The sequence below is a fragment of the Staurois parvus genome, unplaced genomic scaffold (genome assembly GCF_062004578.1).
Source record: "Staurois parvus isolate SC_StPar_1 unplaced genomic scaffold, SC_StPar_1.0 ptg000294l, whole genome shotgun sequence".
NCBI classification, from domain to species: Eukaryota; Metazoa; Chordata; class Amphibia; order Anura; family Ranidae; genus Staurois; species Staurois parvus.
The window spans coordinates 1967735-2039823 of record NW_028318090.1 but is presented as its reverse complement, the minus strand read 5'-3'; the positions used below and the strand labels follow the sequence as shown (position 1 = coordinate 2039823).

The 72089-nt window shown below is 39.9% G+C and overlaps 1 long non-coding RNA gene across 1 annotated transcript; it reads right to left on the bottom strand.

The window, feature by feature from the left end:
- Positions 1 to 40844: 40844 nt before the first annotated feature.
- LOC149458101 (uncharacterized) lies at positions 40845 to 71801 on the bottom strand. The gene is made up of 3 exons (XR_016313513.1): positions 71578 to 71801; positions 53734 to 53808; positions 40845 to 40990 (listed from the first exon to the last, which is right to left on the bottom strand). It is a non-coding gene; the product is annotated as an uncharacterized LOC149458101 (long non-coding RNA).
- Between the last annotated feature and the right edge of the window lie 288 nt (positions 71802 to 72089).

The window sequence follows — 72089 nt, the reverse complement described above, 5'->3', positions numbered from 1 at the left end:
TGGAGCGGTGGCACAATACTTTTGGCAATATAGTGTATATAAACACACACACTAAAGAAAGTAAGAATAGATTGCTGTATAGAAGAAATGACAATGTAAATTTTTCTGGACTCCGTACAAAAAAAATATGTTGGGAATAAAGCCCTGTACACATGATGAGAATATCAGATACCATATTTTTGCATGGTAGTCTCATATTGAAAATGAAGAGTAGAGATGAGCGAATTGAACCTGGCGAAGTGGAATTCGTTTCGAATATCAGGAAAAATTAGATTCGCATCGAATCCGAATTTTAGCAAACTTCGGGTGCACGAATCGAATTTTTCCCGATCAGCCGGCAAAAGTGTCACTGCAGAGAGCTCCGCTATTTCTGACAGTTCTGACAGTTCATTTACAGCGGTTGAAACATTGTATCTATTTGTTTCCATTTAGGATACAGATGTTTTTATTCGGAAATAAATAGATACAATGTTTCAACCGCTGTAAATGTGAAGGAACTGTCAGAGAACTGTCAGAAATAGTGGAGCTCTCTGCAGATACACTTTTTGCTGTACTTTAATTCTTCTTTTCATTCTTCTTCTTCTTTTCATTCTTCTTCTTCTTCTTCTTTTCATTCTTCCTTTCATTCTTCTTCTTTTCATTCTTCTTCTTCTTCTTTTCATTCTTCTTTTCATTCTTCTTCTTCTTCTTCTTTTCATTCTTCTTCTTCTTCTTTTCATTCTTCTTTTCATTCTTCTTCTTCTTCTTTTCATTCTTCTTCTTCTTTTCATTCTTCTTCTTCTTTTCATTCTTCTTCTTCTTCTTTTCATTCTTCTTTTCATTCTTCTTCTTTTCTTTTCATTCTTCTTCTTCTTTTCATTCTTCTTCTTCTTCTTTTCATTCTTCTTATTCTTCTTTTCATTCTTCTTTTCATTCTTCTTCTTCTTCTTCTTTTCATTCTTCTTCTTCTTCTCTTCATTCTTCTTTTCATTCTTCTTCTTCTTCTTTTCATTCTTCTTCTTCTTTTCATTCTTCTTCTTCTTTTCATTCTTCTTTTAATTCTTCTTCTTCTTCTTTTCATTCTTCTTCTTCTTCTTTTCATTCTTCTTATCATTCTTCTTCTCATTCTTCTTTTCATTCTTCTTCTTTTCATTCTTCTTTTCATTCTTCTCATTCTTCTTTTCATTCTTCTTTTCATTCTTCTTTTCATTCTTCTTTTCATTCTTCTTCTTCTTCTTTTCATTCTTCTTCTTCTTCTTCTTTTCATTCTTCTTTTCATTCTTCTTCTTCTTTTCATTCTTCATCTTCTTCTTTTCATTCTTCTTCTTCTTCTTTTCATTCTTCTTTTCATTCTTCCTATTCTTCTTTTCATTCTTCTTCTTCTTCTTTTCATTCTTCTTCTTCTCATTCTTCTTTTCATTCTTCTCCTTCTTCTTTTCATTCTTCTTCTTCTTCTTTTCATTCTTCTTTTCATTCTTCTTCTTCTTCTTTTCATTCTTCTTCTTCTTCTTTTCATTCTTCTTTTCATTCTTCTTCTTCTTTTCATTCTTCTTTTCATTCTTCTCATTCTTATTTTCATTCTTCTTTTCATTCTTCTTCTCATTCTTCTTTTCATTCTTCTTCTTCTTTTCATTCTTCTTTTCATTCTTCTGATTCTTCTTTTCATTCTTCTTTTCATTCTTCTTCTCATTCTTCTTTTCATTCTTCTTCTTCTTCTTTTCATTCTTCTTCTTCTTCTTTTCATTCTTCTTTTCATTCTTCTTCTTCTTTTCATTCTTCTTCTTCTTCTTTTCATTCTTCTTTTCATTCTTCTTCTTCTTCTTCTTCTTCGTCGTGCCCCGTGACTGCCCAAATGAGTGAAGTGTGCGGTGATTCTAAGATCGACGGCACTCATCTGCATGTCATACTGACTGACAGTATTATTTCTCTTCCCCAGCAGACTCCAAGGGCATTTAAATTAAAGGTACAGTGTTCTGCACTAATATAAAGGCTCTTTGAAGCCTAGAAACCCTTTAAATAAGTTAAATTCGTGGCGAATAAATTCGCATCGAATCGAATTTCTCCCGCAAATTCGGCGAATCAGCCGAATCGAATTTTTGAATAATTCGCTCATCTCTAATGAAGAGGTTACTAGAGTTACAAAAATTCTCGTATGACAGAATACAACTTCGGAAGTAATGTAATGTATTGTATTGTATTGTAATGTATTCTTTAGTTTCTGAGCATGTGTGGTCTTGGTCTTCTGACAACTGTACTGATTAAAAGAAAATCATTGGTTCTGGTATCGTATGAGAAAATTTTTCATGTTTGTCCCTTCAGATATTGTCACATGAACTTTTGTGAACGGCTCTTGAAAGCTGTGTACCAACGATCAGATTATTGGACAAAAATTTTCATACAATATTCTTATGGTGTGTACAGGCCTTTAGGATGTAACTCATACAGAGCAGCCCATGTAGTTGTTATTAGGCCTGGAGGTAGGGGCTCCCTGTTGGAGTCTGCAAAGGGTTTGTAAAAAAAAAAACCCTTTCCAGAACCCAACAGAGCCTCACTTTGCAGGCCCATAGCAGTACTTTCAACAAAGGGTTTATAAAGAAAAACCTCAACCATTGCTCTTTTCATTGCCCCCATCACCCTGTACAACAAAATCAAAGCTAATTTCAGAAAGGACTTCTTTCACTGATCTGCTCACCCAGGCTGGTTTGGTTAGAGACAGGAGCTGTTGAGAGGAACATGTGTGTACAACAAAGGTAGCAAGGGGAGCTGTGCCAAGTAGTAAATGGTCCAATGTTTCCATATAGCAATACAATTTACATATTTTCTAAACTATGAATGGGCTATTTTTTAATGATTTGATGGTTCATATGTTGTGCTCAGTAAACAGGACTTTCATTATTCTGCTGTGGTGACAGTAGTTATCTAATCAGGAAAAGAAGTTCCAATGTCTTCCCAATCTATCAATATTTAAAAAAATATATATTTTAGTAGGGGTGCTACTTTATGAGCATACCAGCTATAAATAAACATTTTTTAAAGGCTTTAACCAAAAATTAGCAAGCTTGAACAAGTCACTTTTTAGGGCTTGATGGCTGTTTTGTTGTCCTCATGTCACAGGACTTGTTTTTATTATGCTACAGAAATAAATATTTTTTTTGTTTGTCCTAGTAAACAGAGGTTAATGTTGTTCATGCTGGGAGCTGTAATCATTAACAGCTATCCATGTGTACTTTATACACACCAAGCCTAGGTCAAATGACAGCTATAATTTGTTGTTATATCTGAAAAAAAGTCGACTCTTAAAACATCCCTGTAAAAGTCTTGACGGAGGCGAGGAAAAATATTTTACAACACTGTGAAGGCCAAGATTAGGTCATGATAACAAGTCAATTAGATGGTCAATGGGTTAAAGGTAAAATTTGAATTAGTGGGTGTTAATTTTAGTCAGCTAGCTAGACGGTTGGAATAAAGAGGTGCTAATAGTCTGCAGCTGTTCACGGATCTGCAAAAACTGAGAAAGGAAAACTACCCTGGAAGAAGAAAAAGAAAATGATATAAAGTAGTTGTCTGTTTAATCCCTTTGAGTGTTGGAAACACAGAGCAGATGGTTGCTTTCAGATACTGATCCGTGGTAGGTGTTCTGATGCTTGCAACATAACCCAAGTGATGATAACAGACCCATCTACTTAAAGCAAAGCTTGTTAACTTGGAACCTCAGGGAAATATGGAAAAAAAAACACCAGTTCATTTACGCATTAAAAAATATATAATACGAATTGTTTATATTAGGGTTTGCATTCCAGAAATTAGGCACGGAGTAAGAGTGCCAACATTGTGAGACAGACTGTTATCCTAACAGAGTTTTCATTTCACCAATTTTTCGGCAAAGATTAATCATTTCAATGGGGTCAATGGTTCGGCATTGGCAAACGTGGAATAAAAACCATATATACTGCATATATATATATATATACACAGTATATATGCACACAGAGGCGTGAGTTTTGAGCTTGAAGCAAAGCTTGCATATTGAGATTTGCACACAGTGCATTGCATGGCCTTTGAACTATGGCAAGCTTAGAAGGGCCAATAAGAAGGCTTTGGATTGGTCATTATTATTATTATTATACAGTATTTATAAAGCGCCGATAGTTTACTTAGCGCTGTACATTACAAAGGGGGACAGAACATGTGACAGAACAATACCAATACAATGCAAAACATGAGGGGTTCGAGGGCCCTGCTCTTTCGAGCTTACAATCTAGGATGGAGGGGATGGTGGCACAGAAGGAGATAGCTGTGGGGGATGGAGTGGTAGGAAGAGTGGAGGAGGTCGGTCAAGTTAGCAGGGGGTGGGGGTAGGCTTCCCTGAAGAGATGGGTTTTCAGGGTGCACCTAAAGGAGAGGAGAGTAGGTGATAATCTGATGGGTTGGGGCAGGGAGTTCCAGAGGATGGGTGACACCCTGGAGAAGTCCTGGAGGCTGGCATGGGAGGAGGAGACCAGGGAACTAGAGAGAAGGAGGTCTTGTGAGGAGCGGAGTGTGCGTGCTGGGCGGTACTTGGATATTAGGTCAGTGATGTAGTTTGGGGCAGTATGGTGGACAGCTTTGTACGTCAGTGTTAGGATTTTAAATTTGATCCGTTGCGCAATCGGAAGCCAGTGGAGGGATTGGCAGAGGGGGGTGGAGGAAACGGAGCGGTTGGAAAGGTGAATGAGTCTGGCAGCCGTATTCAGGATCGACTGAAGCAGGGATAGCCAGCGGCAAGGCAGGCCAGTGAGGAGGGAGTTGCAGTAGTCGAGTCGTGATATGATGAGGGAGTGGATGAGCTGTTTAGTGGTTTCTGGGGTTAGGACCGTGCGTATTTTGGCCATGTTGCGGAGTGGTCATTTCAATCACTATAAAAGAAAGGGGGCAAAACACGGCTATAATTTCAGAGAAGCTGTTGTAGGGAAAGCTGCAAACTGCTTAAGCCCTGGTTCACACTTCTGCAACTTCAGGTGCGAATTGTGATTTGCAAATCGCACCTGAAGTCGCATCTAGTATATTTCTATGGCACTGGCTTAATAGATGCAAATTCAAGTAGCGTGAGTTGAAGAATAGTCCCTGCATTACTTTTTTACCACTTTGGTGTGATTTAACTCTTATAGATTATAAAATAAATGGCACTGAAATTGCATCTGTGTCTATATCAGTTCTACTTTGAAGTTGTGCTTTAAATGGGAACAAATTGCATCACTTTGAAATCGCATTTGGTGTGAACCAGGGCTTAGGGTTAGTCAATAAACATTACATTCAGTCTGATTGCTAGCTCCTTGGCCAATCAAACTCTTTGTTACCTTTATTCTGACTATTGGAGCTTGTTTGGATTTCATTTTATTTTGTGGTTGATTTAAGGTCAACAGTCACTATAGCTGCTGTTTTTTCTATAGCAAACTTTTTTTCTGCAAGGCTTCTATATGAAAAAAGAGGGTTTTTTTCAACTGATGGTATTTTAGGGTTTTAATTTATTTTGACGGTATATTTTTATTATATATTGATAGGGTTCTTTAGCATAGGTGAAATTGAAGTTTGGGGGTGCTTAACCCTTTGAGGACCAAAGGTGAACATTTCACTTTAAACACAGATGAGTAATATCAGTCTGTATATGCAGTAAAGCATGCTTGTTATACTCACTGTGGAACCTAAGGGTCAATCCTCAGCATTGTGTAAATAGGTTGTTTAATTCTGTCTTCTCCGATCCTCTCCTTTACTATCCCCAGTCCATCTGCTGATAGAACAGAGCTCTAGTAGTCACTCTGTACATGCTCAGTTTAGTGTGTATTGCTAGAGAGTTTTTTTCTTTTTGTTTGGGAGGGTGCATGTGATCAGCACAGGGGTTATGCAGCCTGATAGACTGGTAAGAGCAGAATGAAAACACCTCCTGCAAGCTTTAACCAGTGCTCAGCTGGACACTGACAGAAGTCACCAGACTGCTATATACTGTTAATGAGAAAAATTATTTAGCAGTTTATATTTACTAAAATGATTGCATTTCCATGTTCTGTGTACTGTGGGAATCTAGATAAAGTGAATGCAGGGTCCTGGGTTTAGCAACAATGTAAACTGTTTCTTGTCCACAGCAAGCTGCTGTATCTAGAACTGTGTGCACCTAAACCATTTTATATAATAAGATTCACATTCACAGATTCCATAGATAATGGAGCATGGTGGTATACACCGGTAAGGTTTATTATCCCTGAATAAAAATGTCCTGCTGCTGACCAATTTTATACTGTTGCATGCTCAGCAGTATCTTGATTCTTGTAGTAAAACTCCAGCAGCGCTCTTTATCTCTATCCAAAATGGCGGCATGCGCACTTCCAGTTTGCGGCCTGACGTCATTTTGGAAAATGGATTTCTGCACACTTCTTACAGCAAACACTGTATAGTGAGTTTTAAACCCTGTAGTGTCCCAGGAGGATACGTTTTAATGTGAGTTGAACTATATTATTTTAATAAAGGCTGTTTTTAGTGGCAATACTTCACTATATTGATCATTCTTTTCACATGGATGTGGAGCGATCTGGAGATGTGTAAAAGAGCTGGCTAAGGGTGGTGAACATCTGTGTACCATTATACCCTCCCGGGTTAAAGGGAGAAGCGCAGTTTGACCTGTGATCATGGGTTAAACTTGGAGGTGAGCGCAATAGAGTGTTGGAGGTGGATAAGCACTAAGGGGTGACACAGGAGCACCGTACACGTTTCCACAGTAATGTGTTACACTGATCTACTTGAAGTACAGTGGATTTAAAGCAGGGGTCCTCAAACTACAGCCCGTGGGCCACATGCGGCCCGCCGAGGCCATTTATCCAGCCTGCCAGCAGGGGCGTATTTTCTGCGAGGAAGGGACACTAAGTACAGGGGTGGGCAGGGGGCTGCTATACCTTACCTGGCTCCGGTCCCAGTCCCACGACGATCCAGTCCAGGAAGCACTGCTCCTTCATTCACTCCGGCCACTTCCTCACTCCTGCCGCTCGGCTCCGCCTCCTCAGCGGTGATTGGGTGCCAGAACTGTAGCTCAGGAAAGGCACACAGGCGGCCAATCACCTGCGAGGAGGCGGAGCCGAGCGGCCCCGTGAACATCAAGTGAGGGAGAGGCTGGAGTGAAGAAGGACATCTGACAGGTAAGTGTGCCTTGCTGATGGTGCTGCTGCAACCAGGTATGCTGGCTGCAGCAGCACCATGCTGGAGCAGGGGTCAGCAAGTTAAGTGTCATTGGTGTCAGTGGGAGGAATAGTGCCCCATTATTGGTGTCACTGATACTAATGATGGGGCATTATTCCTCCCACTGACACCAATGATGGGGCACTATTCCTCCCCCCACTTACACCAACGATGGGGCACTATTCCTCCCCCCCACTGACACCAACGATGGGGCACTATTCCTCCCCCCCACTGACACCAACGATGGGGCACTATTCCTCCCCCCCACTGACACCAACAATGGGGCACTATTCCACCCCCCACTGACACCAATGATGGAACACTATTCCTTCCCCCACTGACACCAATGATGGGGTACTATTCCTACCACTGACACCAATGTTGGGACATTATCCCCCCCACTGACACCAATGACGGGGCACTATTCCCCCCCACTGACACCAATGACGACTATTCCTCCCACTGACACCAAAGATGGGGCACTATTCTTCCCACTGACACCAATGATGGGACACTATTCCTCCCACTGACACCAATGTTGGGACACTATCCCCTTCCCCCACTGACACCAATGACGGGGCACTATTCCCCCCCCCACTGACATCAACGATGGGACACTATTCCTCCCCCCCGACACCAACAATGGGGCAGTATTCCTCCCTCCACTCCCTCCACTGACACTAATGATGGGGCACTATTTCTCCCACTGACACCAATAATGGGGCACTATTCCTCCCTCTGACACCAATGATGGGGCACGATTCTTTCCACTGACACCAATGATGGGGCACTATTCCTCCCACTGACACCAATGATGGGGCAGGTTTCTTCCCACTGACACCAATGATGGGGCACTATTCCTCCCACTGACACCAATGATGGGGCACGTTTCTTCCCACTGACACCAATGATGGGGCACGTTTCTTCCCACTGACACCAAAGTTGTGGCACTATTCTTCCCACTGACACTAATGATGGGGCACTATTCCTCCCACTGACACCAATGATGGGGCACTATTTTGCTCCATAAGACACACTTGGGGGGAAATGTCTGTGCTTCTTATGGAGCGGCTGGCCCAGTATTCCCGCCGCCGTTGTATGTCCGAAGTCTCTGGTCATCTCCTGTACTGTGTCCACATTTGTTCATAGGTTTGTTTTTTTTTAAACTATAGTCTGGCCCTCCAACGGTCTGAGGGACCGAGAACTGGCCCCCTGTTTAAAAATTTTGAGGACCCCTGATTTAAAGGGACAGTCCACCATTTTATGAGACCATAATCGTACGACGCTTGTTGCTGGTGTATTTGAGTCACGATCTATAGGACATATACCACACAAGTTCATGTGATGATATTTAGATTTCATGGGATAGTTCACTATTAAGGACATTTTATTTGTTATTTGTGTGCACAATTCATTTATAGCATTGGTTATGTGCAGTTCTATGGGTGCCTACATGTGTGCATTGGTAAGACATTTGGTGTAGTGTACATTGATTCTCACAAACACAGTTTTTTGTTTCTTCACTACTTATATATGCACGTATCATATTGTTAGCACCATATTTCTGTATATATTGTTGCGCTGCATTTTTCATTTATTTATGGCTTTACATGTAGGAACACATTATATGCTAGTCGTACAATTTCTTCAGGAGGTGTATTGCGCTGAGGGTTCTCTATACACAATGGTGTCCATAGTTGCCAACATTTCAAAAACATTTTTAGGGACACTTTTTTTTTCTGTATGTCCGGAAAGCCAGTGCAGGCGGAGTAGTATGTTAATTAAGGGTGGGACATACACTTCTAGGGTGTGGCTTATCATGGAAGGAAAAGTCAGCTGTGAGCCTAGCGCGCCACGCTGTGCCAAAAAACGGGGTGGATTAAATAACGTTAAATATTGGGTGTGGCTTAGTAAAGTGAGATTCTTGGGCTCACTTCGTGCAATTTTGCTCTACACCCCAACATCCCAAAAAAAAAATAAACACACACATTGACTTATCTACAAAAAACTTTAATAATGTAAACATAAAGAACGGGTCCCCACTCACTGATTGGCTCCTAGAGGTTACTGCAGTTAGTACAGGAGAGGGTCAGAGACTGCAGGCATAGTACAGGAGATGGTGAGACACAGTAGACATACTACAGGAATTGGTTAGAGACTGTAGGGGTAGTACAGGAGTTGGTTAGAGACTGCAGGGGTAGTACAGGAGAGGGTCAGAGACTGCAGGGGTAGTACAGGAGAGGGTCAGAGACTGTAGGGGTAGTACAGGAGAGGGTCAGAGACTGTAGGGGTAGTACAGGAGATGGTCAGAGACTGTAGGGGTAGTACAGGAGAGGGTCAGAGACTGTAGGGGTAGTACAGGAGTTGGTTAGAGACTGCAGGGGTAGTACAGGAGAGGGTCAGAGACTGTAGGGGTAGTACAGGAGTTGGTTAGAGACTGCAGGGATAGTACAGGAGAGGGTCAGAGACTGTAGGGGTAGTACAGGAAAAGGTCAGAGACTGCAGGCATACTACAGGAGAGAGTCAAAGACTGCAGGTATATGTTTTTAGGGGGAGAAGGCTTATTATGTTTTATTATATTTATTAAAAAAACTCATTTATGGGAATAAGTGGTGAAAAGGAGTAAACCCCTCTTTTTAACCAAGATGTTAGACTGAACAATTCGGTTTGTTCACAAGCTGGTCGGTAAGTTCAGCTGGGAACTTTTCTCTTTTGTTGTTTTAAAGAGCTAATGGTGTTGGCTCTTAACCATTTGTCAGCTGTGTCCAATCACAACTGATCACATGTAAACAAATGCCGGTTATCGGCATTTCCTTTCCTCAGCGCTGTCACTGTCTGAGAAAAGGAAAACCAATAACCGACTTTCCTGTGACAGGGGACATTTACACTTATAATCAGGGCACTAATTATCAGTGCAGCACCATCAGTGTCCATCAGAGCAGCATATCAGTGCCCATCAGTGCAGCCCAATCAGTGCAGCATATCAGTGCCCATCAGTGCCACCTATGAGTGCCACTTTATTAGTGCAGACTCATCAGTACCTCTTCATCAGTGCCCATCAATGCAGCTTATCAATGCTCATCAGTGCCACCTCATCAGTGGCCATCAGCGCCGCCTCATCAGTGCAGCCTATTAGTGCCCATCAGTGCACATCAGTGAAGAAGGAAACTTACCTATATGATACATTTTATAACAGAAACGAAGAAATATGTTTTTGTTTGTTTAGTGGTGATTAAATGTGGTGATTAAATACCACCAAAAGAAAGCACTATTTGTGTGAAAAAATGATACAAACGCAATTGCCATTCAAAGTGTGAGAGCACTGAAAGCTGAAAATTGGCCTGGACAGGAGGGGGGTGAAAGTAGCCATAATTGAAGTGGTTAAACCAATTTAAAACCAGTTTCCTATGGATGGTACTCCCAATCTCTTCTGTCTCTCAGGTTTGACAGTTTTAGTAATTTGGATTTTTTATTTTGTTAGTGGTAATTCTCTGTTAGATTATAATGGTACTCAGGTCCTGGTTCAATGACCGTGGGATTACTGTGCTTGATTGGTCAGCAAACTCGCCTGACCTGAATCCCATAAAGAATCTATGGGGCATTGCCAAGAGAAAGATGAGAGACATGAGACCGAACAATGCAGAAGAACTGAAGGCCGCTATTGAAGCATCCTGGTCTTCCATAACACCTCAGCAGTGCCACAGGCTGATCGCTTCCATGCCACACCGCATTGAGGCAGTGATTGCTGCAAAAGGGGCCCAAACCAAGTACTGAGTACATATGCATGCTTACACTTTTCGGAGGTCCGATATTGTTCTATGTACAATACTTGTTTTATTGATTGCATGTAATATTCTAATTTTCTGAGATTGTGGATTTGGGGTTTTCATGAGCTGTAAGCCATAATCATCACAATTATGACAAATCACAGCTTGAACTATCTTGCTTTGCATGTAATGAGTCTATCACATATATTAGTTTCACCTTTTAAGTTGCATTACTGAAATAAATGAACTTTTGCACGATATTCTAATTTTTCGAGTTTCACCTGTATATGGACATACCTCCATGGAAATCATTTACATGAGAACAAAGTCCGATCACCTGCACTCCAAACAATACACTTTATTGAGGATAAAACCAATACAGACAGTGGAAATACAATGGGGGACTGGATGGTAAACGCGTTTCATGCTAAAGTCAGGGTTAATGATTAAGCTAGCACCTACAGGAGGAGTTGTGCTTGGAGATTGGGAGTCTCTCTACCTTGAGCAGTGGTAAACATATATGTGAATGGTATGTATTAGTATGTGTTTTTTGTATACTCTCCCTATGATAGTTTAACAATGCAATAGGAATGTATGTTTTTAACAGATGTCCTTCCATTCTGTAGATTCTGGCACTTTCATGTGCTCTGGAAGAAGGATTCCCGAAGCGAGTTGAGTCTACTTGTGAATTATGTCGGAATCTGTACATGTTGTGTAACGCTAAGCCAAGTCCTTTTTAATTTTATTCTGTAGTGTACTATTTTTAATGTGGTTTATTAAAGACGTCATCATGTTGGATTGCCATTTTGGACCATCTTTGTGGATTGATGCTTTTTATCCTTTGCGTTTGTAAGTGCATTTTTGTTTGTTTAATAAACTAGTTGTATTTTCCTGCACTATGAGAGGCACCTCTTTATTTTGCATGAACAAACATTAACCCTAAACTTCAGGATGGCTTGATGAGTCTCGGGAGGTGCATTTGGTTCCATATAGACACAGGAGTCCAGATAATATATATACTGAGCATGTTATGACCCCCTATAGTGAAGGGGTCAAGAGATCTGGTAAGCCTCCAATTTGATACTATGGTGGTGGCTATTCACATTGGTGGTTATGTTGGAATGAAGATTTTTTCATTACTCAACACACAAATCAGGGGACTGGTTTACCTTTTATGGACTGTTCATGAAGTGTTTTCATTTTTGTAGTATTGTATGTACATCATTAACATATTTGCTTGCAATGAATATTCATAGCCAAAGATAAATGCAGGCTGAAAATTAGAGTCAATTGGCACAAGGGCCATGTGCCCTGATCAATCTAAGAGCAAACGTAAAACATTTTAAATGAAAGTAGAATAGAATTGGAATAGCTGACTTCCTGTCAAACAATCTCAGAAAATAATACTATTACCTGGAACAACATTTACCTTGAAAAAAAAGCTATTGCCAAAGTTTTAAAGAGTCCACTATCCAATTTTCTTTTATTGGTATGGATAGTTTCACATACATGTTACATACAGATTTTTTTGAATCCCCAAGGTCAAATGGTCATAATTGATGATAGATAGATAGATAGATAGATAGATAGATAGATAGATAGATAGATAGATAGATAAATTAATTTGTATACAGATGCTTCCAGAACAAATGTTTGTACATTTTTATGTCACAGCCATTTTTCTTCACTTTTGCCACTGTGAAGTAATACTGGCAATGTAAGGTCTCGGTGGTAAACAAAGAGGCTTCTGTGCAAGATTCATTTTTAGCAGACCATTCAATTACTGGCCAGGTAAAAACACTTATTTGCTGTGTACAAGCTGACAGATAGTCCTAAGTGAGCTGTGTCAAAGTCTTTTTGACAGTTGGGACAGAGGTACTCCAGCACCTTTATAACCCACATCTAGTATAAATGGGCTCTTAAGTCCCTTGGTCCCTTGTTCAGCTGCACATATACAGTAGTATGCATGATGCTCTAACATCTAAAGCCCCAGGGGCGGACAGACAACTCATGAGGCCCCCCGGTCAATAGGGGATCATGGGGCCCCTGTGTCCTTGCCCAAACTCAAAAAAGCCTATGAAAAGGGTAACAGGGGCATCTCATGGGGCCACCTACTGATCCCGGGCCCTCGGCAGTGCCCGAGTTTCCAAATGGTCAGTCCGCCCCTGTAATGCACACAGGAGTTTTACAAGCTGAACATATAAATGATAGTCCAAATGGCAAGAATTTACCAAATGTGTTTCAATGAGCTTTTAAAGACCTTAAAAGAGAAGTTTAGACTTTTTTTTAGAAATCATACTTACCTAGGTGGGGGCAGCATTGATCCGACACTGTATCTTTCCCCTGCTCTAAGGCTGAGAACTGAGTGATCAAACAGCTCTGATTGCTCAGTTTTTCCTGCTCCATGAGCAGAGTGTTAGTGACTATTAGTCACCACTCTCTGCTCTCCCCCCGCCCCCAAACTCACTGGAGCACGGGGCTGTGGAAGGGGCAGAAGAGGCTGGCTCAGGCTCTCAGTGGATCATTGAGAGGCTGAGCCAGGTGCCGGTCTAGACACCTGGGTGGCTCCTGACTTTAAAATCAGGATCTTTCCCCAGCCTGGACCGGCTGAGTGACATCAGCCGACAGTGGATTTTAGCCTGCTGTCGGCTGAAAAACAAGTCACGGGAGTGCAGAAGGAACTGGACTCCTGTGATCCACAGGAGAAGTACAGTCAAAAGAGCTTTGGCTGTACTTCACCTTTAAAGAGGATTTTAATAGTGGAAAATGTGGCTAAAAAGGCAAGCTACCGGCAGTTAACTAGACAACAGTATTACCTGTGGCCTTCCTGAAGCTGATTTTTCCCCCAAACTGACTTAACATGCCTTGATGTGCACTGTGTCTCAAGTGGAACCAGATATCTTAATGTCAAAAAACAAAAAAAGAAAAATGGATTTAGCGCAATACCAAATCACTATTTCAACCATTGTATAGAAATAAGAAAAACATCAACAGATATCATTAACATAAAAAAACTTAATTTATTAATTAAAATTACAAAGAAACACACTCAGAACAAAACAGATCCCTCTAAAAAGTATTAAACAATCATGTTCAGGGACCTATAGGATTCATATATTAAATGTTAAATTAGAAAAAGTTTATCGTAACTTCCTACTGAGAGCTCTCAAGAAAACAGGGACAGTAATAGATAGAAATAGAAGTTAGAAAGGTGTCCACAAATAATACATATTTTCCAGTATGCTGGATAGTTGTTTCAAAGTCCACCATAAACAGTATCTGGTTATCAAAGATATGTACGTAGACTTTTGTGCACAGATTTTCCTCAACAGGTACACTCCAGTTCAATAACAGGTCTGATTAAATATGTCCTGTTTAGGAGCTGTTCAATTGTATTTGCATCCTAGACTCCATTGCTGTAATCAAGCAAGTAGATACAAAAATAACACAATGTGGTTCGTAGAAGGTGATAATGATGGTAGTAACAGACTCAAAGGGGTGTGTGTTTCCCAAGGTTTACTCCATATGATTGTTGGCCTCCCTCACACTAGCAATTCAGTCCATCAAAAGGTATCCATATTGACTCAGTATATGGAATATGTATATTAGAGATGAGCGAATTATTCAAAAATTCGATTCGGCTGATTCGCCGAATTTGCGGAAGAAATTTGATTCGATGCGAATTTATTCGCTGCGAATTTAACTTATTAAAAGGGTTTCTAGGCTTCAGAGAGCCTTTATATTAGTGCAGAACACTGTACCTTTAATTTAAATGCCCTTGGAGTCTGCTGGGGAAGAGAAATAATACTGTCAGTCAGTATGACATGCAGATGAGTGCCGTCGATCTTAGAATCACCGCACACTTCACTCATTTGGGCAGTCACGGGGCACGACGAAGAAGAAGAAGAAGAATGAAAAGAAGAAAAAGAAGAATGAAAAGAAGAAGAAGAAGAAGAAGAATGAAAAGAAGAAGAAGAAGAATGAAAAGAAGAATGAAAAGAAGAAGAATGAAAAGAAGAAGAAGAAGAATGAAAAGAAGAATGAGAAGAAGAATGAAAAGAAGAATGAAAAGAAGAATGAGAAGAATGAAAAGAAGAATGAAAAGAAGAAGAAGAAGAATGAAAAGAAGAATGAGAAGAAGAATGAAAAGAAGAATGAAAAGAAGAATGAAAAGAAGAAGAAGAAGAATGAAAAGAAGAATGAAAAGAAGAAGAAGAAGAATGAAAAGAAGAAGAAGAATGAAAAGAAGAATGAAAAGAAGAGAAGAAGAAGAATGAAAAGAAGAAGAAGAAGAATGAAAAGAAGAATGAGAAGAAGAATGAAAAGAAGAATGAAAAGAAGAATGAGAAGAATGAAAAGAAGAATGAAAAGAAGAAGAAGAAGAATGAAAAGAAGAAGAATGAAAAGAAGAAGAATGAAAAGAAGAAGAATGAAAAGAAGAAGAAGAAGAATGAAAAGAAGAAGAAGAAGAATGAAAAGAAGAATGAGAAGAAGAATGAAAAGAATAATGAAAAGAAGAATGAGAAGAATGAAAAGAAGAATGAAAAGAAGAAGAAGAAGAATGAAAAGAAGAAGAAGAAGAAGAAGAATGAAAAGAAGAAGAAGAATGAAAAGAAGAAGAAGAAGAATGAAAAGAAGAATGAGAAGAAGAATGAAAAGAAGAATGAAAAGAAGAATGAGAAGAATGAAAAGAAGAAGAAGAAGAATGAAAAGAAGAAGAAGAAGAATGAAAAGAAGAATGAGAAGAAGAATGAAAAGAAGAATGAGAAGAATGAAAAGAAGAACGAAAAGAAGAAGAAGAAGAATGAAAAGAAGAAGAAGAAGAATGAAAAGAAGAAGAAGAAGAATGAAAAGAAGAATGAAAAGAAGAAGAAGAATGAAAAGAAGAAGAATGAAAAGAAGAAGAAGAATGAAAAGAAGAAGAAGAATGAAAAGAAGAAGAATTCCAGTACAGCAAAAAGTGTATCTGCAGAGAGCTCCGCTATTTCTGACAGTTCTCTGACAGTTCCTTCACATTTACAGCGGTTGAAACATTGTATCTATTTGTTTCCGAATAAAAACATCTGTATCCTAAATGGAAACAAATAGATACAATGTTTCAACCGCTGTAAATGTGAAGGAACTGTCAGAGAACTGTCAGAAATAGCGGAGCTCTCTGCAGGGACACTTTTTGCCGGCTGTAGAAGGGATGAAAATCGGCCGATCGGGAAAAATTCGATTTGTGCATCCGAAGTTTGCTAATTTTCGGATTCGGTGCGAATCGAATTTTTCCTAATATTCGAAACGAATTCCACTTCGCCAAGTTCGATTCGCTCATCTCTAATGTATGTATATACTGTTTAGCCCAACTGTGAAACAGGGGCATATAAATAGCAAACGTGGCTTTCTAATACTTGTAACCATATCCAACCAAAAGCGAACATAATATCCCATAATGCCATGAGAGTGATACTTATCAGTCTTGTAAGAAATCCATAATAGTTTCTGTCATGACTTGCAAAGCCTGACTGGTTTCGCTGGACCCACCCAGCTGCATCAGAGGTATATCTTAATAGAGAAGCAGAGTTTCTCTTTCTAATGTCAAAGCTTCCCCTGTGAAGACTGGTGATCTAAAGACTAATAGAGGAATAATCAGGCGACAGCAAGAGAGGTTAAAAAATCCCAGATCCACAGAATGGATGAAGCAGAAGCAAGGATATCCTAGTACTACAGTTCCTCAGATACAGCTTTCTCTCCAGTAAGTAGAACTGTGAGCAGTAGACATGTGCGATTCATTAAGTCACAAATCGAAACTCAGATGAAATGTTCACACGTATCTGAATCTTTGAATCTCAATAGTAACTAATTTCAACAAATCCAAAATAAATTATAATCAAACAAAGAAATTCATACATTTCATTGAGATGTTTAAAGCATCAGAAATAATGTAAGGACATAGTGAATGGTCTACATTAAACCAGGTCTATTTCGTTTTTATGTTGCATTAACATTTTTCATTATGATACAAAACACACTACATATGAAATAGAATACAGTAAGGTATAAAAACAAAATAAGTTTATTATTCCTACTTATTGCGTTTGGCTGAAATGGAGGTGGTTCCATCACAATCTCCAAATCATAAAATAATGAATGAATCCAAAATTCTTTCATTCTTTCAGATCCATTTTGTTTGTTTTTTTCCTTTAACATTTTTCATTATTATATATAAAAAAATCAACTCATTCTATTTCCCTTTGTGGATTGAATTAGCAGGGATGACTCAGAGTGCAAAGTAAGCTCCCATATTAACGAATTAACACACTACAACAAATATGGCCACTCTTCAAAAATATACTAAACAAATCCAAATATATGAAATGAATCAGAATATTCCAAAAAGAATTCTGAAAACGAATCATTTTAACATAACAAATATGATTATATGAAATGATCATCTTAACAAATGAATCTGAAACCAAACAATGTTTTTCACTGCACACATCTCTAGTGAGCAGCACAGTAATGACATCACCAAAAATCACTCCAAACCTCATGAGACTAGCAGTCAGAGGCAACAGGGCCTTGGATCTCACACTGCAGATATACAGCTATGAGACTGAAGGCACATATTATTCAGGAGGAACTCAAGACAAAATCTACATTTTCAAGTTTCTTCTTAGGCACAATTAGCTTGTCTTTATGCTTCCTAAAAGATAGTAAGCATTCATTTCTGCCTCTTTGTTTTAGTTGAGTGATTGAACAAAACAATTAGAATTTTCCAGCTTAGTCAATCATTTTCTCTTCAATTTGACATTATAAAACTGGTTAAAAAGGGTCAAAATAGTGATGAAAAGTAATCAGTATTTGCTAGGTTTCATCAAAATATTGAACCAAGCAATCAGTCCACATATCCAGCATAAAAATGGCCTATAGAGAACCTTAACATCTTTCTCAGGTCATGTATTTCCTAGTTCCAGACATTTTGGGGTTTATTTACTAAAGCTGCAGAGTGCTCACTTATGCATAGAAATCAATCGGTTTCCACGTTGTATTGCCAAAGCTTAATTAAGGTTAGAAGCTGATTGGTTTCTATGCAGAAGTGAGCCTGATTTTGCACTCTGTAGCTTTAGTAAATAAACCCCATAGATTCTAGTTACACAATTAATCCTGTTTAACTGTTTCCTTTTTCACATAAATCATTCTGACCATTATCTCTATAAAGAGCTCCTATAATAGAATGAATGACATTAATTAAAAGGACAGATTAATTCTATAACAGAAGAACATTAATACTACTGGGAAAGGGATGGCCTCGTTTTATGTGGGCAATAGCAGTTTAGTAAACTGTTTATGCTGTTGCTACTGCTATGGTTTGCTTTATCACCGATCTGGGACATCAAAACTGCTGAACAATTGTTTCACCATTGAATTAACAAATATTGATTGTACTTCATTAGGAGCACTGAGCTACTCCACATGTCAGTAATACAGGCACCTAATGGGGTCCATTGTCCTTCTCTGCTGCTGTACTGCATGTGTATACATAGACAATATTTGGCAAGCGGAATGTCCTTTTTGTTCCTTATCAATACATAAGCATAGTTATGTGTCATTGCGCATTCATTTATACTCTGTGATTCTCCTACTGAATTGCCTCTAGCCTGTGTATTGTCATTATGTTACATGTATTCGGGGTTGGTTAGACTGTAAAAAGCAGCCCTAGCATATAAAGCACCCATCCATAATTTTATAGCAGACTGACCTTAATTAAAAAAACAACCTAAAACATGTTCACTTGAAAAAGGAAGCTCTGTGACAAAGTGATTTTCAGGGGATACAACAGATATAGGCAAAGTATGCAATATATAGTATATCACATATGGCAGCATGGTGAGGAGTAATGTTGAGTGTATATTTGTAGTGCCTTCTTAATAGGCTCTTAGTGTTTAGGTAAATTTAGCCTCCCTGTAGCCAGGGAGAGCAGAGCGATTGTTTGTTCGCTTTGTTTTAGGTCCTGCTGGTGCAAGCTCAGCTACTCTCCCCTGCATCCCACTGAATGCTGGGATATAATGGGTGGAAGTTTGACCCTGGCCTGCATAATTATGCCCTTTCAGCCAATCCTTGGTCAGAAAAGTGAGTGACCAGCAGGGGGCTGAGCGGGGTATAAATAGGTTGTGGCCTAGAATAGCTCTCTCTTGTTCCTGGTGGAGTAAGACCCAGCCTGATAACTGGGGAACCCCTCGGTGGCCCACATTAGCAATGAAGAAATCCTTTTGTTGTCCCAGCTCCAGGTAGGGTTTGAGGACCACCATCAGGGTATTCTAAAGCAAAGCAGAAAGTTCCACAGGGCATGAGGGCCACAGGCACAGAGTACAGAGATTGGTTGGTACTATAGCAGACACTACAATACCCAGGGCATGGTATGTACTAGCCGAAAGGATCCTAGAGACTTTCCCTGCCACCTTTGGGAAAGATCATTACAGTTTAATCAGAACTATAATCCTGCTGAGGAGTTCCTGCATTGAAGCTCATTTAACCTTCACTTCCAAGAGGGTGGGTATACTTTGAAGCAGCAGATCAGTTCCTTTGTCCTCTGATGTATCTTTGATAGCTGTTTTTTGGAGTATCCCAAGGCTTACCCTCTCCCCATTCAAGTTTTAATCAGCAAATATGTAAATACAAGAGAAGCACAACCTATTTCCTGACTTGAGTGATTGTGAACTACTGTGTTCCTTGCTGACATGTGCATATCAGAGAATGGAACCTGGGATTAAATAGCAAGCCTTGTCTGGGGTATGTGCTACATAATATACAGCACAGTTTGCAGAGTGGTGTGTGTGTGTGGAGTGTATAATCTGTGGGGGTATGGTTGATGCTGAAGTTATAAAAAAAACACTGTAGTTTTGTTGGCCTACGTTTACCTGTTATGAAGCATACCCCACATCTGTCCGACAGCTGGATCCTCTAGATGTTTGATGTGCAGGGATGGCCCGTCCTTCTCCTGTGCTGAGGGAGGTAATAGCCTTGACTCTTCTGTGAAGCTTTAGTGAATATGCTCTTGATGGAAATCCATCCTCTCCTCAACTGGGCAAAGTTGTCTCAAGAAATCTTTGGTTTATTCGCGATATGTGTTATCCTTTCATGTGCACCTTGCTGTAAAGGCCAGTTATAGGTCGGCATGGTTGCCATTTTTTTGTACAGATGGTTGAATTGGGTGCCCTGTGCCTTTAAAGAAGGGTGGGATCCCTTCAGGCACACCTGCCTTCAACCTATCCATAGATATACAGTATGTGCTACTACTATGGAGGCTCTAAAAATTATAGAGTTAAGACCACAGTACATACAGAAGTACTTTAACATTGGCACTGCGGCTTACGCATGTATTAGCAATTGTGCGTAAACAAAACTCTGTTTTTAACTGTTATACAGGGCAATTCAGTTGTTTTGCAGGCTGGCTGGTAAGTGTGCTGGGAAATCTTGTGTTTGTAACACTGCATGTAACATGCTCAGTGACTTTAGGAGAGTCTGATGAATAACAGGATTCTATCCTCATTCCTGTTACATGTAGTGTATACTATGAAAGCACTTTTCTCAATAGGGGAGGAGGAAGGAAGGGGCAGGTCCCTACAGGGAGCTCCCCATAGGTTCCCTGAACCTTCATAGTAGACTCAGAGATATTACCAATTGACATACCAGAAGTTCAATGGCAGGAAGAGAACAGGCATCCCTCTATAGAAGATTTCTACAGGATCAATTTGCCTGTGCAATGTAGGATTGTTCCCCTCCCACCTCCACCACACCACCACCACCATGGCATGGTTACCTTACCCTTGGAGTGCAGATGCAGTCTTGTTTAAATGGAAAACTTTTAAGTTTCTAGGAGTTCATCCTTAATAAAATTATAGTAACATTGTAAAGATTTTTTTTTCTTTCAACTGCTTGGTTTAATAAAGTTATGATTAAAGGTTACATAAACATTTAAACCACAATAAATAATTGTTGTCAAATGTTTGCCACAATTCTGTGTCATGTCTTCTTTCATTGGTGATTTATGTCACAGTCATTTATTGTTATTATGGTGGGTTTGGTGGGCCAACAATCCCATGTCCAACACATTGTATAGAGTGGAGCTGTGCAGAGTATATATTGTTTAGTACGGTTTGCAAACTGGAGCATAGTGTAGTATATAACATGTTGCATAATGTAAGGAGTAGGTTTTCTCAGAAGTCTGTAAGAGGGTAAATGTCAAATCGTAGGCATCTCCTTCAATAGGGAATTCAGTTTTGGTGGGATACTCCCCAAGGTTTTGTAGTAGGATATTGACATCTCATTATTATTAACATATCTATAATTAATTTTATGTGGAAGTTAACTTGCTAAATCTTAGAAGTCTGTCTAATATCTCAAAATATAAAAATGTGCATTTAATATTTGAACTACCCTTACATACTATTGTGTATTAGACAGAGGAAAGAGCTATTTTATTGTTTTTTCATTGTTCTTCACAGTGTGTCCTTCATGGAGAACACAAGCTTCATAAACTCACATTACATTGTTCTTACTTAGTTACTTAGTTTTGCATAACTTTAAGCTCATACAGTATGTGAAAAAATAAATTCTGAACTTCTGTGTTCATATTAGGAATGTATTATAGTAAGGATAATAAGTAAACTGAATAATCATGTTTTTATATAATGCACAATTAGTAGTGCATATTTGTGCAATTGATACCTACTGTATTCAATATATAACCAATACTTATATATAATTATTATCCTGACTTCTAGTGAAAACATCATACTTTCAAAGTTTTAAATACACATATAATACATACGTAATGAGGTGTATTAATGAATAGCATGTAGGACATTGAGCTAAATTTAACCTTGGCATCAGAAACAATACCAATGCCAGGACAGTTGTCTAACCTTAATGTGAAGAAATCTTATCAAGACAGGAAGAACTATCTACTGTTCTTGGCAAAGTCTAGGTACAAGTACAGGATGGTATTACTATCAGTTTTTTGGAGAAAAGTCAAGGGACACATATGGTCCTATTGGTCAAACTATTGTAAATAGGGCCTGAGAGACATTTTATTTAAAATTGCTTGAACTGCTTGTTTGCAGCTGGCCGAATGAACCTGCTTTATTGGAGATCCAAGCCTAGTGTTAATTAGTGAATTGCCCCCATCATTGTACTATATGGCGGCCGGGAGGCAGTTAAACCACTGAACTTGCACCAGGTGATTATAAAGGTTCAGATCCTCCCACTAGAAACAGCCTGCAAGGGATGTGGCAAAATAAATAGCTATTCCTTAAGAGCAGAAAAATGTAAAAATCTGCAACAAAGTTTGTTAAAATCCTTGCAATCTACATTGATCATCCACAGGGGATTGTTTTATTTTTTTCAATATTGCTCTGAAAGCTTTCTGAAAAGATCCAGATTTGAGGAGTAAGTGCCAAAGGGCTGTATACTGTTCACAGGCTACAGATTGGGATATAGGAATACTACTTCTGACATCTGTTCTTGACTTTACTGGACATCAAGTCAACATCAACTGTAAACTCTCCAAACACTTATGACACAGTACTAAATCACCACCACCGTCAATCATCCTCAGTCACAATGATTGACATCCTGACAACCCATTGACAAACATAAAGACCAGTAGGCCGAGATCTTGCCTCCAACAGACTCTTAGTGTAAATCACATCTTGCTGGCTGGCTGCTGAATGTCAACAAGCTGGCAGATGATGCTGGATGACTATATTTGGTCACTAGAATCATCCTGGCTCTTCTGCCAAGCTCGTTTACTATGTGAAACTGGCGGGCAAGCCAGGAAGTCATTCATTAGTATTGGTGATAAAACTGGCATTAATTGAATTACTTCTGGCTGCATAAGCAGACAAAAGTTTAGATGGACCAACTGGTCAATTGTGTCCATTTAATTTGGCCACTAAGCAAACTTCAAACACTTACAATTGGGGTTGAATGCTCCCAAACCTGAAGCTCATTCTTAGATACACATTTTCTTGGCGTGGGGAGTGTGTTTAAAACAACTAATGGAGCAGATTGTGTAGGTTTTACATGCTTTTGTTTGCATATTTGAGGAATGGACAGTTTAAATTCAAGTACAGTCAGGTCCATAAATATTGGGACATCGACACAATTCTACAATTTTTGGCTCTATACACCACCACAATGGATTTGAAATGAATCGAACAAGATGTGCTTTAACTTCAGACTGTCTGCTTTAATTTGAGGGTATTTACATCCAAATCAGGTGAACGGTGTAGGAATTACAACAGTTTGCATATGTGCCTCCCACTTGTTAAGGGACCAAAAGTAATGGGACAATTGGCTTCTCAGCTGTTCCATGGCCAGGTGTGTGTTATTCCCTCATTATCCCAATTACAATGAGCAGATAAAAGGTCCAGAGTTCATTCCAAGTGTGCTATTTGCATTTGGAATCTGTTGCTGTCAACTCTCAAGATGAGATCCAAAGAGCTGTCACTATCAGTGAAGCAAGCTATCATTAGGCTGAAAAAACAAAACAAACCCATCAGAGAGATAGAAAAAACATTAGGCGTGGCCAAAACAACTGTTTGGAACATTCTTAAACAGAAGGAACGCACCGGTGAGCTCAGCAACACCAAAAGACCTGGAAGACCACGGAAAACAACTGTGGTGGATGACCGAAGAATTCTTTCCCTGGTGAAGAAAACACCCTTCACAACAGTTGGCCAGATCAAGAACACTCTCCAGGAGGTAGGTGTATGTGTGTCAAAGTCAACAATCAAGAGAAGACTTCACCAGAGTGAATACAGAGGGTTCACCACAAGATGTAAAACATTGGTGAGCCTCAAAAACAGGAAGGCCAGATTAGAGTTTGCCAAACGACATCTAAAAAAGCCTTCACAGTTCTGGAACAACATCCTATGGACAGATGAGACCAAGATCAACTTGTAGCAGAGTGATGGGAAGAGAAGAATACGGAGAAGGAAAGGAACTGCTCATGATCCTAAGCATACCACCTCATCAGTGAAGCATGGTGGTGGTAGTGTCATGGTGCGGGCATGTATGTCTGCCAATGGAACTGGTTCTCTTGTATTAATTGATGATGTGACTGCTGACAAAAGCAGCAGGATGAATTCTGAAGTGTTTCGGGCAATATTATCTGCTCATATTCAGCCAAATGCTTCACAACTCATTGGACGCCGCTTCACAGTGCAGATGGACAATGACCCAAAGCAGACTGCAAAAGCAACAAAAGAGTTTAAGGGAAAGAAGTGGAATGTTATGCAATGGCCAAGTCAATCACCTGACCTGAATCCGATTGAGCATACATTTCACTTGCTGAAGACAAAACTGAAGGGAAAATGCTCCAAGAACAAGCAGGAACTGAAGACAGTTGCAGTAGAGGCCTGCCAGAGCATCAACAGGGATGAAACCCAGCGTCTGGTGATGTCCATGCATCCAGACTTCAGGCTGTAATTGACTGCAAAAGGATTTGCAACCAAGTATTAAAAAGTGAAAGTTTGATTTATAATTATTATTCTGTCCCATTACTTTTGGTCCCTTAACAAGTGGGAGGCACATATGCAAACTGTTGTAATTCCTACACCGTTCACCTGATTTGGATGTAAATACCCTCAAATTAAAGCAGACAGTCTGCAGTTAAAGCACATCTTGTTCGTTTCATTTCAAATCCATTGTGGTGGTGTATAGAGCCAAAAATGTTAGAATTGTGTCAATGTCCCAATATTTATGGACCTGACTGTATATCTAAGGCTAAAACTTTATTTTTGACAAATTAGGGATTGCTTAAAGCCCCTCTTTTTTTCTCTCCGTGCCACATTTTGGATATTTTCCTTCATTTCCTGCCTTGAGATTGAACAGAAAGCAAGGCGTGATCACTCCAAAGAGTATAACATGTTTCCCATTGGAAGATTTCCCTTCTATTCCTATTCTGGACAAATTAGGAATTGGTTAAAGTCCCTCTTTTTTCTCTCTCTGTGCCCCTTTTGTATATTTTCCTTACTTTTCTGTCTTGAGATTCAAAGGCAAGTAAGGCATGATCTGTTCAAATGAGAAAACAAGTGTCCCTATTGGAAGATTTTCCTTCTATGCCTATTCTGGTTACAACTCAAATTTTGTATTTGCATACTTCCTTACTCTATCCAAAGAAAAAATGTATTTCGATACACTTTAAACATTTGACTTTCTTACTATATACATCACATGTTGGAACAATTTTACTTTATATGTTTGGTAATTTGTTTAATCAAAGTTACTTTTGTGATGTTATAATAATTACAATTCACTGTATACTACACAGTCTATAATGGATTGTCCTTATAGCAGTTATCAGTCTTGTAAAATCTATGATGAGAAAAGGTTATTGTCTCATCAGCTCATTAGGCAGACACCGTAGAAAGACACACAACTGTCAGGCTTGTTGAGCTTTGATGTTCCATTAAGTGATCAATGTAGATTACTGATGTTTGGCTAAATGTTTTTCAACTGCATGAGGTCAATATTTGTTAGTTTGTTGGTAGAATAATTAATCAATCAATACAGGATGCCTCTACTCCAGAAGAACTGCTGCTATTTATCCACTGTGCTTCGGATGTTATAAATATTTCAGTGCCATCTTCATTAAAGATGCTCTGTCCAAAAAACAAACCAAAAAGCTTTTAATTTAAATTTTCTCTACATCTTCTACTTCAGTATGGGTTTGAATGCACTAGTTACTGAGATTTAAAATGAATGTATATTTTTACATAATAAAAGTATAACTCCCAAGGATTACTATATAGTTAGGGATCATTATATAATCTCCCCCTTCCTATCTCTCCAGCCAGCAGTATAGAAATAAATGACATACTAATAAGATAATCTGTGCTGCAAAATAGTAACTGCTTTCATGGCAAAAGCTAATTTAAAGGAAATATGTACTTAAACAGTTAGAAGGGTTCCAGTGCTGACCTCTGAATGGTGGCAGAGCATGTTGAGCCAAGGGACAATCATGTGAGGATCTGCCAGCTTATTTCAAAATGCTCAAATTCCTTTGTGTGGCTAATTTACATCATGCAGATTAATTGATTTCTTAATAGAGTAGGTAATGATTAGAACCTCTGTTAGGTTTTTTTATTGCTTCCTGTGCCCTGTTAGGAAGCTATCCAATCACTTCCTACTCTAGATGCTCTGTAGACCCAACAAAAAGAGAGAATAAATCTCTCACAAGTGAGGGGGAATCCTCTCCCAGACAGTTGTTGCTGAACAAGTGTTCCATTTGAAAATGTCTTTTGCGACTATTTATAATATTATTATAATATTATAACTGTACAGTGGATATAAAAAGTCAACACACCCCTGTTAAAATGTCAGGTTTCTGTGATATAAAAAAATGAGACAAAGATAAATAATTTCAGAACTTTTTTCATTTTTAATGTAACCTATAAACTGTACAACACAAGTGTGCATACCCTCTTATAACTGGGGATGTAGTTGTGTTCAGAATTAATCAATCACATTCAAAATCATGTTAAATAAGAGTCAGTACACATATGCCATTAAAGTGCCTCTGATTAACCCAAAATAAAGTTCAGCTGTTCTAGTAGGTCTTTCCTGACATTTTCTTAGTCGCATCCTACAGCAAAAGCCATGGTCCACAGAGAGCTTCCAAAGCATCAGAGAGATCTCATTTTTAAAAGGTATCAATCAGGAGAAGGATACAAAAGAATTTCCAAGGCATTAGATATACCATGGAACACATTGAAGACAGTCATCATCAAGTTGAGAAAATATGGCACAATAGTGGCATTACCAAGAACTGTACATTCCTCCAAAATTGATAAAAAAGTTGAGAAAAAAACTGGTCTGGGAGGCTGCCAAGAGGCCTACAGCAACAGGCAGCACACTGGCTAAATGCTTAGCACTTCCGCCTGGCAGTACTCCGGTTTCCTCCCACACTCCAAAGACATGCTGGTAGGTTAATTGGCAACAAAGATCCATTATCTCCTGCGTTCAAAGACTCAGATCAAACGGGCGTTAGTAACAAACAGAGTGTTCATCCACTGGTGATCAGAAGCTGTGCAGCTCCATCATGAAGCTGGGAAAGCTTGACAAAACTGTAGAAGGAGAATGAAAGAGAGAGCGCACAAACCTTGTGCATTACCTCAATAAATAGTGACTAATTGTATTTTATTTAGGAAATATACTCACAAAAGTCAGTATTACAGGATTTCAGCTAGTTTTGCTTAACAGGCTGAAATGCTGTAATACTGACACTCAGTGGCTGAATGTCTCCTTGCCATGGGAACTCTGCTATACTGAAGTTTCTATCTGCCAAACCCAGCTTTGATGAAGAAGGGAGCACCCTTCAAAACGCGTTAGCTTGTATTCCCCCCCTTCGAATTTACCTGTAACCCTGTGTGGATTATGGTTTACTTATGCCTGTTTTACCATCACTTTTGTGAGTATATTTCCTAAATAAAATAAAATTAGTCACTATTTATTGAGGTAATGCGCAAGGTTTGTGCGCTCTTTCTTTCATCTCCTTCTACAGGTAGGTTAATTGGCTCCTGTCTAAATTGTCCCTATTATTATTATACAGGATTTATATAGCGCCAACAGTTTGCTCAGCGCTTTACAATATAACGGGAGACAATACAGCAACAATACAGTTCAATACAGGAGAGTTAGGAGGGCCCTGATCCTTGGAGCTTACAATCTAGGAGGGAGGGGCTAGTGGTACAAAAGGTAGTAACTGTGGGGGATGGACTGGTAGGAGGAGTAGAAGATTCCATTATTAGTTAAGGGCAGGATAGGCTTCCCTGAAGAGATAGGTTTTCAGAGATTGCCTAAAAGTGAGCAGAGTAGGCAATAGTCTGATAAATTGGGGTAGAAAGTTCCAGAGGATGGGGAAGCTCTGGAGAAGTCCTGGAGACGAGTATGGGAGGAGGAGACAAGGGAGCTAGAGAGCAGGAGGTCGTGCGAGGAGCGGAGAGTACAGTTTGGGTGATATTTGGAGACAAGATCGGTGATGTAATTTAGGGCAGAATTATAAATGGCTTTATATGTTATTGTTAATGTAGTATATGTATGTATGAATGTGAGCTAGGGACCTTAGATTGTACACCCCTTGAGGGTTAGGGAGTGATGTGAATGTACAATATTTATGTAAAGCGCTGTGTAAATTGACGGCGCTATACAAGTACCTATAATAAATAAATAAATTAAAGGAGCTGCAGGAATATCTGGCAAGTACTGTCTGTGTGGTACATGTGACAACAATCTCCCGTATTCTTCATATGTCTGGGCTATGGGGTAGAGTGGCAAGACAGAAGCCTTTTCTTACAAAGAAAAACATCCTAGCCGGATACATTTTGCATAAACACATCTGAAGTCTCCCAAATGCATGTGGGAAAATGTGTTCTGGACTGATGAAACCAAGGTTGAACTTTTTGGCCATAATTCCAAAAGATATGTTTGGCGCAAAAACAACACTGCACATCACCAAAAGAACACCATACCCTCAGTGAAGCATGGTGGTGGCAACATCATGCTTTGGGGCTGTTTTGTTCAGCTGGAACTGGGGCCTTAGTCAAGGTAGAGGGAATTATGAACAGTTCCAAATACCAGTCAATATTGGCACAAAACCTTCAGGCTTCTGCTAGAAAGCTGAACATGAAGAGGAACTTCATCTTTCTGCATGACAATGACTCAAAGCATACATCCAAATCAACAAAGGAAAGGCTTCACCAGAAGAAGATTAATGTTTTGGAATGGCCCAGCCAGAGCCCAGACCTGAATCCGATCGAAAATCTGTGGGGTGATCTGAAGAGGGCTGTGCACAGGAGATGCTCTCGCAATTTGACAGATTTGGAGTGTTTTTGCAAGGAAGAGTGGGCAAATGTTGCCAAGTCTGGCATTTTTTGCTGGCTGATAGCTAAAAAGAGTGGGAAATTTGAGTGGAGAGTGAAAAAGTTTTACTTTTGACTGCTGGTGATTGCTGGTGCTTGTAGTTGGTTTATTTTCTTCTTTGGGTCTCACTAAAAGCTTTTACTTTTTTAAATCACTTTTTCTGTCACTTTTTAAATAGCATTTTTTTTTCTTCCTTTCCTTGCCTTCCTTCAGTCTGCTAATTAAGGGGAGGGGTTAATTGGCCACACGTTATACATGTACTATATAACTTGCTGTAGAGCACATATTTGTGTCTGGCATTTTTTGCTGGCTGATAGCTAAAAAGAGAGGGAAATTTGAGAAGAGAGTGAAAAAGTTTTACTTTTGACTGCTGGTGATTGCCGGTGCTTGCTAAAAGCTCTTACTTTTGCTGAAGAGCTCACACTGAGCTTGCTCATTCTTGAGCTTGCCTGTATTTTGCTTGCTGGACCTTTGACCAAGTGGACATTTGATATCGGAGTTAAAAAAACGGAGTGAAAAACAGGAGATTATAACAGGAGTGACAACTGATATTTCCTATTAATATTGTAACTGGGATAATGTGTGCTAGCAGGGTGCAGGGTGGAAGGTTTTGTGCAGAGCACAGTGTGCCACATGTATGCAGCAATGGAGGAACAGCTCCAATGGATACCGCTGCGACAGATGTGAGCGGGTTGCCCTTCTGGAAACTCGCATTAGAGATCTGGAGGAGCAAATTGCAACACTGGGCAGAACCGACAACCTTGAAAGGGGTTTTCTGCTCTCTGAGCAGGTAGCTAATGGGATTGATGTGGAGGGCAGAGGGGCTAATCAGGATTATCAGGTAGGAAGATGGATTACTGTAATGAGAGGGAGTAGTAGGGGCTCAAAGAAAAGGAAGGCTGGCCTTGGGTTTGTGCACCAAAACAGATTTTCCAAGTTGATGAAGACGTGGGGGTGCTCAGGGATGGCAGCCCTGGATGTCACTGCTATCCCTAACAGCATGTGGTGGACTGGGTTGATAAATTACTGGGAGGGGCTGGGCATGACTCAGCTGTCTTGGTCCATGTTGGAACCAATGACAGAATACATGGAAGGTGGAGGCTCCTTAAGAATCAAATTAAAGAACTAGGCAGAAAGTTGAAGGGAAGGACCTCCAAGGTGATATTCTCTGAAATATTACCTGTGCCATGCGCAACTCAGGAAAGACAAGGGGAGATTAGAGAACTCAATGCATGGCTAAAGTCCTGGTGTGAGAGGGAAGGACTTGGGTTTCTAGAGCAATGGGCTGACTTTTCATTGGGGTGCAGCCTATATGCTAGAGATGGTTTGCACCTAAATGGAACGGGGTCTGCTGTGCTGGGGGAGAGGTTTATGGGAAGGCTGGAGGAGTATTTAAACTAGGATCGAGGGGGAGGGAGAATTAGATTATAACGGGGTAGACAGATCAGGCAGGGGTCAGTACTTATTGATGGTGGAATGGGGAAAGATGAGGGGATGGCAGATGAAAAGAAGGTTCCCATGTTACAAACAACCAGTGGAATTAGTACCATTTGTACGAAAATAACAAATATGCAAAATACGTGTGCACAAGGTGTCAATGGATTAAAGTGTTTGTTCACCAATGCCAGAAGTCTACCAAGCTAAATAGGTGAGTTGGAAGCTTTGGTGCATGAAGAGAACTATGATTTAATTGGTATTGCTGAATCTTGGCTTCATTCTTTACATGACTGGGCCATTAATATTCCTGGCTATGTTCTCTTACGGAGAGACAGAGTATATAGGAAAGGTGGTGGTGTCTGTCTCTATGTGAGAAGTGATCTCAGAGCGAGAGTGTCAAAGAGGACCTAGTTGATGGAGAGTGTGATGAGGCTGAAGCATTATGGGTGGAACTGCACATGGAGATGCGTACTACAAAGGTAATCATTGGTGTTTGTGATAGGCCTCCCAGTGTTAACGAGGAGGTGGAGACTCAGATCCTTGCGCAGATCGAAAGGGCTGCAACAGTGATAATAATGGGGGATTTTAACTACCCAGAAATTGACTGGAGTAATGGTACTGCAGGAACAGTTCAAGGGCAAAAAGTTTTAAACCTACTACAGGACAATTTTACAGTTCATAGAGGCCCCAACTAGGAATGATGCTCTGCTGGACCTGGTAATCTCAAACCATGCAGAGTTTATTACGAATGTCAATATAAAAGAACATCTGGGTAGCAGTGACCATAACATAATTTCATTTATTGTTAGCTGCAAACAACAAGCACATACGGGAAAAATAAAAATGCTCAATTTTAAGAGAGCTAATTTTCCAAGGCTGAGCGCTGTTCCTAGATTTAAACTGGGAGGAAATATTGGCATCAATGAACACAACACAGAAATGGGAGTTCTTCAAAAAGACTGTATGTGAACACACTGCAAAATATATTCCCATGGGCAACACGTTTAAAAGGCTAAAAATCAAACCTATGTGGCTTACGGCCAAAGTTAAAAAGCTATAGATAATAAGAAAAGAGCCTTTATTAATTATAAAAATGAAGGAACGCCATCATCGTTTAAACATTACAAAGAATATAACAGAATATGCAAAAAGGAAATAAAGGCTGCAAAAATTGAAAACGAACAACAGATTGCAAAAGATAGCAGGACCAACCCCAAACATTCTTCAAATATATTAATAGTAAAAAGGTCCGGTCTGAGCATGTGGGCCCTTTACAAAATAATCTAGAGTGAGTGACTGGGGACAAAGAGAAGGCAAATTTTTTAAACACTTTCTTCAGCTCTGTGTATACAAAGAAGCATGGGGGAGCTTTTGTTCATAATGGGCATGGTATTGGCACAGCTCCAGGTGAATAAAAGCACTTGGGCCGGGTGGCATACACCCACGGATCCTTAAAGAATTGAGCTCTGCCATTTCAAAGCCATTGTTTCTAATTTTTAGGGACTCTTTAATGACTGGCATAGTGCCACTGGATTGGCATAAGGCCAATGTGGTGCCAATATTTAAAAATGGGTCAAAATCTTTACCAAGTAATTATAGACCTGTTAGTTTAACTTCTATAGTTGGGAATATACTAAAGAGTTTAATAAAAGACCACATAGATGAGTTCTTGCTGGCAAAAAAATATTTTAAGCAATAGACAGCATGGATTCATGAAGACAGAAGTTGTCAAACAAATCTGATTTCTTTTTATGAGGAGGTAAGCAAAACCTTGGACAGAGGGGTGGCGGTGGACGTGGTATACTTAGATTTTGCAAAAGCATTTGACACAGTTCCCCACACACGGCTAATGTGTAAGGTAAAGTCTACGGGCTTGGAAAAATCTGTATGTAAATGGATAGAAAACTGGCTAAAAGATTGTATTCAGAGAGTAATGGTTAATGATTCATACTCTGAATGGTCTAGGGTTGTCAGTGGTGTACCCCAAGGTTCAGTGTTGGGACCCTTATTTTTTAATATATTTATAAACAATATAGGGTCTGGGATTAAAAATCCCATTTCAGTCTTTGCAGATGAGACCAAGCTGTGCAGTGGATGTCTCCAATTTACAAGCCAACCTATGTGGCAAATGAGGTTTAATGTTGATAAATGTAAGGTTCTGCACTTGAGGGCTAAGGATATGCATGCATCATATATACTGGGGGGGGGGGATACAACTGGGGGAATGAATGGTGGAGAAGGATCTGGGAGTTCTGGTAGATTACAAGCTTAATAATGGCATGCAATGCCAAGCTGCGGTTTCCAAAGCGAGGAAAATCCTCTCTTGTATTAAAAGAGGTATAGACTCCAGAGAGAGAGATATCATATTACCCCGGTACAAATCATTAGTAAGACCTCATCTGGAATATGCAGTTCAATTTTTGGCTCCAATTCACAAAAAGAACATTGGAGAACCGGAGAAAGTACAGAGAAGGGCAACCAAACTGATAAGAGGCATGGAGGAGCTCAGCTATGAGGAAAGATTAGAGGAACTGAATTTATTCTCTCTTGAGAAGAAGAGATTAAGGGGGATATGATCAACATGTATAAATACATCAGTGGTTCATATAGTGATCTCTGTGTAGAGCTATTCACCCTGAGGTCATCACAGAGGACAAGGGGGCACTCTTTACGTCTGGAGGAAAAGAAATTTAATCTCCAAACACAGAAAGGTTTCTTCAGCTGTGTAAATGTGGCATAGACTCCCTCGAGAGTTGGTTCTGGCCAGCTCAGTGGATTGCTTTAAAAAAGGCCTGGATTCTTTTTTTGGATACACAGAATATAACTGGATACTAACATTTATAGGTAAAGTTGATCCAGGGAATATCCGATTGCCTCTCGGGGATCAGGAAAGAATTTTTTCCCCTGCATGAGCAAATTGGATCATGCTTTGCTGGGTTTTTTTTCCTTCCACTGGATCAACTGTCGGTGTAGGATTTTTTTTTTTTTTATTTTTTTTTAGTGGTTGAACTGGATGGACTTTTGTCTTTTTTCAGCCAGACTAACTATGTAACTATGTAAGTCAAGATGTGTCTTGCTGATAGGCTCATTTCAAAAAGACTGAGTGCTGCAGTAAAATCAAAAGGTGCTTCAACAAAGTATTAGTTTAAGGGTGTGCACACTAATGCAACCATATTATTTTAGTTTTTTTTATTTTTACTGCCCTCCACCTAAAAGATTCCAGTTTGTTGTTCAACTGAGTTGTACAGTTTATAGGTTACAATAAAAGTGGAAAAAGTTCTGAAATGATTTATCTTTGTCTCATTTTTTCACATCACAGAAACCTGACATTTTAACAGGGGTGTGTAGACTTTTTATATCCACTGTATATTGCCATAATTTTCTGTCCTGGTAACAGCAGTCACGTGGACAAATAGACAGAGGGGGAAACACAGAGTGAGATCAATAGATCAAGGGTCATTATTCATGATTAACTCTTAAACGATGACCTGTAGAAGATTTTAAAATGACGCCTCTGCAAAATTTTGGGTACTGAAATTTGTTGTTGTTTCATGGGTGTACACAATTTTAAGGCTTGTCTTGTTTGGTATCTATTTGCTTGGTGCAACTTTATCTTTTATACTTGAACAAGACGTGGCTAATATATTTAATTTGTGTGCCCTAAAATTAATTTTGGTGCACATTTTACTGAAAAGTACTTGATAAATCATTGCAGCAATATTGGGAGAAAAAAAAAATTGCAACCACCACCATTTTATTCTCCAGGGTTTCTGCTTTCAGAAAATATATACTGTTTGGAAGTTTTAACTAATCTACAAGACTATAATGATTTTGAACACGAAAGATGATTCTGGCAGCAAAATGATTAAAGGACTGTATATTTACTCCTACCATTAAAATCACAGGAAAAGAGCCTTTTTTTCTTTCCTCGGTATGGTATATTTTACATTTGTTTTGTCTTGTTTTGTTTTTTTGCATTGGTACATGTTCCCCATGGCAGTGCTCAATTTTTACTGTTTTGTACAGTAGTTTGACTGTTAACCTTAATAATAGATATAACGTAATAACAAATTTAGCCACCCACTAGACTTCAATTTGACTCACCTAGTTCGAGTTCACCAAATCTCAAGCAGGATTCACTGAACCATTGGTTAATTTAACCCAGGCAGAATGACAACTTCCTAATTTTAATCCTTCCCTATCTTATATAAACCTAAAAATAAATTTTAGCTATAGTTACTCATTAAGAATACTGCATTTGTTTTATTGTTTAAATTCATTTTAAAAAAGATAATGTACAAAAATCTTAGTTGAGTGCAAAATAAACATATAAACAGACGGAAATAAAGTCAACGTGTTGTATTTAACAGTCTTTTAAAAATTAGACAATTTTTTTTTACAATTTTATGCTGCATATTTTCATTTTTAATGACTTTTAAGACATTTAGGACAGAGTAGTGCTAACATTATGGGTTGCTTTAGATTGGAATTCACATTGTCACACACAATGTTAGGTCAATGTGGTTGCTGTGGGGTTCTAGGCTAAGGGTGATGGATAACCATGAATTAGAAATAGTTATTTTGGCTGCAAATAAAAAATGAGTGACCACTTTTCATAAATATTTGGAAATTCTTTCTATGGGTATATTCGGGTTCAATAGTACTACATTTTTACTGTTCATTGATATACTGTATGTGCTGTTATTTATAGAAAAAGTACCCATTTTATATAACCTTAGGCAATCTTTCTTGGTCAATACCATTTCTAGCTTGAGGTAATGCCAGGGATGGGGTTGTCAGCTCAATGCATAGCCATTATAGACATGTATGCTCAGGCAATGACCTTGATTTACTAAAGAAACATAGCTCCGGCCTTTTGAGAATGACAACCAAGGAAACACGTGCAGTCATCATTGCTTTGCACAAAAAGGGATTCACAGGCAAGGATATTGGTGCTACTAAGATTGCACCTAAATCAACCATTTATCAGATCCTCAAGAACTTCAAGGAGAGAGGTGCAATTGTTGTGAAGAAGGCTTCAGGGCACCCATGAAAGTCCAGAAAGTGCCAGGACAATCTCCTAAAGTTGATTCAGCTGCAGGATCAGGGTACCACCAATGCAACACTTGCTCAAGAATGGCAGCAGGCAGGTGTGTGTGGCAAAGACTTTTGGAGGATGGCCTGGTGTCAAGAAGGGCAGAAAAGAAGCCACTTCTCTCCAGGAAAAACATCAGGGACAGACTGATATTCTGCAAAAGGTGCAGGGATTGGACTACTGAGGACTGGGGTAAAGGAATTTTCTCTGATGAATCCCCTTTCCGATTGTTTGGGTCATCTGGAAAAAACCTTGCCTGGAGAAGAAACAGTGACAGTTACCATCAGTCCTGTGTCATGCCAACAGTAAAGCATTCTGAGACCATTCATGTGTGGGGTTGCTTCTCAGCCAAGGGAGTGGGCTCACTCACAATTTTGCCTAAGAATACAGCCATGAATAAAGAATGGTACAAAAACATCCTCCAAGAGCAACTTCTCCCAACCATCCAAGAACAGTTTGGTGACAAACAATGCCTTTTCCAGCATGATGGAGCACCTTGCCATAAAGTAAAAGTAATAGCTAAGTGGCTTGGGGGACAAAGCATCGAAATTTGGGGTCCATGGCCAGGAAACTATCCAGACCTTCATCCCATTGAGAAGGCAGGTGAATAAAATCAACCCCACAAATTCTGACAAACTCAAAGCATTGACTATGCTAGAATGGGCTGCCATCAGTCAGGATGAGGCTCAAAAGTTGATTGACAGCATGCCAGAGCGAATTGCAGAGGTCTTGAAAAAGAAAGGCTCAACAATGCAAATATTTACTCTTTGCATAAACTTAATGTAATTGTCAATAAAAGCCTTTGACACTTACGAACTGTTTGTAATTAATCTTCAGTATATCATATAACATCTGACAAAAACATCTAAAAACACTGAAGCAGCAGACTTTGTGAAAATTAATATTTGTGTCATTCTCAAAACATTTGGCTGTACGGTAAATCCAATTTCAAAGTGTATTTTTTTCTTGCATACGATTGGATGATTGAAGTCAGCACAACTTAAAATCATTCACACACCTAAGTGAAAATTCCCCTTGCATAGAATAGAAACACACATAGCTTAGGTGAAATTGCGCTGTCTTCAATTATCCAATCATGTGCAAGGATACCTTATCTTTTGTATATTCCTAACGCATGATTAGATATTTTTTGCAAAGTAAATGTGTATAAGCTATATAACCTAAATTAGTTGTAAAAGTTCCAATATAACATAAAATGAAGGTGGCCATGAGTGAGTTAATGAAAATCAATATGCTTGGGGCATTAATAATTCAAGCCAGCATGCTAACAGGTCCATGTGAAATTCCCAGCTGATTGTTGCATTTATCCTAACGTCTCCAACTGAAGTGCAACAAGCATTTCAACATAAAGCCTCAACAACAATCTCTGTTCTATTTAATACTGAAAAGAAATCTTTACCCGCCTAGGCAACAAAAGCATTTTCAATACAAACTGGTTGTGCATTTTATTTTACCTGAACAGACAAATAGCATCATAAGATGGCAACAAAGTGGAAAAGCGTCATTTAGGCATAGTCTTAAATATGTATTGTTCAGTTCTGCTTAGCAGAGATGTATTTTTTGTTTTGTTCCCATACAACACAGAAGTTGCATGTTCACCACAATGATCTATTCTAAGCTCGGTATTCCCACTCAGCAATCAGTCTTGATTACTCTTGGCCTCCGTAGAATCTAAACAAGTGACTCCTTTTCCTTCTATACTCATGCTTGCCCATTTCCTGAAATAACTGCCTAACAGATAGTGGCAAAATGTATCTGGATAATGTTAGAAATACTTTTTTCTTCTAATAATTGAGCAGATACCGTCAAAGTAAATATTCTTGGGAAGAATCCTTCTTTACTTTGCTACTACTATGAATGGCACTTTATGTGGCTGATGCCATTTCAGATCAACAGTTACAAAAGCACCTTTGATTCTATTTTACCTATCTTTACAATATGTGTTTCATTGTACTTTCTGGGCTTTTATATGTTTGCTTTTATTGCTGTTGTGAATTTGGAATTGCAACAGTTCAGTGAAGATTGGTTGATTGATTCATGATCAGTCACTTATTGTGAGATTAGAAGCATGACTTGAAACACTTTTAGGTATACATGCTGTAGATGACAATGGCATTGTGCTTTATTCTAGCCTGTGATAACAGAATGCTACAGAAATGTAATTCTTACTTTGTGAAATTTTAAGGTATTTTGTGACAATTAAAAATGTGTACAAAGATGGTCCAGCCTACTATGTCATTAACTGTCACCTCTTTGTTAATGGCAAAGTGTTGGTCACTAGCACAGGGAACCACATGCTATGATTGTTTAATAATTGTTTAGGTGCTTTAATGATGGTAATACTTGATGTGTGAGTTAGCACCCACTCATAGTCATAGGTTAATCTGTTACACAGGTCCCATCACCAGAAGCATAGTGTTTTACCATTGACACCTGTCCCGGCACTGACTACGAAGCTATTTTTGAGAGAGATAGAGTGAATACTGATCTTCCTCCACCAGTTCTTTACAGATGTGACACATTACTCTTTTCTTCTGTCAACCCAAAGGCATGAAGGGAAACTGCAGTATACTTCATGAAACCTTGCACAGTTATGGTTGAGGTCCAGTATAAAGGAGGGTTCTGCTACCAAGTGGACACTAACCTTGGGTCCTTGCTGTTTAGATGGTTAGACCATACAGCCACCAATCCATCCCATCAACAGAACCTCCATCACCGGCCACCATGGTCTCCTCTCCTGAACTGTCTGCTTCTCCTTGTTTTGCTTGTCTCTCTACATTACTCATGAAGTTAACATTTAGGTACACTCTTTGTTACCTGGTCTCATACACCATAGGCTTTCACTCACTTTATCTTCCCAAGAATCAGACCACATAACTCACTTAACCAGAAATTCAGTTTACTGAATGAAGTTGGTATAGGCATAAACCTTCTCTTCAACAGTTTCCCATTAATCATGTGGCAATGTAACAAGTCTCAAGGCAATAGTCTTCCTCTTTAACATTCATAGGATTTGGGGCTCTGCTGTGGTGTTTAATACCTTTTAGCTTGTAATAGTCCCCAAATGAAGGTAAATGGCTTGCTAACAGTCCAGCTTCAGTGTCCCACCAAGGGGTGACCCCTATCCTGATATAGCCCTACATCTCTCTCTGTTTGGTCCTTCTCCGTCCCATGACCAATCTCCAACTTCTAACTCTTCACAGGCCAATTGCTGGCCCATCATCTTCCTGCTAAAATACCCAAGCTATGGAAACCTGAACAGGCCAAATGGGAGACGCACCACAACAAGTTAACATTTACAATACCACACAGTGACTTGAATGAAAAATATAAATGACAGTACTGGCACCTGGCTACATTAGGATAAAGTAGATGTTCTCCCAGGTCCTCCAGATGCAACAAAAAATTAAGACCTTACAATGCCAGTTACCGAGGTATCGGTACCAACAAAGATGGTCCAGCCTGCTATGCGATCACACTCCACCTCTTTGTTAACGGCAAGGCTATTATTTGTAATGTGTGTATGGAAACACTGTTCACATTTACTTGGCTCTAAGTTAGTTAGTTAGGTGATTGGGTGATTTCTGTTTCAATATTTTTATTAAGAAAGTTTTGTTTTAGGAACACAACAAGCTCAATATAAGCCCACGCAGGGGCCGAGCATAACAATAACTCAGAAACAGATACATCCTGCTGACTTGTATTAGCCAAATAACAAAATGTCCAATGACAGCAAGGAAGGACGGCAAAAAGCCGAACCAAATATTATCAGCAGTAGTCCAACATCATACCGTAAAGAGAAGAGGAAAGAAAAAAGGTTAGAAGAAGGAAAAAAGAAAATAAATATGACAAAAAAAAGGGAATCAGAAAGAAAACATAGAGGAAAGGGAGACTAGGAGAATCACGGATCCAGGGCTAGCACAGGCAGCAACTATAAGAGGCCATAACTAGTAGGGGGCAGGGATGGCAAGGAATATTGTATCCAAGGTTCCAAAACCTTAAGGATTCTCGGATGAGAATCATGAAGAATGCTAGACATCTGTTCATTGATCAACATATCATTCATCCGGGTCTTCACCCCTTGGAAGACCACTGAAGGGGTTCTCCAAGCTTGAGCTATGGCACGTTTGGCTGAAATAAATAGGAAGGATGCCAATTTCTGCTGAGATCTAGACAGACCCAAAATTGGGCAATGCAGAAAGGCCACCCTTGCATCCCTACGGACCGTAATGTGAAATAGCGTTTGTAGCAAACCAAAAACCCTAGACCAGAAGCCTATTAATCGCGGGCACGACCACCAAATGTGTAAGACGTCCCCTCATAGACCACAGTTCCGGAAACATCTATCTCCGCCAGTCGGATTAAAATGAGCAATCCGAGCCGGGACCCAGTACCACCGCAGGAGAATTTTGTAGGCTGCCTCAAAAGTGACTATATTGAATGAACATTTCGCCACCATTCCCCAGGCCTTACGCCAATCCTCCGCTGCAATTAAGCCACCCAGATATCACTCCCATTGAGAGACAGGCAATTGGGTGATTTCAAACCCTCATGCCTATTCATCTTCATGGAGCATGTATGGTACAAAAAAGTGTAGTGCCCATCCACATTTGACTAGTGAGAAGCAAACCTTCAATGCTGAATGCAATATGTGCTGGTATAGGTATAACAGAGGGTCCTGCATGTTCACAGGTATATCAGCCTTCAGAAATGAAAAAAAGGTGCTACTACACTGAAATATGAGAAAATCATTCAGAACTGTGGGTGCAGGGTGAGCAGTCGCACAGCGGTAAACACAATCAGTAGAAGAAGATGATCCACAACTCCATACATGCTCTTAAATGTCTTCAAAATTATTGTTACTCCATAAAAGACACTTGTGGTACAGCAGATGTTAGTGCATTTCAGCCATGTCGACCTTGTTACCCAGCAAGGCCGACATGGCCAGTTGGTATCTTTAAGTTAAGAAAATAAAAAATAAGAGCTATTACAATTGGGTAAAGAAAAGGTTACTTCATTCCAACCATTACCCAAGAAAACCTGTACTGAGGACATTTGAATGCCATAATTGCTGATATCATCATCCAAAAATGCTAGTTCCCTGGATATAATATTGATCAAATGGTTTCAAGACTTTCTGAGTCACTGACCCAAAATAGGATTCTGATTTTACTCTGATAGTCCTCATCTGCATAGAGTACCGAAAACTGGATGTGAATAGTGCATAAAACAAATTGTGCAGCACAGAACAAATATTGTATCACAATAAAAAGTGCTAACCACTCAATAGTAGAAAACATTCTCCAAAACTCAGCCAAAGAAGTGTAATCAGTTCATGTGTGGAGAAATGGCCAAAAGCTATGCCTTGCAGCTCTTGAAAGGACAGAGTGCAGCATTCTTAGAATTGTAAAACATCAATGCACAAGCCAGCATAGTGCAGCAATTCTTCTTTAATGTGTGAAAAAAGTAATCCACTCAAAAATACAGAAAGCATATATGACGTACTGACTTACCAGAACCACCAGTGTGAGCATTCAGCTGCATTAAAGCTGTGGGCATTAGATCTTTTTCTTGCTCCCTGAAATGAAAAGAAACAAAGAACATATTAAGATTAGGATGTATTTGGATTTTGATCAGGCTATGACTAAGATCAAGGTAGCTCTAAGTCAGGGATCTCCAAGCTTTCTTAACAAAGGACCAGCTTACTATCCCTGAGACTCTGAGGGTCTGAGTCAGTGGTAGGAATAGTGCCTTGTATCATTGGGGGGAATAACTCCCCAAGGGTCAGATAAAGGCAAGCAAAGGGCCACATTCGACACCTGGTTTTCTGTTTGGAGACCACTGCTCTAGATCATAACTGTTATGATGTTAAGTAAGGTTGTGTCTGGATTTGCTAGAGTTCTCCATCTGTATTCAGGTTTAAATTGGTCCTACAGGTACAAAGTTTTTGGCCTAATGCATTATATGGATTAAGGTAAAAAAAAAACCTGCATGCAGCTCCCTACCACCAACACCCCCTAAATACTTACCTGAGCCGAATCTTGATCCAGCAATGTGCACAAGAACAGTGGCTTTCTCGTGTATCTCCCTCTCTTCATTGAACAGAGCCATTGGTTCCTGCTGCTGTCAATCACAGGGGGTGCTGCACAATGGATACACAGACCTGACTCGGAAACAAGCAGGCACGAGCGCCCCCGCGAGTAAGCAGCTTGCTATGGAGGCATTGGAGCAAGGGGTAGGAGCAAGGAGTGCCGGCAGGGGACCCAAGAAGAGGAAGATTGGAGCTGTTCTGTGCAAAACCACTGTTCAGAGCAGGTAAGTAGATCATGTTTGTTATTTTTTTAAAAATGCACTTAGAACCACTTTAATTTTTGTTCTATTGTGAAGTTCACAGTTTTCAACATAGATGTTATCTTTATGACAAAGTTCTGGTATCTGGTCTTATCAGAATCCAAATTTCAAACACACTGCAGAAAAAGTTTGATGTTGTCCCGATTATGTAAGTGTACAACGTGATGATTTGCAATACACTATTGACTCTTTGGAGTGTGATAGATAGCTATCTGTAATTGTATTGTTTAGCATTCCTTCTTTTTTCCATGTACCACCTCTTAAATAAAAAGTTATACATATACTATATATATATATATATATATATATATATATATATATATATATATATAAAATATATGTATAACTTTTCATTAACCCCCCTAGTGGTATTCCCGAGTGTAGCTCGGGGTAAAATGTCAGTGCCAAAAGCGGTAACCCCGAGCTACACTCAGGCTTACCATGCGGTGCTGCATAGGGAGTCCCTGCAGAGCTTACCTTGTCCTTCACTCCCGCGTTGTGTCCCCTGCAGCGTCCCCGGCCATCTCCTCCGGCCGATGCCGGCATCCGGCTTCTGTGTTCCGGTCCCTGTGACGTCGGGACGTACGGGCGCCGCCGGCGGCAGGAAATTTGAAAATTTTAAAAAATGTCATGTTTTTCAAAACACATTTTTCATAGTAAAACATTGCTGTTTCAACCCATTTCACATACATATTGTCCCGATTGCTTTGTCCTGTGCCCTGCCTGCATTTTGTCTGTTCTTTCTGCCTGGAAACTGAGAAATGTCCATGGCGTCCAAAAAGTGTCCCTTTAGGTCAAAAGCGGGTTTAGATCAGCTAGAGAACAGCGATAGTAAATTAGTACCACTTGCAGAATTGAGTGATAATGATTTGTGGGGAAATTCCTCATCAGACACTGAAAACGATTTTGCGACTTTGCTCAGCAATGTGCGATTTTGGCGCTCTATTTCAAATTTCAGTGTTTTCGGTTTGATTATATTATTGAATTAAATGTATTATTATTATATTATTATTTTTTATGATTATTTATTAAATTATAATTTATGATTTTGTGTTTCAAATTTTATCATACCCAGGATGTTTAATAGACTCTTGTTCGGACAGATTTCAGTGAGTTATTCCTAAAAATGACAGGCCTACAATAAAAAAACTACTTATTTCCATGCAAAATAATGGCACCGCTTTCAGCACCAAAAATCTGAAATAATCATACCGCTAGGGAGGTTAAACCAAAAATTATATATATATATATATATACTGTATATATATATATATAATTTTTGGTTTGCCAAAGTTAGTTTTCTTTTTAGTCTATTATAAACTGAATGTAGATGATGTTGCACACAAACTCTTACTTTGATGCTGTAAAGTGTCTTGTGTTTGGCAAGTCATGATGCTCAGTGCAATGTGGTGGTGTCTGCATCAACCAAGTACTCCATTATCTAGAATTTCACTGCAAATGGAGAAAAATCCCAGCTGGGATATTTTGAAACCTTTCACCTTGGCAGAGCTGGAGGCAGCCATTATAATGGCATGATATACAATAGAACAAAGTAAAGAGCCCCTAAAACATAGCCTTTGTTGTGCCACTACAAGGATTTTATAACATGTAGCTACATCTTTCACTCTCAATGGACATCAGAAGTATCTCTGCTAATGGAAGCAGACATGGGACAAAGTGCATTGCAGAGATACAAGCAGGAACGGCAAATGGATAATAAATATAAGAAACAAAACTGAAATTCTATTTTTAAAAAGAAAAGCTAGCAAGACTTAATATTCTGTATTCTACATTCAGCGTAAGCACAATAGGGAATAAAGTAATGAACTATATTTTACTTTTGCTAAAAAAAAATGTTATATACTTCAAGAAACAATATAATGCTAATGTGTAGTGCTATATGTCATGATATTAGTTTTAAAATATATATATATATATTTATTTATATACATATATATATTTTTTATATACATACAGTGCTCAGCATATATTAGTACACCCCTCTTGAAAAGTAAGATTTTAATCAATATCTCAGTGAACACAACAATTTCCAAAATTTTGACAAAACTGAGTTTTATAGAACATTTGTTTAGCTCATTAGATGAAAGTAAGGCTAATAATATAACTTAGATTTCAAAATATTCAGTTTTACTCAAATTAGTTGACGCAAAAATGAATACACCCCACAACAAAAACTGCTACATCTAGTTTTTTGTGTGGCCGCCATGATTTGTAAAGAGAGCACCAAGTCTTCTAAGCATGGAATGAACAAGTTGGCAACATATTGCAACATCTATGTTTTTACATTCTTCAAGAACGACCTCATTTAGAGCCTGGATGCTGGATGGATAGCGATGCTCAATTTGTCCCTTCAGAATTCCCCATAGATGTTTGATTGGGTTCAAATAAAGAGACATAATGAATCACTTTCACCCTGTTCTCCATCAGAAATGCAATAGTGGCCTTAGATGTGAGTTTTGGATCATTGTCATGTTGGAAAAGTGCACAACGACCAAAGGCACGGAGTGATGGTAGCATCTTCTATTTCAATATAGAGCAGTACATCTGTGAATTCATGATACTATCAATAAAATGCAGCTCCCCAACACCATGCAGCCCCACAGAAGGACACTGTCACCACCATGTTTCAATGTAGGCACCATGCATTTTTCTTTGTACTCTTTGCTTTTACGATGCTGTACAAGATTGAGCCATCAGTTCCAAAAACATTTATCTTGGTCTCATCACTCCAGAGTACAGAGTCCCTGTCATCTTGTTCTTTTTCAGCATGGGCCTTCGCAAATTCTAGGTGGGCTTTTCTGTGCTTGGGCTTTAGGAGAAGCTTCCTTCGTGGACAACACTCATGCATGCCATTCCTCTGCAGTGTACTCCCTGTTGTGTCACAGGAAACAATCACCCCAGTTTGACTTTCTACTTCTCTAGCTAGTTGAAGTGAACTTGCATGACTATTTTCTTCAACCCTGCTTAGAAGACGCTCCTGTCGAGGTGTTAACTTCCGTGGATGGCCTGGACATCTCCGTGAGATGGCTGCAGTTCCATCTTTGTTAAATTGTTGTATCACTTTTGCTACAATATTCTGACTGTTAAGTAAATCTTTGCTAATATTCTTGTAGCCTGAAATGGGAAGGGGTTTTCTTTGTTAAGTAACGCCCTTTTATAATCAGCTATCTGCTGGACACCTGTTTAATGAATAATTATATTCACCTGTAGTTTAATTCTTGTTAATTAGGATTTTGTTGTCTAAAATTTAGCTTTGCTCCTAAGACTTTCATTGGGGTGTGTTAATTTTTGCAACATGGTCTTGAATGAATTTGTTAGGAAAATTACATTTTTGTGTGTGCAAATGAACAAATCGTGTTTGCAATCAATGGCCCGCATTTGTGGGAGTATTTCGTAGTATAGTGTCCCATAGAAAATGTTGATTTTGAAAGTAAAGTAAAGGTTTTCCGGCAAATCTGTTGGGGTATACTCACTTATGCTAAGTACTAATATATATATATATATATATATATATATATATATACATATATATATACACTATATTGCCAAGAGTATTGAGATACCTGCCTTTACACGCACCTGAACTTTAACCACTTCCAGTCCGGACACTTTTACCCCCTTCCTGTCCAGGGCAATTTTCAGCTTTCAGCGCTATCACACTTTGAATGACAATTGCGCGGTCATGCAATACTGTACCCATATGAATTTTTTACCATTTTTTTGAGACAGATACATTTTTATTTTGGTGGTATTTATTCACCGCTGGGATTTTTATTTTTTTTGCTATGTAAATGAAAAAGTCAAAAAATTTTGAAAAAAAGTGTTTCTTATAAAATTTTGCAAATAAATAATCTTTCATCATAAATCTTGACCAAAATGTATTCCGTTATATATTTAGAAAAAAAAAATAAGCCAAATTAGTTTATAACCAAAAGTTATAATTTATAAACATTTTTTTTAACATTTTTTTTTTTTTTTTTTTTTACATACTGTCACCCTAGCAGTACAGTGTCACCATGGTGACACTGTACTACTTGTGGGGGGTGATGTAAATTTTTTTTTTTTTTTTACAGTGATTGCTTTTACACCCATATAGGATGTAAAAGCAATCATTTCTCTTTCTCTCTGTCTGCATTCTTGCAGCCATTGAGAAATACTGAGTGAGCTGTGATTGGTCACACCTTGTCACATGGTGCAAGGCTGTTGTGAATAGCCTTGTACCATGTGACCTCTGTGATCATTCACAGATTTCACACGTAGTAAGCAATGATGTCACAAGTGACATCTTGGTTACTACTTTGCATGTGATCACTGATTGGCCAATCAGTGATCACATGATCGGGACCGAGGTCGCGTCCGACGATCGGTGTTTCACTGTGTCCGGAGGACAAAAGGTGGGTGCCGTTTATGAACGGCAACCCGCCCTTGGAGTGCCACCGCCCTGCCGTTTATAAACAGCAGGCGGACGGCAAGTGGTTAATGGCATCCCAGTCTTAGTCCTCATCTCTTTAAAACTGAGCATTACACAGGTTCTGTGACTGATTAAGGTGGTAATTAAACTCACATATTACCTTTTTTGCATTAAATTACCCTCAGAACCTGTGGAATTAATATGTGTTCAGTTTTAAAGGGATGGGGTGACAACCCTACAAGTTGCTGTTGTTCCCAGTTGCTTTCACTTTGTTATAATAACACTAACAGTTGACTGTGGAATATTTAGTAGCAAGGAAATTTCATGGATGGACTTATTGCACAGGTGGCAACCTATCACGGTACCACGCTTGAATTCACTGAGCTCCTGAGAGCGACCCATTCTTTCACAAATGTTTGTAGAAGCAGTCTGCATGCCTAGGTACTTGATTTTTTACACCTGTGGCCATGGAGGTGATTGGCAATATAGCATATATATATATATATACATACATACACTGTATACACAATAATCCTTGTGCAAAGCTTTACCTACAGACAAAGATACAGTGCCTTAAAAAAGTAAAGGTAGAGAGTACCATTTTTGCCTATTCTTCTTTGCAAAATAGCTCAAGCTCTGTCAGATTGGATGGAGAGTGTCAGTAAATAGCAATTTTCAAGTCTTGCCACAGATTCTCCATTGGATTTAGGCCTGAGCTTTGACTGGGCTGTTCTAACACAAGAACATGGTTTGATCTAAACCATTCCATTGTAGCTCTGGCTGCATATTTAGGGTCGTTGTCCTGCTAGAAGGTGAACTTTTGAACCAGTCTCAATTATGTTGCAGATTCTAAAAGGTTTTCTTCTACGATTGCCCTGTATTTGGCTCCATCCATCTTCCCATCAACTCTGACCAGCTTCCCTGTCCCTGCTGAAGAAAAACATCCCCACAACATGACGCTGCCACAACCATGTGTCACGGTGGGGATGGTGTGTTCAAGGTGATGTGCAGTGTTAGTTTTCCACCACACATAGCATTTTACTTTTGGTCTCATCTGACCAGAGCATCTTCTTCCACATGTTTGCGGTGTCCCCCACATGGCTTCTTGCAAACTGCAAAAGGGACCTCTTATGGCATTCTTTCAACAATGACTTTCTTCTTGCCACTCATCCATAAAGGTCAGATTTGTGGAGCGCACGACTAATAGGTATCCTGTGGACAGATTCTCCCACCTGAGCTGTGAATCTCTGCAGCTCCTCCAGAGTCACCATGGGCTTCTTGGCTACTTCTCTGATTAATGATGTCCTTGCCCAGCCTGTCAGTTTAGGTGGATGCCCTCTGTTTCCTCTTGTACCAAATTATATTGTAACTGTAATGTCTACCTTCATTTTGTAAAGTGCTGCGCAAACTGTTGGCGCTATATAAATCCTGTATAATAATAATAATAATGTCTTTATAGATTTGCAGTTGGGCCATACCCTGTCCATTTTTGGATAATGGATTGAACAGTGCTCCGTGAGATGTTCAAAGCTTGTGATTTTTTTATAACCTAACCCTGCTTTAAACCTCTCCACAGCTTTATCCATGACCTGTCTGGTGTGTTCCTTGGCCTTTATGATGCTGTTTGTTCACTAATGTTCTCTAACACACCTCTGAGGGCTTCACAGAACAGATGTATATATATACATACTGACATTAAATTACACACAGGTGGACTCTATTTACTAATCAGGTGACTTCTGAAGGCAATTGGTTCCACTAGATTTTAGTGGTATCAGAGTAAAGGGGGCTGAATACAAATGCACGCCATACTTTTCAGATATTTATTTGGAAAAAAATTTCAAAACCATTTATCATTTTCCTTCCACTTAACAATTACTGTATGTGCCACTTTGTGTTGGTCTATCACATAAAATCCCAATAAAATACATTTACGTTTTTGGTTGTAACATGACAAAATGTGGAAAATTTCAAGAGATAGATAGATAAAATCTATTAGTTGTCCTTCTCACAGTCTTAGCTCTGATGTACAGAGCAGGTCCTTACACTGCTCACATTTACACAAAACATAAAATTAATATTTAAGTGTCATCATTTGTCACCCTGCTCTTACCTCTTATCAGCATTTTCCTTGCTCTGCAGCACAATTGACTGGTTATTTGTCCCCCTTCCCAGCATTGCCACTCTGAGCTCTGCTGTACAGAGGATTGTAAGATTCTGATACCAAATCAAATTCTGGTACTGGATATATTAATATAGAACTGCATTATGTTGTATCCTTTATATTTGCCTGGAATTCAGCTTTAATTTATTGTACACTTATAGCAGATCATTTGAACGTTTTGAAGTTACGTCTCCTGTAGCCATATACTGTATACCAGATTTCCTGCTAACCAATCCTTTTCCTCAGTTTCCTAGTCAGGTAAGGTGTAGGCAAATGTAGTTCTCACTTCATACAGCATGTGGTGTCCTGCTGCTGTGCAGATGGCCTGCAGGCTCAGAGGAATATTGTTCCTCTGCAGCCTCCATAAGGGTTACAGGGAGAGCAGCTGTCCAATTGGATGCTGTGACCCTTGGTGACCTTCTGTAGCCATCTTGGATATACCCTTATAAATAGGGTACCCTGCCAGGGTTTGGCTCACATCTGTGAGTGCAATGGAAGAGGGACCGGTACCCACTTGCTAGGGAAATAGATATAACATTAGGGAAAGATTCCGGCACAAGGAGGGAAAGCGTAGGTATACAGCTGTAAACCCCTCAATTTTCTGGTCACCAGAGCTGGTTCTACATCCGTCTTATAGTCTCTCAGAATCACTAGCTGAGCCTTACAATTCCGCTAGACAACCAGATCTCCAGTCCAGTAATACCTCAGTTCACAAACTTAATTCAATCCACGACTCAAGGCAAATTTTCCCATAGGATTCAATGTAAATCAGGTTAATCCGTTCTGACCCCTATGAATGTGGTCTCTACCCGAATTTGGTCACCAACTGAATCAAATTTTGCCATAAGGTTCAATATAAATGAAAAGTTAATCTGTTCTGAACTTTTTTGTTTGTTTTTGAACCACAAAAATAAGAAACAAAGTACAGTACAGTACAGTATGAAGAGAGAGAACACTAACCTTGCTTGAGACGATTTCTGGCATGGAGGACAGAAAGGTGGGTGGGAGGCGGTTATTGATCGGAGGGAGAGTCCCCCTCCATAAGGACATTGGGGAGATCTTCTTCAGGGGTTTCCTCTCTTCTTTGTCTCTTAGCTAGAGGCTCAGTTTTGGTCAAAAATATGTCCAATGTCACTTTCGTTTTCCTTCGCTGCATAACCCTCCGGAAATGAAAGACCACGTTATTGTTCATCAGATTCAACGCTCTGTTCATTACAGTTATGTTGGGGTGGTGCCTCTGGTCACCTTCGTTACCACTCTGCACTTTTTTAACAACAAGCTTGCTCTGCACATTCTTGTCACCTTCATTACCGCTCCTCATTTTCTTCTTACCGCCATGCTTGCTTTGAATTTTTTTTTGGAGACGTACTGGATGTCCGGTACAGTATGTGTTAAAAACCACACAAAAAAGCTTTAGAGCAAGTGTGCACAGGGATGTACAGTACAGTACAGTATGTGCTAAAAAGCACACAAAAAAGCTTTAGAGCAAGTGTGCACAGGGATGTACAGTACAGTACAGTATGTGCTAAAAAGCACACCAAAACGCTTCTCAGTACTGTAAGTGTCTTCACAGTTGTTGAGTGTATATCTAACTCCTTGCAACAGACAGAGTATCTATGCCCTGTCTTTGTTATTATTTCATATGCGCAGTACCATATAGCTAGGTCTGTGTTACTGTAGGTGTAATGTCACCTTTCAGTATATTGATATTTATTGATATTCAGTATATTGATATATATTGATTGACCTGGTCCAGGATTTTATAGCTATTTTTAGCTTAGGGCTGGATAAACAACATAAACAAAGAGCAAGATTAGGCTTCCTTGCCCATGTTGGGATCATAGGTTTAGATGTCCGGTCGCGTGTCAGGTTAGAAATTAGGGAGGAACTAAAGCATAGAGTAGATAGGCTGACTCTGAGTTCCAGTGCCACACCACAGTTCCTGCTGGTGAGAAGCTCCATTCCAGGTTGGTTGTTTGTGTAACAGTTGGGGGATATGCTGGTTGCAGTAGTTTTTTCTGCTCCCAATGACTTTGTTTAGATTACTGGTTAATTTTCCAGGAAGGGAATACCCCCTTTTCATAGAAGCCCTGTCCTGGGTGGAGGCACTGCCAACTTTATTATCAAACCCACTCTTCCAATTAGCTAAAATTCTGGTTCTCTTAATCACCTACAGGTTTAGCACCATATCCTTTTTAGGGATGGTCGGTCATTTCTCATACAGTAACATAAAAGAGGGATACACCTATTGCTGTAAGTGTTACTGCAACTGTTTCTGCAACTGTCATTTCACTGTTAGTGTGTTACTACCTGTATACCCAGTGTCAGGACAATGTCAATCAGTGCCTAGGGTGCGATGCATCAAAACACGAGAGAGGGTGAGATTGTGAACATTGTCAAGTGTGTTCGGCTTACTCCCTAGTCTCTGCCCACATTGCTGTCAATCAGCTATTGCAGTGATTGGTAGGTGGGACAGACTAGGAGATTGAACAACCTGGATCCACCCACTGCAAGGAGCAGAAACCCAAGCATTCCTTGAAGAAAACTACAGAGGGGCATTTACATTTTCGGTGGCCTGTAGAGAAGGTGGCCACAATCTGGGCAACACCAATGACTTTTGCATTAGTGTTCCTCTGGGCAGGCACATACATTACTTACCCCCCCCAAGTGCATTTCTTTTGCATTCAGGGAGAGGCACCGTAAATGCCTGCAGGGTAAACCTGGCCACATACAGTCATTCAATTGTATTGGAAGCTGCACACAGCACATGCAGCTCTCCGGGTGCCAAAAAGCGCTGAGTTTTTTTTTTCCCTCAGCATGCAGAAGCTGCTAAGTGTCCATGTGCACGAAGCCTTAAAACAGCAAGTCAGGTTTAATTTTGCAATGAAATGTGAAACCTGTTGCATTACTGCTAGAGACAAGCATGTGGTATTAATTCCAATATAAAAATGTAATATATTGAAACTTACCAATCATTAAATGTGGTCACTTGCCTTTTTTTTAGACTTTTCCATTTATTTTCACCTGATGATCCAGCCAGTTACACACTGCCTTAGGGTGTCTTCTCTATCTATGGGGAAGCAACAGGGCCACCTTTGCACAGCAGAATTGTCCGGAGAATTAGTGTTAGGCTGGCCATAGATTATCCAATTATCTTGAGATTTTTAGTTTAGATTTACCAGAAACCATATAATAGGAGGTCAAACCTAGCAACACTTTCAATTGTATCCAATTAGGCAGGCTCTTGCACTACATAGTTGAAGGTAAATCTAAAGGAAATTGGGCAGAAATTGGACAGAAAATTGTATAGTGTATGGCCAGCCTTAGAGAGGGATTAGTAAATTTAGATGGACTTGATATTAAAACCTATTGTCAGCTAAAAAATTCTGAGCTTTTTTTTCTTTTTTTTTGGGGGGGGGGGGAATAAAAGTTTTACATAAATGAATTAAACCTAACCATTGTAAGCAACCCTGTCACTGTTAAATGGGTTGTTTCAACCCCTCTCTGCCACCTTTGTTGGATAGCTTGGTCTGTAAAGAAAAATGAAATAAAACTGCAGGATCACATGGTAAAAAAAATATTACAGTAGGGAATTAGAAAAGCAAAAAATGCTTTGTTTATGTTAGTGACAGCATCATATATGTCATTTTGCCGTTAGTACCAAGTTTAAGCTTAAGTTTAAGTTTTTTTACTTTTGCTGTCAAATTTAAGAAAATCCCACTATATGTTTGTAATGTGTTTCGATTTACAAGACTAATCTAACAAAATTTAAATAAACATGTTTCTTAACTTTTTGATGTTTCTGAGAAGGAGGTGTCAGGGCTTACTTCAAGGTTTTTTACTGTTAGAGTGAGTCTGCCCTCATTAACATACAGTACAATATAAGAAGCCTCCCTCCTCACTGGCCTACCTCATCACAGGCTATCCCCACTACAGTCCATCATGAATGCTGCTGCCAGACTCATTCACCTTACTAACCGTTCTATATCTGCCACCCCTCTCTGCCAATCCCTCCACTGGCTTCCAATTGCCCAACAGACAAAATTCAAAACACTAACACTGACGTATAAAGCCGTTCATAACACGGCCCCTAATTACATCACCGACCTTGTCTCTAAATACCACCCAAACCGTACTTTCTGCTCCTCGCAAGACCTCCTACTCTCTAGCTCCCTTGTCTCCTCCTCCCATGCTCGTCTTTAGGATTTCTCAAGGGCTTCACCCATCCTCTGGAACTCCCTACCCCAAGCTATCAGGCTATCGCCTACTCTGCTCACCTTTAGGCGCACTCTGAAAACCCATCTCTTCAGGGAAGCCTACCCCGCCCCCAGCTAATACTGGAATCCACTACTCCTCCTACAACTCCATCCCCCACAGCTAATTACCTCTTGTACCACTATCCCCTCCCTCCTAGATTGTAAGCTCCAAGGAGCAGGGTCCTCTAATCCCTCTTGTATTGAACTGTATTGTTACTATACTGTCTCCCTCCATAATGTAAAGCGCTGAGCAAACTGTTGGTGCTATATAAGTCCTGTATAATAATAATAATAAGAAGAAGAAGAAGAAGAAGCCCAGCCTTTACACCATTAAAACTGTCAGGACAGACAGTGTTACAGCTGATTATAAAGATATGTCTGCAGAGTATAGACAGGGTTAACTATGGCAAACACAGCTGCTCAGTTGCCTCACAAAACAAAGAGAACTACTTAGGATTGTTCCTTGCTGAAGGATAGAGCATCTAAAAAAGGAAAGCTGCATTTTTTTAAGTTATGCTATGCGAATGGGGATATGTGACAAATATAAAGTACTGTAGGTGTTATCCCAATTTGGTTGCAAAAGTGGAAATAGGCATTATTAGGAAACAGACAATACATCTTACACATTAGTATTTCTCTTTCTTGCATAAAACAGCTTTATTCTAAACATTTCATTTAATAATATTACTGAATGAAGATGGATAATTCACCCTGCCTTTTAGTAAATTGGGTATGGCTTCTCTGAAAATAAATATACTTATTTTAAAACTAAAATTTGATTATTATGTAGTTGCTTTAAAAATATGTTTGCATGAGTAAAAGCATACAATGTTCATATAAGAATACTGTTACCGAAAAACAGAAGTGAGATACAAAGATGAAGCTTGCTATGAGCACTTGTCATGGTTCTTTGCACCTCTTCTCTCTCTGCCATAGACTGGCAATCTATGGCAGTGCTGATCTTTCTTTTGACATAGTCAGATTACTTTTCAGATGCTCACCACTGTACTTGACATGCTACATAAAAGCTGCACTGAGCACTCTGTCACTTACAGATAACAAACATGAAAAAAAAAGACTCAAGGTCTTAAAGTGGAACTAAAGGCACAGACACTCACCTTTCCAGTGTCAGCATCTTCAAATGTGTGCCGGTTTTTGTGTGTCTTCATTCCCCAACGTGGGATGTTCTGGGTCTGTGGTTCAAAAATATTTAAAGCAGAAGTTTACTGATTTATACACTGCTCAAAAAAATTAAAGGAACACTTTTAATCAGAGTATAGCATCAAGTCAATTAAACTCCTGGGATATTGATCTGGTCTGTTAAGTAGCAAAGGGGGTTGTTAATCAGTTTAAGCTGCTTTGGTGTTAATTAAATTAACAACAGGTGGACTAGATGGGCAACAATGAGACGACCCCCAAAACAGGATTGGTTTTACAGGTGGAGGCCACTTACATTTTTTTCCCTACTCATATTTTCTGAGTGTTTTTCACTAGTTTTGAATTTGGCTAGGGTCAGTGTCACTACTGGTAGCATGAGGCGATACTTGGACCCTACAGAAGTTGCACAGGCAGTCCAACTCCTCCAGGATGGCACATTAATATGTGCCATTACCAGAAAGTTTGCTGTGTCTCCCAGCACAGTCTCAAGAGCATGGAGGAGATTCCAGGAGACAGACAGTTACTCTAGGAGAGCTGGAAAGGGCCATAGAAGGTCAGCAGGACCGGTATCTGCTCCTTTGTGCAAGGAGGAACAGGGTGAGCACTGCCAGAGCCCTACAAAATGACCTCCAGCAGGCCACTGGTGTGAATGTCTCTGACCAAACAATCAGAAACAGACTTCATGTGTCAGGGACTCCGGGAGTTACCGTGGTGTGCGAGTCTGCGCATGCGTGGTCCGTCTAGGCGCACTAGCGTGCGGGTGCTAGGACTTGGGCACCCACAGTGGCAACGGCAGCCGTGCATGCGCACTCGCGCTCACGGACGTGCGCCTGGCACTAATGGCTGCACAGGGCACACTATTTAAACAGGCTCTGGCAATACTCAAATTGCCGTATGGTCTTTCCTGCTGTTCCTGTTATCTTGTGTCCTGAGAGACTGCTAGTTGCCGACCCTGATCCGTTGACCGTCTCCTGCTCTGACCCCTGGCTTGTCCCTGACTACTTTTCTGCCTGCTCCTGAATTATTTGACCTCCTGTTGCCGAACCTTTTGCTCGTGACCCGGTTACTCTCTGTATGTTGCCTTGTACCATTCTGCCTCTGCTGTTAACCGACCTGGCTTGTCTGACCCCGTTATACTCTATACTGGCATCCACCCATCCATCCCGCTTGGATCCAGTTGCCACTGTCCAGGGCCTGCCAGTTTCTTCACATCAGGCTCTCCTCCTGTACATACCTCCGGCGGTCCTCTCTACCTCAGTTGGGCATACCAGGGGCCACAACCTGGTCTCAGTTCTGCTCCAAGTCTATCCCCACCATCAGGGGCTCTGGTGAATAAGCAGACTGGGGCTTAGACTCCGCGCCCTGGGGAATCCCGTTCTGTGGTTCACTAGAGATACCGCCGGGCAGTAAATAACATCATGAGGGTAGCCTTGATACCATTGAATGGCCCCCATGCTTTCCTGACCTAAATCCAATAGAACACCTTTGGGATATCATGTTTCGGTCCATCCGAAGCTGCCAGGTTGCACCTCAGACTGTCCAGGAGCTCAGTGATGCCCTGGTCCAGATCTGGGAGGAAATACCCCAGGACACCATCCGTCATCTCATTAGGAGCATTCCCCGACCTTGTTAGGAATGTATACAAGCATGTGGGGGCCATACAAACTACCGAGTACCATTTTGATCTGCTGCAATGAAATTTCAGCAAAATGGACTAGCCTGCTGCATAATTTTTTCACTTTGATTTTCAGGCTGTCTTTGAATTCAGTGCTCTGTAAAATTTTCATTTCCATCAAACGATGGGGCATTCTTAATTTCCTAACACATTACCCAGTCCATATCAGTATAGATATCGAGCTTGATAGTTTTCCCCATTGAGATTTAACCTCCCTAGCGGTCTTATTATGTCAGTATTTCTGTGCTCAAAGTGGTAAATTTTTTTTCATGGAAATATGTATTTTTTTATTGTAGGCCTGTCATTTTTAGGAATAACTCACTGAAATCTGTCCGAACAAGAGTCTAGTAAACATCCCGGGTATGTTAAAATTTGAAACACGAAATCATAAATTCTAATTTAATAAATAATCATAAAATATAATATAATAATAATAAATGTAATTCAATAATATAATCAAACCAAAAACAGTGAAATTTGAAATATAGCGCCAAGTTCGCACATCGCTGAGCAAAGTCGCAAAATCGTTTTCAGTGTCTGATGACGAATTTCCCCACGAATCATTATCACTCAATTCTGCAAGTGGTTCTAATTTACTATCGCTGTTCTCTAGCTGGTCTAAAACCGCGTTTGACCTAAAGGGACGCTTTTTGGACGCCATGGACATTTCTCAGTTTCCAGGCAGAAAGAACGGTAAAAATGTAGGCAGGGTGTTTGGCCTCCTTTCCACCTTGTTCCATCTCTCCATACGCTGGGATGCTCAGTATGCTTTGCTTCATTGCCCCATACCGGGCCTCTTGGCTCACCAGCAGAAGTTGGCTTCCTATCTGTTATTATCGGCCACTAGAACAATTGCTCATGCCTGGAAGAGTCCGTTTGTCCCTCTTCAGGGGGTGCGGGATCATATGACCACTATGAAGCCCAACGAACAGATGTCGAGTACCCGCAATGACTCCCAACGTAAATTTTTGAAAATATGGGAGCCGTGGTTGCAATATGCCTTTCCCTCACTCCCCCCGGCTAGTCTGGGGATGTAATGGCATTCGGTATTGGCGCTCTAGGACCCCTGCTCTTTGCTCCCCCCCTTTTTTTTTTCCCTCTTTCTTCCTTTTTCTCTCTCTCTCTGTTTTTGGTGTGACTGGACAGCTGCATTTAGTTGTTATAGTCAGTTACATTAATGTTTTGTAACTTATGTGCCATTGATAGCCCCTGCGTGGGCGTACCTTTTGCTCTGTTGGCGTTAGAGCACTGTTTTTCCTTTTTTTTATTTTGCATTTTTTTTATCTGTGCAATTGATAGCCCCTGCGTGGGCGTGTTTTATTGCCTCTGTTTTATACTGTTTAAAAAATTAATAAAAACCATTGAAATAGAAAATGTAGGCAGGGCAAAGGACAAAGCACTAGGGACAAAATGTATGTGAAATGGTTTGATACAGTAATGTTTTACTATGTGATTTTACTGTATTCAGTGAATGTCACTTTTTCACGTTTTTTAAATTTTCCGCCATTCCATCCCCGTACGCCCTGACGTCGCAGGGGACGGAACTCAGAAGACGGATGCCGGCATCGGCCAGAGGACATTGCAGGGGACACTGCAGGAGGGACATTGAGGGAGCGCAGGACAAGGTAAGTGAAGAAGAGATCCCGGAGCAGCACTGCAGTGTATACCCGAGTGTAACTCGGGGTTACCGCTTGTGGTGCTGAAACTTTACCCCGAGCTACACTCGGGAATACCTCCAGGGAGGTTAATGTGTTTTCAAAGTGTTCCTTTAATTTTTTTGAGCAGTGTATATATTTTTAAAATGAGTCGCAGGGATGGTACTTCAATATCAAGTGTTCCATGTGCTGGTGCCTGGTTCCTTAAAATCTTTCCTCTGCCCCCCTGGCTCTATTTGTCAAAAATGGCAGCACTGAATTAAAAAATCCTTAGACAGGTAAAATGCACTATATATTAGATTGGTCTGTGTATTTGTCTGCAGTTAATTTTGAAGCAGGATGTAGTAAATTTCTTGGAGACATTGATATGGGTGAGGTGAAGTCTTTCATTTTATATACCCATTGTTTTGTCACCATCTAAAACATTCATGTTGGATGTCTGAAGGAATATTTCTTAGTGATTCTGTCTGAGGTATCCAGGTGTCGAAATGTGAAGGAGCGGAGCCTTGAATGACGTCAATATGGAGACAAACCCATACAGGAAATGCGGTACTGAAATTGAAAGCTGGAACAGCTGGTGGTTTTTCATGCATAGAGAGCACCATATAATATGAGTGTGATTTTAGCAGCTTTTGAATAACAAACACTATATGCTGGATGAGAGGAAAGAAAGGGGCGCTCCTTGTTGAAGATACCAATTAAAGGGGCCATATCTGTGGAAGATACAAAGGTGCTGGAGGAGAAAAGATCCCATTTAAAGGGGACACAAGCGCCTTCTACACTTTCATTATATGGAGGTCATATTGATAAAGTATAACTAAAGGTAAACTTCTTTTTTTAGTTTTGGATAGAGTGCTGAGGGATTAGAATTGTCATTTTTTTATTGCTATCTGTGCCCGTTAAGGAGATTTACCATCTCTATTTATCCTGTTTACCATTATCATTGAAAGCAAAAGAAAATCCTAAATTTTGGGTTGTCCCCAGAAAAGTAATAGAGGAATAATCTTCCAATGAGGACACTAGATCTGATGCCCTGGGGTTCCCACGAAATTCCCCAAATTTGCAGGGATTTCCTCTCACTTTCTGTTTGGCTACAGGACAGGTAGTGAAGGGAAATCTCTGCAATGGGACACAGATGGCAAAAAAAAATCTGTCAGGAGTTATAAGCCTCCCTTACTCTATCCAAAAAGAAAAAAAAGTTTATCATATAGTTCTACTTAACACCTTCTCACCCGGCCTATCACAGATTGATGGCTGGGCAGGACACTCCTCCATCTGACTGGGCGTCATATGACGTCCTGTCAAAAGGAGCCGCGTAGCAGAACGATCTGTAACTGGCCGTGTTCACGGGACGCAGCAGATGACATATCACTACAGCGGTCCATTGCCAGTACACAATTGTATACAATGGATGGCTTCCTGTAATGCTATCCATTGTATACAATTGTGTTGTTAGCTGTGATTGGTCAAAGCAGTCACATGGTACAGACAGGGCCAATCACAGCCCATCTGTATCATGTGATGAGCTTTGCCCAATCACAGCTAATCATAACAAAAGACTAAATGAACCAGTTTCATTCAGTAACAATGATTGCACATATCAATGAAATACATTTAGCAATCATAATGTGTGAAAAAAAAATCCTGATCACTTGCCCAGAGTAGTTCAATGTTAAAACAGTACAAAAAAATAAAACAAATTATGTAAGAAAAAAGGAAAAAAAAATAGAAACCTTTCAAAAAATGTTTATTATTATTTTTTACATACTGTCACCAGTCAGTGTCCCTGATCACCACCACACCAGTTATATAATAATGCTGTACTGGACTGCTGACAATATGTTGAAAAAAAAAATTGTGATTTCTTTTTTTTTAATTTCTACATTTTCCAAAAAATTGTAGCAAAAAACTACAACCTTCAAAAATCTCACCATGCCTCTTACCTTGGACTGTCTATTTTCCAAAAATGGGTAATTTTGGGGGTATTTCTACTATCCTGGCATTTTCGGGCCTCAACTAATGAGATGGGCCATCAGTACATCAGGATTGATCGATTGTCAGATATATAAAACCATAGTTTGTGGACTATAACTTTCCTACAGACTAAATAATATACACTAATTTGTGGCATTTTCACTAAAGAAATGTAGCAGAATACATTCTGACCTAAATTTATGAAGAAATGTTATTTATTTGCAAAATCTTAAAACAAAAACGCATTTTTTTTCAAAAGTTTCTGGGTTTTTTTGTTTAGCAAAAAATAAAAAAAATCAGTGGTGATTAAATATCACCAAAAGAAAGTTCTATTTGTGTGAAAAAATTATAAAATGTTTTATGGGTACAGTGTAGCATAACCGCACAATTGTCATCCAAAGTGTGACAACACTGAAAAACGAAAATTGGTCTGGGCAGGAAGGGGGTAAAAGTGCCCGGTATTAAAGTGGTTAAAGATGTGAGCACACCTTGTGTTAGTTATTCACAGAAAGGTGGAAAAGTGAAGTGAATGCACTAGAAGAACATTGTTTTATTTGTGATTTATGATATTTGTCTTCACTTGGTGCTACACTTGGGTTAAGGTATGTTCTTTAACCCCTTCCTACCCAGTGCCATTAGTACACTGCCAGTGCTTTTTATTAGCACTGATCATTGTATTAGTGTTACTGGGGATGTCAGTGACAGTTAGTCAGTTCCCCCCCCAGTGTCAGAATGCCCACCGCAGTCCCACTATAAGTCACTGATCGCTGCCATTACTAGTATAAAAAATAAAATTCTAGTATATATACTGCCATTTATAAATGCTATAACTGTCACATACTGTATACCAATTAATTTAGACGTATTTAGATTTTGTTTTCAGCAAAGATGCAGAATATATTTTGACGAAATTTGATTTTTTAAATTTTTTTACTGGACATGTTTTATAGCAAAAAATATATATATATATATATATTTTTTTTTTTTCCTCAAAATTGTCAGTCTTTTTTTGTTTATAGCGAAAAAAATAAAAAACACAAAGGCAATCAAATACCACCAAATGAAATCTCTATTTGTGGGGAAAAAAGGACATAAATTTCATTTGGGTGCAGCATTGCATGACCGCGCAGTTGTCAGTTAAAGTATCCAAGTGCTGTATCACAAAAAATGGCCTGGTCGGGTAAATCCTCTGGAGGGCAAGTGGTTAAAGTGTTACTAACCCACAACAGTAAAATCAGTCTGTATATGCAGTAAAGCAGTGGTCTCCAAACTGCGGCCCTTTGCTAGCTTTTATCTGGCCCTTGGGGTAATAGTCCTCCCACTGATATGAGGCACTATTCCTTCCACCAACACCAACAGTGGGGCATAATTCCTGACACTAATAGTGGGCCACTATTCCTCCCACTGACACCAACAATAACGTGCTTTTTCTTCCACTGATACCAATGATGGGATACTGTTCCTCCCAGTAATACGAATGATGGGCCACTATTCCTCCTCCTACTGACCATAGGCGCTATGTAACTGACTACCAACCCTGTGGCAGTGTTTATTCTCACTGATGTTGGTCCCGTGACATTTTCTATCCCCACTGGCCACAATACAGCCCCCCCAAAGTCTGAAGGACAGTAAACTAGTCCTTTGTAAAGTTTGGAGACCCCTGCAGTAAAGCATGCTTGTTATACTCACTGTGGAACCTAAGGAGTTAACCCTCTGCATTGTGTAAGAAGGCTGTTTGATCCTGACTTCTTTTCTCCTCCTCTTGTTCAAATGTCCATGACTTATCTCCTTATAAGACAGACTGAACTGTAGCCATTCTGCACATGCTCAGTTTAGTGTGTCTTGCTAGACATTATTTTTTTCTTCGGAGAGTGCATGTGATCAGCACAGGGCCGATCAGCACTGTCCAGACAGAGGTCAGGGGTTCTGCATCCTCCTACAAGCTTTAACTAGTGCTCTGCTGGACACTGATAGAAGTCACAAGACTGCTGATGAGAAAAGGTATTTATCAATTTATATTTACTAACATAATTGCACTTCCATGTTGTGTGTACTGCGGGAGACCAGATATAATGAATGCCGGATCCTGGGAGACCAGATATAGTGAATGCCGGGTCCGGGGAGACCAGATATAGTTAATGCGGGGTCCTGGGAGACCAGATATAATGAATGCCGAGTCCTGGGAGACCGGATATAATGAATGCCGAGTCCTGGGAGACCAGATATAGTGAATGCAGGGTCCTGGGAGACCAGATATAGTGAATGCCGAGTGCGGGAAGACCAGATATAGTGAATGCAGGGTCCGGGGAGACCAGATATAGTGAATGCCAGGTCCAGGGTTTAATAATTTTTAAGCGATTTTTATTAGCTTCAGTATAATTAGTTGATATACAGCCATCTTGTGGTCATTTTGGTAATTGCACCATCATTTTCTGTCTTCCATCCTGTGTTCCGGCCCAATAGCTAGTGTTGTAGTTCCTTTTCCTTTTCACTGTCTTAATTGGGATGAATATGGCTGCTAGTCTCTAGGCCACATGTAATCTGTTCACAACTGGGAACACATTACTGAGTTTTGAACTGCAAATACTGTCTTTTCAGTCATCTACCGCATGTGTTGTCTGCTATTAACCTGCTGCATGCAATAAAGATTTTGTGGATAAGAAAACAGTTCAGCTCTCTGATAAAGACTTCCACGGTGATTGTATCTGCTTATACAGGCCAGGCATAGAGGTCTCAGCAAGGGATAAGTCACTAATACTACAGTTGGAGCCAGAATACTGATGTTTATACAATGAAAGTGTATGCTGTCACCATAGCTTACCTTTAAATGTGTTTTTTTTTTTAAAGAGAACTTCGAGGTTTAATGAAAAAAAAATTATCTTCCTTCAGTCTCCACACGCATTACTAACCTACTAAGTGACATATCGGCATGGATGTCACTCCACTTCCTCAAACTCAGTCTTTCCAAAACTGAGCTCTTAGTATTCCCTCCAGCCCGTGCCCCCTCCCCTGACTTCTCCATCAAGATCAATAACACAATCATCATTCCCTCACCTCAAACCAGGGTACTAGGTGTAATCCTACACTCCCATCTGTCCTTTCAGCCTCAAATCCAATCACTGTCCAAATCTTGTAGACTTCACCTCCGCAACATCTCCAAGATACGCCCGTTCCTAACCTCAGAAACCACTAAGTAACTTATCCACTCCCTTGTTATCTCTCTCCTTGACTATTGTAACTCCCTCCTCATTGGTCTACCTCATCGCAGGCTGTCCCCTCTTCAGCCTATCATGAATGCTGCTGCCAGATTCATCCACCTCACTAACCGTTCTGTATCTGCCACCCCTCTCTGCCAATCCCTCCACTGGCTTCCCATTGCCCAACAGATAAAATTCAAAACATTAACAATAACATATAAAGCCATTTATAACTCTGCCCCAAATTACATCACTGATCTTGTCTCCAAATATCACCCAAACTGTACTCTCCACTCCTCGCAAGACCTCCTACTCTCTAGCTCCCTTGTCTCCTCCTCCCATGCTCATCTCCAGAACTTCTCCAGAGCTTCCCCCATCCTCTGGAACTCCCTACCCCAATTTATCAGACTATCGCCTACTCTGCTCACTTTTAGGCGATCTCTGAAAACCTATCTCTTCAGGGAAGCCTATCCTGCCCTCAGCTAATAATGGAATCTTCTATTCCTCCTACCAGTCTATCCCCCACAGTTACTACCTTTTGTACCACTAGCCCCTCCCTCCTAGATTGTAAGCTCCAAGGAGCAGGGCCCTCAAATCCCTCTTGTATTGAACTGTATTGTTGCTGTATTGTCTCCCGTTATATTGTAAAGCACTGAGCAAACTTTTGGCGCTATATAAATCCTGTATAATAATAATAATAATTATAGTCACCCAGGTGGATGCAGCATTGATCAGATTCTGTATCTGTCCCCCCCTCCTGCTTCTAAGACTAAGGCTCTATTCACGTATTCAGCATATTTTACCACGATTTTTGCACGTTTTTGTGAGTTTTCATACTTTGACGTTTTTTTATTAGCCAATAGAGAAAAATATCATCTGTTGCATCATTTGTTGCTAGGTTTTTCTGCTTCAGCTTTTCCATCAGCTTTTATTTATTGTTTAATTATTAATGTATTATTTTATTGTTAATTAATTATTAATTATTTTAATACATTTATTATTTATTTATTATTTATTGTTAGGATGATGATGATAATAATAATAATAACAAATTAATAAATAAATGTTAAACAAATACACAAGTAAATAAAAATAATCATAAATAACTTCTACGTAATAATAAAGTAATAATAAATTAATAATTAACCCCTAACCTTAACCCCCTAACCTTTAAAAAACATATAAAATTATTAGTAGTAGTAATAATAATAATACATTTAAAAATACACAAATAAATAAAAATAATTAATATATACTTGTAATAATAAATTAATAATAATTAACCCATAACCTTAAAAGTTAAAACCAAACAAACCAACAACAACCCAACCTACCAAACAAACAAAGAAACCAAACAAATAACAACCAAATAAACAAAATAACTATCAAACAAACCAACAACAACAACCAAACCAACAACAACAAAACAACAAACAAAACAACAAACAAGCAAACCAACAATCAAACAAACAAACAAAAAAGAACAACAACCCTAACCCTTTTTATTAAGGTTAGGGGTTAATTATTATGTATTTTATATTTATTTATTCATATATGATTACTATTACTATTTTTTTTAAAACATATTTTCATTTGAGCAGAAAATTGCACAAAAACGTGCCAATTGCTTCTTTCTATGAGAATAAAAATGCCCAATTTGAGCTACAGAAGTAGCTCCAAAACTTCTCCATAAAGTAATATTAATCCCCCCCCCCCCAAGCGTTTTGGAGCTTCGAGCTTCATACTACAAAACGCTCAGGTGTGAATCGGGACTTAGAACTCAGTGATCAAAGACTGCTGATTGCTCAGTTCTCGGTCTTCAGTGAGCAGAGAACCAGAACTGGCAGTCTTTCTTGGCTCTCTGCTCTACCCCTCCAGCTCTCACTGATGAGAGGCTGGCTCGGGCTCTCAGCGGCGCACTGAACCAGCTCCTAGCCCAGGTACCTGAGTGGATCTTTACACAGTCTGTACCGGCTCTGTGGCATCAGCCAAAAGCGGGCTTTAGCCTGCTGTCAGCTGAAAATGGGTCATATGAGTGCAGAACAGACTGCACTCTTGTGATCCATAGAAGAACTACAGCCAAAAAGTTTTGGCAATAATTCTCCTTTAAATGCAAAAAAGTACCTAATTGTGTCACTCTCCTGAAGTTCCTGTACAACAGAGTACAGACTGAGAAAGGGAGAAGCAGCACATGGAGTCAATCAGCTGTGCTGCAGTGGAAGGAGGACACTGATAGCTGGGAGAGAACAGAGTGACAGAGAGATGAGCTCATCAGTTTGCTTCTTCTCCTTTCGCACTTCAGACAAAAACAGGGGAATGATGAATAACTGTGAGTGTTATTATTATTATTATTATTATACAGTATTTATAAAGCGCCGATAGTTCGCTCAGTGCTGTACATTACAAAGGAGGACAGAACATGTGACAAAACAATACCAATACAATGCAAAACATGAGGGGATTGAGGGCCCTGCTCTTTCGAGTTTACAATCTGAACTGAACTGCAGAGCAGCAAAATCCAGTCTTCTGATTTGCCAGGCAGGGCTGTGTGTCAGAGCTATGTAAATCCCAGAACTGGATGGACAGAAATACAAATTCTTTGGCAGATAAAACAGTCCCTATATATTGTAAAGTGTTCTTTAATTGTACTCTTCAACTGGATTCAATTGTAATCTTCAATGAAAGCACAATTCCTGTAAGAAAAAATGTATATGATAGGAAAGCAGACTGCAGTCCTAATATGGAATATCATGTAATAGTCAGTGAAACAAATTTCAAGGAGTATCTAGATTTTGCAAGATGTCCTATATATGTAAACCTGAAAAAAAATCCCAGTAATATATTGCACCACAGTCTATTAGGACTATGCTATTGGACGTGACCAGGTGTATTATTAGCTGTGACTTCTCTAGCAGTGGGGACTGGGAGATATAAATATTTAAAACATGTACAGGAGTACATTCCATCTCTCCTTCCTTCCTGATAAATGATAGCACACCTTCACACACTTGCTTTAAAAAAGTCCTGGATTGTTTCTTAGATACACAGAATATAACTGGATACTAACATTTATAGGTAAAGTTGATCCAGGGAATATCCGGTTGCCTCTCGGGGGATCAGGAAGGATTTTTTTTCCCCTGCAGGAGCAAATTGAATCATGCTTTGCTGGGTTTTTTGCCTTCTTCTGGGTCAACTGTGGGTATAGGATTATAACTTTTATTTTTTTTTTAATGGTTTAATTGGATGGACTTTTGTCTTTTTTCAGCCAGACTAACTATGTAACACTAAATTACAGCAGACGTATGTAGAAACATATTATGTTGTAGTTAAAAGGAAACATACAGTAGATAGGATGCATAAAAATATTAGCCATTATCTGCAAATTTTGAGAGGGTGTAATGATAATAATAATAATAATAATAATAATAATAATAATCAGATGCTAGTATGCTGTAGCTTTTAGGATTAACACTCCCATCTAGTGGTGGACACCAAATATTGTGAAGTAAAAGGTAGTTCAATTTGTTCGATTGTCTTGCTTACAAAAAAAAAAAAATAGCTAATAGGTTAAATCTAGCTTACTAATTATCTACAGACAACAAGTGAGTAAATCAGTGGACCGCTAGTACTATACAGGAAAAAATTGCCACTATATAAGTCAGAAAGACTGCTCAATTTACACTTAACCACTTGCCCTCCAGAGGATTTACCCCCTTCCTGACCAGGCCATTTTTTGCGATACGGCGCTGCGTTACTTTAACTGACAATTGCGCGGTCATGCAACACTGCACCCAAATGAAATTGACATCCTTTTTTCCCCATGAGTTGAGTTGCCTGTGCAGTTTTCTTTTTTGCGCTATAGAAAAAAAAGTCTGACAATTTTGAGAAAAAAAACAATATTTTGGACTTTTTTCTATTAAATATGTCCAGTAAAAAAATCTAAAAATCAAATTTCATCATAAATTTAGGCCAAAATGTATTCTGCTACATGTCTTCGCTAAAAAAAAAAGCCCAATATGTGTAAATTAATTGGTTTACGTGAAAGTTATTGCATTTACAAATGGTGGTATAGTTGCTGGGATTTTTCTTTCTTCTACTAATAATGGCGGTGATCAGCGACTTTTAGCAGGACTGCGGCAGACATTCTGACACTGGGGGGAACTAACTTGGTGTCACTGACATCCCCAGTGACACCAATACAGTGATCAGTGCTAAAAAAAAAAGCACTGACACTGTACTAATGGCACTGGGCAGGAAGGGGTTAATATGAGGGGCAATCAAAGGGTTAACTATATGTAGGGAGTGTTTTACTAGGGGGCGGGTGTGCTTCACTGTAAGCACACTGATAGGGATGGCTGTGCACAGCCCAAACAGTGTGCCAGAGCTGACAGGGAGGAAGACTGTAAACAAAACAGTCTTCCTCCCTTTTGGAGATCCTTGGTAATCACCGGGCGCCAGCAGGTAATGACCGGCCAGGACCCGGTGATTGACAGCCACTGCCGCGAATGGAAAGTTGGCTGTCTGCGTGGTCTTGACACCTTTATACGCTGATGACAGACTCCATAGTGGAAACACCTCTAGATCAATCGTTTGCGACAAAACTCCTCCAGAACCTCCACAGTACTCCTCCACCACCGTAAAAACATCAAAGAGAAACTTCCATAGTGTAACGCCATATTTATTAGGTAAAAAACATTTAAAATTGCACTTACATAAAAACCATGTGTATGGCAATTAAATCCCAGCAAAAAGCAATTCCTTCTCAGAGGACAAGTGTAGCGCTATCAAGCTCCTGAAAGACGAAACATGAAAAGGAGAGGTAGAGAGCAAATGTTACAGAGAGGAAGGAGAGTTGAATGGAGAAACAAGGTCACCTGCAGTAAGTGTTATCACAAATTACTATGTATCAGGGGTGGACTGACCATATGAGCACTTGGGCACTGCCCGAGGGCCCGGGGTCAGTAGGGGGCCCCATGAGATGCCCCTAGTATCTTTCATAGGCTTTTTTGGGTGTGGTTTGAGTGTGGGCGAGGACACAGGGGCCCCATAATCCCCTATTACCGGGGGGGGCCCCATGAGTTGTCAGTCCGCCCCTGCTATGTATAGCATCAAAAAATACATGATAAGTCCACTTTAATTTTTGGTATGAGGATAAAGGTTCTGTCCATTCCAAAGTGATACAAATTTCACTTCCAGGAGACGTTTGGTAAGCTAAGTCATCTACTAGCTTCTCATACAGCATATTTTGGGAATTCCATGTCAAGATCTCTCTCTATATTTCTTGGCTCTGCTCTTGTCTACCTGGGAGTGTGGTGTTTTTCAACTCCTCCTGTTGCCTTTTCCATTATTTAAAATAAAACAGAAATTCAACAGGTAGAGTGGGTCACCTTCATAATGGCCATGGCAGATGTGTAGACTCAAACAAAAATACTCCCTGAAAGATATAAGGTTTCACTCCCCAACATCTACCAAGGACTGAACATCAGTTTATGGGGAACAGGCTATTTAATAGTAAAAGTATGTCTAATCCCAGAAAACATACACTGCTCAAAAAAATTAAAGGAACACTTTGAAAACACATCAGATCTCAATGAGGAAAAATATCATTCTGGATATCTATACTGATATGAACTGGGTAATGTGTTAGGAACATAAGGATGCCCCATCATTTAAGGGAAATGAAAATTATCAACCTACAGAGGACTGAATTCAAAGACACCACAAAAATCAAAGTGAAAAAATGATGCAGCAGACTAGGAAATGTCATTGTAGAAACTCAAAATGGTACTTAGCAGTTTGTATGGACCCCACGTGCTTGTATGCATGACTGACAATGTCAGGGCATGCTCCTAATGAGATGACAGATGGTATCCTGGGATATTTTCTCTCAGATTTGGACCAGGGCATAACTGAGCTCCTGGACAGTCTGAGGTGCAACCTGGACGCGTTGGATGGACCGAAACATGATATCCCAGAGGTGTTCTATTCAATTTAGGAGGAACCCAGGACCCACTGCAGCAGCATAAGGTCTGGCAATGGGTCCAAGGATTTAATTTCAATACCTAATGGCAGTCAGTGTGCCATTGTTTAGCCTGTAGAGGTCTGTGTGTCCCTCCATGGATATGCCTCCCCAGACCATCACTGACCCACCACCAAAACAGTCATGCTGAACGATGTTACAGGCAGCATAATGTTCTCCACGGCTCCTCCAGACCCTTTCACATCTGTCACATGTGCTCAGGGTGAACATGCTCTCATCTGTGAAAATCATATGGTGCCAGTGATGGATCTGCCAATTCTGTGGCAAATGCCAATCGAGTTCTATGGTGTCAGGCAGTGAGCACAGGGCCCGCTAGAGGACACCAGGCCCTCAGGCCACCCTCATGAAGTCTGTTCTGTTTCTGATTGTTTGGTCAGAGACATTCACACCAGTGGCCTGCTGGAGGTCATTTTGTAGGGCTCTGGCAGTGCTCATCCTGTTCCTCCTTGCACTAAGGAGCAGATACCGGTCCTGCTGATGAGTTAAGGACCTTCTACGGCCCTGTCCAGCTCTCCTAGAGTAACTGCCTGTCTCCTGGAATCTCCTCTATGCTCTTGAGACTGTGCTGGGAGACTAGCGAACCTTCTGGCAATGGCATGTATTGATGTGTCATCTTGGAGGACTTATACTGCCTGTGCAACCTCTGTAGGGTCCAGGTATCACCTCATGCTACCAGTAGTGACACTGACCCTAGCCAAATGCAAAACTAGTGAAAAACAGTCAGAAAAAATAAGTAGGGAAAAAAATGTCTGTGGCCTCCACCTGTAAAACTATCCTGTTTTGGGGGTTGTGTCATTGTTGCCCATCTAGTGCACCTGTTGTTAATTTCATTAACACCAAAGCAGCTTAAACTCATTAACAACCCTCTCTGCTACTTAACTGACGAGATCAATATCCCAAGAGTTTCATTGACTTGATGCTAGACTCTGATTAAAAAGTGTTCCTTTAATTATTTTTGAGCAGTGTAATATATTGCCGTTTACCAGTCCTTAGATGCAGTGGCTGTTTTAGTTTTCTTTTTTCAGGCTTTTTCCTTTACATTTACCTGGTGATTCTGCTAGTGACACACTTCTGGTCTAAAGTTGGCCATACACGGTTCAGTTTTTCTTAATAAGTGGACTGAAAGAAAAAAAAAACTGAACCGATTTCCCCCATCCACACATTCGAGGTGACTAAGGGAATCCTCTTTACTGTGGAATTGTATTCTGACAGAGGGGAAACCCCACTGTTAGAATACACAGATCACTGCTGTAGCCACTAATCAAGTGGCTTTTATTGGATAGGGCAGCTGAACAGACATCTATCGGTAGACTGACATCTGTTCAACTGCAGTGGCCACACATGGAATGAATTTCATCAATTTCCTGCTGAACCACCTGCATTCTGATCCATCTATGGCCACCTTTAGAATGGCAATGCTTACTCGTCCTTTATCTTTGAAGGGGTGTCACCCAAGAACAGAAAGTGTTAGAACTACGGAATTAAAAGCCCACTAGATTTTTGACAGGATTAACAGTTTGTTTTTTTTTGCAAATATTAATCAGTTATAAAAATGCTTTCGATTGTATATTTAATGGACAAAAAAGAAGCAAATAAAAAAAGTTCATTATTAGGTTAATGACAAAAGCACAATCTTTAGCAGAGATGAATCACTACTACAATGAGTTAGGGCTGCTTCGTACCTCTTGCTTTCCATTGTGTTTTTTAAATGCATCCAGAACATTTGTATAGCAATTGCCATGTATTCACATTGTCACGTGAGCACGGGGATACAGGGGCACTTTATTTTATTTATTTATTTTTTTAATACTGTACCTTTTTTATTTTTATTTAACTATATTGCTATCAGAAAGGATGAACAACATCGCTTGTGATAGCATGGGATGTGACAGATCCTATTTATGGAGAGAATAGACCCCAAATCTGTACTCTTCCCTCCAAAGCAGCCAATCAAACTGATCGGCTGCTATACAAGTTGGTAACAGCTTGTAAACAAGCAAACTAAAACCGGAAGTGACACAATTCTTGTTGCTTCTGGTTACTGACACCACAGAAGAGGGGAGGGAACTTCCATTCCTTCCACTGTTCACAGTGCATCCAGTGTAAATGGTAGCATCAGACCCCATCTCCCCGGTGGGACCCTATTCTACCTCCTGTAAAAGTGATCAGGCAGCTCTTCAGCCACTCCCATCACTTTTACATTACCCGCTTCTCCATGACTTGACACATATACGTAGTGCTGAAAGTGTGTTCCCTGTGTGCTCCCAGCACAGTAAGGAATGGGTAAAGGAAAACTCCCAATGCATACTTGGAATCAGGAGCTGTCCAATCATGTGACCACTGTGACTGTCAATTACAGGGATCACATGATCAGAATGCCCATCTCTGCCTCCCAGCATTTAGATTCTCCTAAAGAGCCAGGAGGTTGCTGGCGGGAAGGGGTTTAAGAGAATTGCCAACTGAAAGGAAACAATATCTGGATCATGGCTGTTGTGCCCCTCGAAGGAGCCGCTGGAATTAACGGGCGCTTCTGTCCGTACTTCAGTGATGAGCCATATATATATTGGATCGCAGGAGTGGACTGACCATTTGGAAAGTCGGGCACTGCACAGTAGAGGTCCCCATGAGATGCCCCTGGTACCTTTTTCATAGGTTTTTTTGAGTGTGGGCAAGGACACAGGGGCCCCATGATCCCCTATTGCCCGGGGGGCCCATGAGTTGTCAGTCTGCCCCTGTCAGATCCACAGCACAGCAGTACACCTTGTGGGAAGTTTTATAACAGGTTTAATAAGACAGGTAAAACTCTGCAAATAGACTGCAAATTAACTTGGAAAATAGCAGTTAAATGCACTGAATATACAAACCTTCTAGAATTGGCACAAAAACATCAATAAACACAATCTTCATGTATATACGTATATACCGGTATAGCTACTGAATAGATCAGAATTAACCCCCTGCAACTACAGCAGCAATAAGTCCCCAGCTAAACTGATGTCTCTTTAGGCTCATTCCCAAATTCACTTGTATACTGTGGGATTGTAACTCTGTGTGAGTCTATGTGTTGCACAGGCCTGTGTTAGTGAATCGGTGGAGCGCTCTTAAGGACTGACATGTCACTGGTTAGCAGTTGCTCACCACATCCACGAAGAACAGTCTCCTGGGGTTAACTCCTTGAAGGGATGATGAATGGGGCTCTGTCTCTCTGCTAGTTTTTTTCTGTTGTCAATTGTCGGTGCTGCACAATCTCTGAGGTGCCTCACCTGGGATGGTCACAAGCCTCCTCTGCGATTTCCAACACTCTGACCTCTCTCTGCGGTGGGAGATGTCGTTGCTGTCGGTAACTGCCGTTTCTGGTGACTGGTACCAATGATCACAGTTGCTGCTTACTTCAGCTGCTGTAGATAATCGTTGTCTTTAGCAACCGCTGCTGTTCTGGAAACGGTGTCAGTGTACTGCAGCAGTAGGGGCTGCAGACCAGCTCCCACATGTCCTCTGCAAAGGCACACATGGCTCATCCATCCCCTCCCTCCTTGCAAAGCATTGTGGTCCTGTAGTCCTGTGCAGTATAAAGTTACATTGTCTGTCTCTGTGATGAAACTACAACTCCCACAAACACCCCAGTACTGCTGAGAGCTGAGCCAATCAAACCCTTTCTGACAAAGTGTCAATCTTAAAAGGGAAACAGCAATGGTGTCGCTACATGATCTTAATACTTTTGTTTTTGTGAGTACCGCTGTAATTGTCGTGAGTACCTGACACATGAATAGCTGTG